We start from the raw sequence: 66,804 nt of genomic DNA, 5'->3' as shown, positions 1-66,804 counted from the left end.
TAAAATCATGTATCAAAGGAGAGCAAAGCTTACTACGGAAAGACAATCAATAATCCAACACAAGGATTTCCCGTGAACCACCAACGAAATTTGGCAGCGTGTAGAGGACATCAAGACAAATAACTTTCCTTAATAACACGTATGGCCTACACAAAATAAAATAGTATGTTTATCCAGGGCTGGTACAGCTGAAACAAGACTTAACAAAATGTGTAGCCATGTACTACAAATATATTGTTGCTAACATACTAAGACGTTAGTATTCTATTGAAACGAGATCATGCTAGCAGAGAAGCTGGCAGATTGACATTCCTGATTTTTACTCTTTCGCTCAATTCATGTATTGCTGTTTATCGTGTTTAATACCTTTGCTTCAGAGACTAGCTAAGTTTTTATCAGAGCTAGTCATATTCTGAGGGTGATCCTTTCCTATCTGTTCATAGCGTACTAAAGATTTAGTTGTTTTTCGGTAGAAAAAATATGTTGCGTGGCTGCAAGCATACAGGATAAAAATGCTGATTTTTTAGGGTTCGTAGAGTCGAAATGAGTTCTCAATCAGCAAATCGTTATCACATTTGTCCTCTTCATGCTGTGAAATGTTGGTGGCTCACAGCGACATCCTGAATAAGTGTAAATACACGTACGTACATAAATATGTTTGTGTGTTACTTCAAATATCTAACAATGCGCTAAGGGCGAGGGGAGGATGCGAGAGAATGGTGCTACCACAGCTAGGAGATTTTTATGATAATAATCCTATCAGCTACACCCAAGGCTCGAACAACATCCACTACGAGCGCTCTTCTTTACACATTAGCAGTGGGTGCGTTTAGAAGATATAAGTTGGGGGGGGGGCAGTTGCCCTCTCCCCCTTTTTGCCACTTTTGCTCCTGCATTATGGTCTTATAATGCTAAGTATTGTCTACCAAGAGAAAGTAAATTACCCTTGCAACCCCCTCACACACAGTTTTGTCAACCAATCGCAGATACTTAATATTGTGAAAGTATGAATATTTCACTTGGCATGGTAATGGAAATTCCTTTATAGAACTTTTACATAAACTTTATCTTGCACCTATTGGGTACCAGTCGTCAATCCCATCATCGAAACCAAATTTCGAATCCTAATCACTTTGTGTCGATTTTCGCGAGGGAGGTGAACCGAGTTGCTATTTGGAAAAAAAATCCAGTGTGAGGAATTTCAGTTAACTGCTTCTGAAGCATAGGTGTATTATATAAATTACATGCAAAGCTCTTTCTCCCCGGGGCAAAACATTGGCAACCACAGGGTGGTGGAGAAAACGCAGTGGGAAGTTCATCCTCATCTGTTCTTCGAGGTGAGCCTTTTTCGAGGAAGGGGGGGGGGGGGGGGGGCTCATTGACATAGTGGTAAAATCCGGCCAATCTGCAAACGTCCCTTCTCCGGGTTTTAAGGAAGTAGAAATAAAAGTATCTCCAGACACTGGCGTACGCAGGATTTTTCCTTCTGGGGGAGGGCTGAACTTGTGAACTTGGAGGGTGCATTCTGCGTTCAGTTGCGCGTGAATATTTTTCATCTGGGTGCTACAAAATTTGTCCTCCATATATTATATATATAAAAATGTGTTGTGTCATGGAAAATTCCATTTTAGAAGAGCACACTCGGATTTCCTGTTTCTTATAAAAAATTTACATAAATACATTTTTTCTTTAGAACATATGATTATTTTAAAAACAGATAATTCCCAAACATCTAAAGCTCTAGACATCGTTTGGGCTCATTACTAATGTGATAGAACGGAAAATCAAATGTTTGTCATTTGAAATTAGCGAACAAGCATGTGCTCTTCTAAAATGGAATTTTCCATGCCACAACCCTTTTTAATGCAGGGTGCGATTCGAAGAGGAGATAGGAAAGATTCTCCCACTGTTTTGAACCATCAAATCTCTGGTTATGAATGACACATCTCAATCAGGGATTATTATTTCAAACCCACTTCTAAACTATATTGTATACTTACGGTACTCCAGTTAAATTCAATTAAGTTGACCGCACCATAGCAAAATACAAAAATTTCGTTACGCAATTCATAGCGACTGTGCACAGTGGCACCAACCCGAGCCCACCCAATAATTGAAATAACTATTTATTGTAACATGTTCTCAAAATTCTGATGCATATTTCAATTATATTAAGGGAATATATTAGGGATATCCAAATGAAAATTTCAAATTTGCGTTTCATTAACACAAAATGAAATTTCCACAAATGAAAATGAAAGGAGTAATTCACAAATATTTAATGATATTTAGTTTCTTTCAGTGACGTGCACTGAGGAGTAGCTAGTCTAGCAGAGATAGATCAATCAATCTCACATCTCGAATTATATTCAAATCACAATATTTATTGTCTTGTTAAAGCCACCACAGCTCATATGCAACACCTTCTTTTCCACGCACTTCTCGTCCATCGGTGTTCTCCGCGGGCAAAGCAGGCTGGATACCCTAGCTCGCTCTTCTTCAGCCAGGCCAGTTTCCAGGTAGAAACGGCCGGCCTAAGGAAAAGGAATATTTCTACCTCTACTTCCCTTGCCCCCACGCCCCCCGCTGCAATGGTTGAAAGCCCAGGCTTTCAGGTCCTCCAGTCTATCTCCTATAGGACAGATAGGGGATTGGTTTCTCATAATTTTTTTGTAAATCCTCTAAAGAACACAGGGTAAAATTTTCTGCAGTCCTTATGTTCTCCGTATTTACACAACCTTTTACACGTTGTACAATATGTGTGTATGTATAATATGGGATGTAGTTTTATTATTTATGAAATGGGAACGTGTTATGTGCAGACAATAATGTTATGCTTTCTTTCTTTTTTTCTTTTTCAAATATGGAATATATAATGATTAAATTACAAATATGTGCTCAGGCTCTCTCTCACTCTCGTTTTAGTAGTGTTTTATTTAAATATACTAATATATTGGCCTGTAACAGTCATAAATACGGATGTATTTATTTGGGCAAGAGAACGCGTGTTCATATTGTTGTTGGTTTGGTTTATTTTACTTCGCTTTTCTGCCACATTTGGTTATCGCAAAAATGAGGATTGAGTGATGATATGATGAAATTGGTGAAGGGACCTCATATGAACAATCCAGGCCAGGATTCGAACCCGTGATGAGTGCGCATTCTTGTCCTATGTGTTGCAGTGAATAATGAAATAATTTGGAATGAAAAATGTATCTCAGAACTCAAAAAGTCAAATGAATATCATTGAAGAAACTACAAAAAAGTGTGTTGTGTTTTGTTACCTGTCACCAAATCAACCAATCGCGGGGGAGTGGTTATCACAGCGCGCTACGACACCAGGAGTTCCGGGTTCGAACCCCGACCCGGGCATTGGCGTTCCCTGTGCTCGTCCCTTCATCAGTTTCATCGTATCATCTTCACAATTAACCAAATGTGACAAAAAAGCGACGCTAAGTAACAAAAATGAAATCAAATCATTGATTGATTGCTCAAATTGGTTTATTTTAATTCGCTTTTCCGACACCTTTGGTACAACAAAATAGATGAAGGAACACACACAAAGAACACAAATGGCCAATCCGAGATTCGAACCCAGGATCTCTGGCTTAGAGTCAAATCAAATAGTTTTTTATTTTCGAATGTGGGTGGGGGTTACGTGTACTTTTTTCTAGTACTCATTCATAATTTTGCAATCTTTTCCTGTTATTGACATTCTTCTTTTTTGAAGGAATACTGACCCTAAAGGGAGGAGGGGTGTGACTCACACCAACCCTCCCCCCCCCACTTGAGCACGCCACTGACTGCTACCCCAAGTGTTAAAAGCAGATGCTGTTTTTTCTTACCTGCTACTATGGAACAATAATACCCCCTCTTTTTTATTCCGCCAACAATTGATAGCCGAGTGAATATTATTGAGGGAAAACTAGTTTCTATTCTTGTTGTGCAGGCAGGAGAATCACCGGACAGGAAGTAAACAAGTTTCAATTGCTCTAATTTCTTTACCGTCAAAAGAGAAAATAGAATTGGGTACATTACAGCGCCTATTTTATTGGCAATCGAGTACGGTAGTTTCAAGGTCACTTCTCGCTTGAGCCAGACACATATCAATGTGTAACAGTGCCAGAACAGGATGCCAGAATAGAATGCCACGAACAGGAACTTCTGCTGCAAGATTGTAAGTGCATTGTGGAACACAAACGTATTTAGTGTAACTTGTTGTGACAAAAAAATTGTAGGCTGTTTTTCAAATTCTATATAGTTAAAGTTTGTCTTAAAGTTGTGTTTGTGTGTTGATTGCCTAGATTTACCAGAGCTGTAGCAAGCTGTCAATTATCCTTTAGTTTCCACAAAAGTGTAAATCTGACATAATAGTAAATCAAACTTAAGATAATTGCAGTGAACCTCACAATATTTTCAGTATTTTCCCACTAGCTATATTCTTCGGTTAAAGGGATTCTGACTTCATTTAATACCCCACCCCCACCCTAGTTGATCTTTCATGTAATGAGAAATTCGAAAGTACTGTTGTGCATATTTTTGGCTTTACTGGGAATATTTCTGCATTTTTCTGACATTTTTTTATTTTTTGACGACATATTTTAAAATTGTTATGGCATAAAAACATATATATATTTTACAGTTTTATAGGACATGTGGTCCCGGGCCCTAGTAATCACAAATAAAAGTTTTGTCATTTCTGAAGGGGGACACCCGTTTTAGCGTCCCCTGAGGACGGCGCGCCCGCAGTCTATCGACACTTAAGCCGCACCTGTTCAAAAGTTGTAATTTTTCCGACATTGTCCCTGCATGAAACGGCCATGGGATTCACCCACCCTTAAATAAATGGGTATCTGGGGGTAAGGTTTAAAAACTGCGATATGAAAATTTTGATTATATTATGATATTATAAATGAGCAGCAGAAATTCCCGCAACTTGAAAAATGTCAATAATCGACTTCTATAATACACGACAAAAGTGTTTTTAGAGTGATCAGAAATATAGAGATAAGAAGCAGCTGTTGGTCTACACACAAACTCGGAGTACAACATTCAGCAGAGAAACTAAAACGTTCAGTGCGTTCATTTTGGCTCTGGGCCGAGATAGCCCATGACTGCAGACAGCGGGGCATGGCACAGATGCAGGCATTTTCGTCCCGTAACGTCCCGCTTACTTTTAAGCACATATCTTTAGCATGTAGACAATTTATTTATATTGCATAACGAATACTAACCTGTGTTAAGAATTGTTCTAAGTGGTGGCCAATTGCAGCTCAGACCAAACGTTCATGTGCATCATCGAAAAAGATGCAGGAAGGTGCATCAAAACGCATCATCATTAAAGTGCACCTCGACTGAAGGAAATCCTCACTTGCATCATATAATGCACTTTGGTGTTTCTTTGACGACATACAAAAATGCACCAAAATGCATCTAATGTGAATATGATTATTCGCAGAGGACATGAAACACAATTTAGTGCATCAATTGAAGGGCTCGGGTGCAAAACATGGTTAAGTGACATTTTGGTAATTTTTCAGTTCCAAAGATAAAATGTCCCATCCTTCAATTTTCAAGTGAAATTCCCATGTCATACAATTTGAATTGGACTCACTGAAGCCTTGTGAAATTGGTAAATACAACAGAAAAACAATTTATCTGCAGTATAGCTTCTAATAACCTTCTTTCTTAATGAACTCGGAAATGTCCTAAATGTCATTTATCATGTTTTACACCCGAGGCCTTCAATTAATATGACGCATTTAGTTTTCTGTTTGTAGTTCCAGTCCAAATTAGCCTATCTGTGCATAAAAGTGGACCAAAACAAAACTCAAAGACCACCACATCGCAAGAACGCACGTCAGTCGAACACGGCAGGGTAAAAGTTCGACCGAAACCCGATCCAACGTGACAATAGTGTTAAGCAACTTCACTCAATTACGATGCCAGAAGAGAAAGGGAAGGAAGTAGGGCAGCGGAACAAGTCTCTTTCCACATACAAAAAGTCCATACAAAAGTGTACATTCTGGTAAAAAGTGTATTTATTTAGTTCTACATTTATGCTGGGGGGGGGGGGTGGTAGTAAGTAATGCAAATCATCTAAATATTTACATATTTCACACATAATTTCATAATTGTATGATTGCAAGAGCGTTGCAGGAAGATGATAACTTCAAAATGAAGTAATGTTTTTTGAGGGGGCAATACAATTATGGGAGAAAATGTGCCCCGTCCCCCTCTGGAAAAGAAATACTTTGCTTGCTCCTCTCTGGAAAAACGTCCATATCTATGGAACAAGATAAATTTCCTCTAGAACATATATACACAAACTTGTAACATATAACCGAAACAGGCCAACTATTGTGTCAGCGTTTCAGTTATGTGCACAAAATCTATGCATTTGGCACCTGCACCTTGTCTGCCATGTATCACAACCCTAACACCTTCCTTCTTGATGCCATAATCACACGTTTGCGTCGTGGCCTTGTAATCAAGGGGTCCCGGGTTCGATACCCGGTGGATGCACATGGTGGTTCCGATACCACTTTAAACTGTAGGTATAGTTCCGATTAGCCTGTGTGTGCATAAAGTGGACTTAATAATAAAAAAACAACATAATCACACGTGTCATTGGATAGGTTTTACTCCATTTATTCTTACATTGAGTAAATCTCAGGATAAATTAAAATACCCCGATGCTTACAATGTAAAAAGTATAACTACACTCTTATCCCGTTTTCGTAATTCTAATCTAGACATGGGTAACAAAGCGCTTCAAGTGAAAAATGTTGTCTGGGGGGATGTGTGGACCAGGCTTGGAATTAGCTGAGGATATGCTTATATTGCTTAACATGGTGGCAATGAGACAGCTGGGGGATCATTTGCGAAATTTTGACTAGCTGCGGGGGATACCATCCTCCCGCATCCCCCTTCACTTGGAGCACTGGTTACATATTGTCCTCCTTTCTTGGAGGAACCCAGCCAGGCACTGGTCCGCTCTTTATAATCCCGTGCTTCTCTAAGTCATTATCTGTAGCTGGTTTGGACCTTGCTCCACCTGGAAGAGAAAAATACAGGTTGATGTTTGAAAGTTTGTACATTCTTTTCACTTAGTACTGTCGCAATTCACTTCTTTATACAGCACTCTTGTCTAATGTCGGTCGCACTGCACCTTGGACAAAAATGATGTATAGAGAAGCGTATTGAGGCGAGTGTACAGTCACGTACACTTCTGAGTTGTAACGATACCATTGAAAATCAATGGTGTAGTTACATGCCAGAAGTGTCCGCGACTGTACCACAGTTGCACTTATTTAGATGATAACTCGGTTACACTTAATTTTCCAGTCATTTCCTGCTTGATATTTACTTTCACCAAAGCAATCTGAAGTTCTTGTAAATGTCGTGATTGATCTTTACTGTTTTCTTTATTGTAGTAATTAATAGGTAGGTATAAGGTTTAGTTAATGAAGGAAATGGTCTAAATATGCCTCCTCCCTTTTTCTTTCACTCTTTTCTTAGATAAAACTTCAAATTCTCAAGAAAACAATATTAAAATATAAATCTACTGAAAATATCTTTCATATGATAGCATTATAGCATTAGAGTTCTCAATGCTTACCCTCCCCCCACTAGCGATTTCTAAAGACTTGTAAAATTACGCGTTTCGGAATTGTGGAAAAAAAATTCGCTACCAATAGAAGTGCGCTACAATTAATAAGACTTAAGTTAGATAAGAAAATTCTGATAAAACATACGAAACTACATATTTATGAAAAATGCTTTGAACATAATATTTTGTTTTCATCGAACAAAGCGAATATATATTTTTTTAAATTTATAAAATATTAGTAAAAAAAGACACACTTGAAACAAGCAAATCAATGGAAATACCATGAAAATTATTGAAATCATTAAAAAGTAAGCCACCCTGGTGTTTAGACTCATGAACACCAGTCTTAGTTCAGAGTTTGATCCCCGGCCTAAGTATGGTAGCTATTTCTTTGTCAGTGTGTCTTCATCAATGTCATCTACCCATCGTTTATACTCATATTTTTTACATGATATTGTCGTCCAAAACATATAACATTGTTATTTACAGTTGCCCCCCTCCCCATTTTGCCACTTGCCACTTTTGCCCCCGCACTATGCTAAACCTTATCTACCAAGGGAAAGTAAAGTACTCTTGCCCCCCCAGTCAGTTTTGGAACCCAATCGCCGCCACTGGTTTTGATCGAAAAAGAACTTCGGTGTCGCTTCCACCATTTGCATTTAAACTCAACTCCATTCTATGAAGCACAACTGGGTAGTCCATATTATAGACCATCACGCCATAGTAGTAGTGTAATTGGGTTGGTAATTATTTTTATTAATTTAAGCACAATGGAAAACCTATTTTGATGATGTTTTTGTCGATTTTATACTATTGCAAATCTGTGATTTTTCATCTCATACTTCGTACGAGTGTCATAATTTCTTTCGAGTTAAAGTACGTAACACCTACACCCACGCACACCCACGTACACCTACACCCACCTACACCCACCCACACTCACCTACACCCACCCAGCTTTGTATTCTATTATCCTCTCGAAGTATCCTCGACTGTGAAGAAAGGCAATGAATATAATCCTGGAATGTTATTTTGTTTTCCACGGTATCTTTGCACGTTCCTTTTGCTTTCTTCGTGACGCTGCTTTCTGTTCTAAATATATACATCTTCGAACGCAAACCAGCAAACTCAACAATAATATCACCGTTAGTAGACCTAGTGGCCCGGTACTGAATAATCATTTGAGGCTCGAATCATCATTTGAGGCTCGTCGTAGCCTTTTATGATGTATATTTTGAGGGCAGAGTTGGCAACACTGTGGGTTTTTACTGTAGCCTTTTATGAGGGGGGTCTATTGCCCTCTGTTTACATCTGGTAACACTGCCGTAGTTTGACAGTGTTGTTAACCTACTGGGTTTTTTTTCACTGAGGCTCGAATCATCATTTGAGGCTCGTCGTAGCCTTTTATGATGTATATTTTGAGGGCACAGAGTTGGCAACACTGTGGGTTTTTACTGTAGCCTTTTATGAGGGGGGGGGTCTATTGCCCCCTGTTTACATCTGGCAACACTACCGTAGATTTTTTGACAGTGTTGTTAACCTACTGGGTTTTTTTCACTGTAAATTTTTATTAAAGGGTCTGAGGGGTCCATGTATTTTTTATGTCTGGCAACACTGTTGGGGGCCTAGTGTTGGCGACACTGTGGGTTTTTACTGTAGTTTTTTATGAGGGGGACCTATTGTCCTCTTTTTATATTTGGCAACTCTATTGGATGTTTTTTTTGAGGCTTGGGTTTTACCAACCCATCCGAAGAAAATTCCACTATATGATCTTTTACTGGCTAAGCTAACCTACAAATAGAAATTGCCAACACCGACGAGCATCAAATGATGATTTCGAGCCTCAAATAATGATTTCGAGCATCAAATGATGATTCGAGCCTCAAATAATAATTCAAGACTCGTCGGTGTTGCCAACCCACTCTACAAAAATTCCACTATATGATATTTTGAAGCCTTTCACGGTGTATGTTAACCTCACAAGCAGTGTTGCCAACTCGGGGGCGAGGCGTAGCTTTTTATGGTGTATGTTAACCCTACCAGCAGTGTTTCCAACTCGTCGTAGTTTTTCACGGTGTATAATTTTTACACGCACGCGCGTGTATTGTGACGAATGCACTCTCTCATCCTTGAAGGATGAATGCACCTTATCGTAATTTTCCAACTGTGGGACCAAATGTTTATATATCGTGACCTTTGTAAACCTCTTTCGGGAACAATATGTCGCACACACACACGCGCGCGCGCGTGCCTGTATTGTGACGCAAGCAAACAAAAAAAACTTTGCCTGTCATTACAAAAAAAAAACTTTGACCGTATTCTTAAATAACTAACAAGGACAATGAATCTTTTTGGCTTCCGCAAACAGATCAACATGGAGTCTGCACCGCCAAATTTCAATAACCTCTTACCTTCCGTATTATCTAAACTCAATGGTTTACTGATTGTTCATCTCAACAGCATTTGGACGAAACTGAATGACGATGTGGGCAAGATGTTTTATGTTTTTAATAACAATTTACATTTCTACGAAATTCCGATCGACGGGAAACTTCAAATCACCGTGAATCCGGAAAACGCAGGCGAAATCAAAATTTCTACCGGCAAGAATATTTTTCGAATCAAGCACGACAAGATGCTTTCTAACATTACGTACGATGTTTCTGCAGGAGATTATTTTTATATGGAACTTCTCGGAGATTACGACAAACTCATTCCTCTCTTTGTAGAATTACGAATCGTTTATCCTATTATAAATAACCGTTAACCAAAAATGCCTAACGACATTTTCGGCAACACCAAGCGTGTAGACCACGCAGAAGAGATTCTCATGTTGGACATTCGAGTTAAGAAGTTGAGGACCGATTTGATTGCTTTGCAGGAGACCTTAAACAAAAGTTTAGAGTCGGAAATCGCTACGCTCCAAACGCAATGTCTCGACCCCATTCTGAAAATCGATTCCGAACTGAAGACGCTCATAAAAAATTATGTCGACGTACCTTCTTACGACAACGTTCAAAATATACAGTTGAGCGTGGATTCGCTTCAAAATGATTTGGCCAAATTACAGCAATTTCAATCGAAAAATGAAGATTTGGAAAAATTGAAACTCGAAATCGAAGAACGAACTTCCGCAATAGAAAAGAATTTCTCTGAACTTCAAACCGTCGTGAACGATATAGACGCAGAACGCTTACATGTCGTTGTTTCCAAATTACAAGAAGAATTCACCAGCACGTTGGAAGAAATTAAATCCAAGTTGCAGACTTTGGAAGATACAATGACGAACCTACCATCGTCGGACGAACTGCAGGTCATCGGTAAAAGCGTCGCGAACATAAAAATTCAATTGGAGGCCTATCAAGATTTCGAACACATTCAAACCACCATCGCTACGCTTCAGGCGTCCTTGGAATTGATCAACGAAGAAATTAAAAATATTCACGCTGAAGCAAGAGCGTTGACGAGCATTCAAGACACGTTGAGCACGGTTCAGCAGAAGATCGAATATTTAGAAAATTTGAACGTCGAAACGAATCTCGCTTATTTTCATCACGTACTCGACAACATACAGGGTGACTTGGAATCGTTACGGACGAGCGTGCCTTCGAGCGAAGATTTGGAAAAATTGAAAACGGCGGTGACGGCACTATCCGATTCGAACGACATCAAAAGTTCATTGAGCGATCTCGAGAGTAGGGTGGCCAATCTCCCCACCTCCAAAGAATTGCACGCTTTGAAAAGAAACATATCTCGAATGCTGAAACGACTAGAAACGGAAACGGCGAACGTGGAACAGATTCGAGACGAAATTAGTTCGCTGGTGTCGACGCTGCCCACTTCGCAGAGCGTCGCCGACCTTCACACGCAGTTTACAGAGATGCGAAGGATCGTGAACGATCTTACCGAGAAGAGCTCGAAATTGAATCAAGTCGAGAACCTTCAGAACATTGTCGTCAACATCAGAGATCAAGTTGGAGTGCTGGAATCCACGCAGGAATCGACGCTGGCCTCTTTCGGTGCCAAGTTGCAAGAACTCAACGAAAACTACAAGCAGTTGAACGTGGAAGTGAAAATCAAACCGTCGTTTTCTGCCGTAACGGATACCATAATCGAGCATTTGCTGCCCATCGAAAATAAACTCGGACAAGTTCACAGTAATCTGCTCGGCGTCGACACTAAATTCGCTAAACTGCATTCTCTGCAAGCCATCGAAATCAACAGCGTACCCAATCAACAGAGAATCTCCACGTTCGTCGAAGGTAACAAACTGTACATGTTGCATCCTTATCATCCGTACTACAAGTTTCTCCTCGATGGCACGATTCAGATAAACGAATTTTCGTACTGGTCTCACGGTAGAAAAGCTAGCGTTCCCACCATAACTTTGATATCGAATCGTGGTGTCCAGAAAGCAGGAAACATTCCTCTGGCACGTTGGAACGAAACGCGCAACATATATGAAATACACGAAGACGAAGATCTTACCGTTTTCGACGTGAGTGCCGGCGATAAGCTGATCATTCAAAACACGAGCGAAGTGCCACCCTCTTTGAATCCCATCACGCTTGTGCTTCTCTTGAAACGTAATCTCTAAAAAAAATGTCTAGGCAAGCCATCGTCGAAGAATTGCATAAACCTGCACGCCGTAACTACGAACGTTTGGCTGTGGTAACCAAGGGCATCGACGACCTCTGGCAAAGCGACCTCGTGGAGATGAGTAGCGGCAATTTGAAAAACGTACATAAATTGAAGAAGGGCAACAAGTACCTCCTCACCGTCATAGACACATTTTCGAAATTCGCATGGGCTCTACCTTTGAAGGCGAAAACGGGAACATGCGTCACGGAAGCATTCAAATTAATTTTTCGCGAAAGCGGCGGCAGACAACCACGGTTTCTGCAAACGGACAACGGTAAAGAATTTTACAACGCCGTATTCCAAAAGTTTATTCAAAAACACAAGATTCAACATTATTCGACCTTCAGTCACATCAAAGCCAGCATCGTGGAAAGATTCAATCGAACCTTGAAAACACACATGTGGAAACGATTCACGCTTCGGGGAAATTACAAATGGGTCGACATCCTGCCGGAACTCGTCGACACCTATAATGATACGGTACACAGAACAATAGGCATGAAGCCAGCCGACGTTACCAAGTCCGACGAGCAGTGTTTAATTTCTACAGTTTACTGTCCAAAGTACACACCCACGACAAAAAAAGCTAAATACAAAATTGGAGACCAGGTGAGGATCAGCAAATTCAAACGCACCTTCGAGAAGGGATTCACAAAAAATTGGAGCACGGAACTCTTTACGGTGGTTCGAGTTCTACCCGGAAACCGACACACGTATATAATAAAAGATAGTAGCGGCGAGATTTTGAAAGGAAGATTTTACGAAGAGGAACTCTCTAAAACAAAACACCCCGACACGTACCTCATCGAGAAAGTATTGCGTAGGAAAGGTGACAAACTGTTTGTCAAATGGCTGGGACTTCCGGAAAAGAGTTGGATCGACGCGGACGAAGTGATCTTGTGAGTACGTGGAACGTGGTGAAGCGTCTACCGGATCCGGAAAGTCAAACGAGAAAAAAAAAAGAACGGCAAGTTGCTTCCCGACAGCATCCGCTGTCTGATCGTAGGTCCTTCGGGGTGTGGGAAAACGACACTGCTCGTGGACAATTTTCTCCTCGCACCGAATTGGTTAGATTGGAAGAACAGTCACCTGTACGTGTTCTCGAAAAGTTTGGAGCAATCCAAATACCAGCAACTGATGAAACTGTACGATGGTCTGGACATTGCAACGTTCGCCTCGGAAATAAAACCACTCGACGATTGTCGTGAAAATTCAGTCGTTGTGTTCGACGACGCCATCCTGGAAAATCAAAATGAAATTCGCAACTTTTTCACGCAAGGTCGTCACAAAGGAATGGATTGCTTCTACCTAGCTCAAACGTTTTCCAAAATTCCAAAACAGTTATAACGCGACAACGCTAATTTCATATATTTGTTTCGTCAAGATCACACCAACCTCAAGCACGCGTACGATGACTACGTAGGCGGAGACATGAACTACAATCAATTTTCGGAACGCTGCTGCTCTACTTGCTGGAACGGTGACGATTTCGGATTCGCGACGATCGACATGACGAGGAAACCCAACGACGGAAAATACAGAAACAAAATCAACGACTTTCTAAACGTTGCAACGTTGTGAGAAACGACGTGTATAAATAACGTCATGACGAAACGAAAAATCGAAGACGAAAATCTCAAGCTTCGCGATTACCTCGCGAAACGCTTCAAAGGTTGGAAATCCGAGAATCGCGGATTCTACGAAGAGAAGAAACGTCAGGATCAACCCGTCATCGATGCCATCAGCAGTCTAGGTAAAGAAATTAAAAGTGTCACGGAACAAAATAAAAATTTGATCAACGAACTCGTACCGCTCGCAGCTAAAAGTTACGCCGTACCCACGCCTATTTCGAGCATTCCTTCGACGCCGTTCGAACTGAAGGATGCACCGGCACGACGTCGAGCCATAGGCAGCACGTCTTCGGATAAAATCGAGTTGGGACCTTTGGCACGAGACTACCTGAGCACGGGGAAATTCGACAAGGATGAAGTGTTCGGATTGTATCCCAGCATGGAAACCAGCGAAGGCGGCGGTGTGGTGTGGAAGATTGGGAAATCGAAGGTGACCTTCGAAGGCAACGACATTAAAGTCAATTTAGGCGACAAGGATAGTTGGAACAGGTATCCGGGTACGGTGGGACTGTGGGAACTCGTTGCCAAAAAGCAGCCGAAAGATTACACCGACGAAGATTACCAAAGTTACAAGGAAATTCTGATCATGACGGATGCCTTGTACCAGAACAACGACGCCTCGCAGAATAGGGTGAAATCGAGCAGCGGCGAGAAGTACAGGAATCTCATCAAACCGATTTGGAACCAGGTCAAAACAGGCAGCGGCGTCAAACGCTACAACACGTTACCCAAAGAATTCGTTTGGGTGGACGACGTTAGGAAACTCGTGGACCGATTGTTGGTGATAGCCGGCGAAGAGAATGCAGGCAATCGTAATTTCTACAACGAGAAGGTTGGCATCGTGGACATGATCAGCACGAAACTTTCCAACTTCATCGTGAACGACGACAAGGGCATAGGTTACCTGATCAAAATCATCAACACGCTGCCTCCGAAATTTTGGAACGTGGCCGAAGGAAAGGGACTCGTGAACGACATCATCAACAAGTTACCTTTCGAGATGCATCTACCTGGCTACCAGTACTGCGGACCGGGTACCAAACTCGAGAAAAGATTGGAGAGAGGAGACAAGGGTATGAATCCGTTGGACGCGGCATGCAAAGATCACGACATCGCCTACAACACCACGCAGACGGATCTGGACGCACGTCACGAAGCAGACAAAAAATTGGAACATGCAGCTTTCGAAAGGTTCGTGAGCAGAGACGCATCGCTGGGTGAACGGGTCGCCGCACTGGGTACCACCATCGCCATGAACACGAAACAAAAATTGGGGTGGGGTATATAAATAACATACCGTAAAAAAACTACACAAGAAAAAATCTCAGAATATATATATAAATAACATACCGTGAAAATAACACATAGAGCATCAACATGAAGCCCAAGGGTGTCGTGTACCAGATACCATACTCCAATCTAAAAAATCTAGGTGCTCTCGATGGGTTACTCACCAAGAAACAACGCGAGAAGAAACGTTCTTGCTTGTCGAAAGGACACGGAATGAAATTACTGCTCAGCACACCTCAATTGAAAAGATTGCAGCGTTCGCGGAAACAGCAAAAGATCGGAGGTTTCATATTCAGCATCCCCGCCATCCTGGCAGCATTGGGGGCCGTGGGAAGTTTGGCTGGCGGAAGTGCCGCCATCGCGAAAACCGTCATCGACTCGAAGAAGAACAAAGCGGAATTGGAAGAACAGAAACGTCACAACCTGGCCATGGAGAAGAAAGGGGGGAAGGGCGTGATGAAGAAGTTTTAAAAAAAGAAACAACAGCACTCACCAACCGAGACATTGAATCTCTGATCGGACCGTTACGAATCAAACACTTCAGAGGAGTTTTCATGTCCGACTCGTTACCTTCAAGCGTTAAAAGAAGAGAATGCGGAGTAGTCAACTTGGACGGTCAAGAAAATCCAGGCACGCATTGGATATGTTACCACAAAAATGATGATAAAGCATTCGTTTTCGATTCTTTCGGAGGTGTTCCACCTACAAATTTAATTCATTATCTGAAAACGAACAAAACCTCTATATACTACAACGACGAACGCATTCAAAATTTCGGAGACGTGAACTGCGGCCATCTCTGCCTCTCCGTGCTCGCGTTTCTCTCTAAAATAAATAACCCTACGATCGAGGATTTCCAGAAAGCATTGTGGAACCTCAAACAGCATCACTAGGATGGGCGTGTTCCATCTCACGAGCGAATCTTCAATCTTGAAACTCACGCTGCACGACGACATCGTCTATCCTAAATCCGTGGCTCTGCGTGCATTCTACAGCATGTACCTCATACCTAACGTCACGCAGCACAACAACAAAAATAGCGTCGGAAGCGAACACATCGTCGTCACGCCAGGACAATACAATCTTTCCACTTTGCAAGCTCAATTACCCAAAGGCACATACCTTTCTCAAAATTCGGTCACGCACAGAGTGGAAATCCTATCCGCGACGGAGACCGTGGACCTGGGCACCATGGGAGAACTTTTAGGTTTCGAGAACAACCACCCAAAACTCGAAGCTGGCATCAAGCACGTAGCAACCAACATTCCTAAATTCTTGGCCATAGAGACTCTGAACGTACACTGCAACGTGGCGGAAGGTATGATCACGAAATCTTCGGACGGATTATTAGGAAGTCACAAGCAGACGGGAATCATAGCCACTTTCAAACCAAGTTCCGAGTTCATGGAACCGATCATCTACACGCCCTCTTCGCCGATCTATTTTCCAGTTGTCGCAACCGCATAGACGACATAGAGTTGGTGGTGACGAACGAGAAAGGAGACGTGGTGGATTTCGCAGGTGCCACTACGACGGCCATCGTGGAGATCAACGTATAATAAATAACCATACATGTAAAATGGAGCAAATCGAAAGTTACGAATTGCAATCTTTCCCTCCCAACCGTCGCACGTTCGCCAATCTGAACGAAGCGAACAGGGAGATCGAATACGACGTGGACGTAGGCGACGGGTTCATTCATCCTCACAGAGCGGACCTCTACCTTCAATTCGACGTGGTGAAGAAGGAAAGCGGAGACGTGTTTCCTGCAACAGCAAACTTGATACTCGTGGACAACTTCGTGCCTCACCTGTTCTCGCAGGTGGAGGTGAGGAAACACAACACCGTCATCGACAGAATAGATTATCCAGGCATCACGTCGACGGCAGTGGGAACGTTGAAATTATCCAAAACGGACGCAGCGTACTACCAGGCCGGGGGATTCGAAGCCGGGACCAAAATATCGACGAGAAGTCACACGGTGCTCTTTCCCATGCGTCTGCTGCCTGGTTTCTTCTCGGACTACAAGGAGATCATGTGGAAGGGAGGACTGAGGGTCACGTTTCGAAGAGCGGCCAACGACAACGACGCACTAATGCGATACGCTACTTTGGGTCCGGACGGCACCACGCCGATAGCCAACACTTTACCCGAAGCAGCGAAATGCGTCATCCGGAGCATGGAATTGAGAATGCCGGTGGTGGAATACGAAACAAACTACGCCCTCAAGTACAAAGCGGAGATCTTGAAAAGTCCGCAGGTGCCGATTCACTTTCACGGTTACCAGTGCGTGCAGACAATGGCGTCGGGAAGTCACATGGAATTCGACGTGACGACACAGTTCAACAACATACAGTTCGACATGCCAGATTTCGTCGTAGTGCTTTTTCAGACCGGACGCGATAACGATCAGGAAAAAGATTCCAGCAAGTTCGACGACTGCAAGATCAAGAACGTTTATCTGAAGAACGGTAGGAACGAAGTGTTCCCGCGCGAGAATTACAACCTCGACATGACCAAAGACGATTACCTCAAACTTTACGAAGCTTACACGGCTTACAAACGCGTGACCGAAGGAAGCGTGGAAGTGTACTACGCGCCCAGCGAATTCAAAGCACGGAGACCCATGACCGTCATCAACACCACGAAAAGAAAGCAAGTGGTGGTCAACGATCGTACCAACATCAAGATTGTATGCGAGTTCCACGATGCCTTGCCTGCAGATACTCTGTGCAGTGTCATTCTTATTGCAGAGAAAACATTTGTGTATGACGTCAAGAATGAAAGAGTGACTGAACAGTTTTAAATAAATAAAAAAAAAAATAGCACACAATAAGAAATGTGGAATTTTATATATATAAGTACAAATTGCAATTAGCAGTTTCCAGAAGTTTAATTTTGCTGTGCCATGCATGCATGTAATCGAGGAAGTGGAAGTAAATTAAAATTGTTTTTTTTTCGCATTGCCTATTACTTTTTGTTGCACTCTGGGCACGTCTTACTAGTTTGGAGGCGATAGTGGCCCCACGGAAGTGTATGGACCCCACATTCAAGAATACACCTCTTGTCGTCGTGTGCATCCAGAGCAACTTTCCTGACAATATTAGTTGTAAGCACATGATCGACGCTTTGGATACGATGCTCTTTTTGTAGAATGGGCGATTTTGTTCTGAGGCACTCGAGGTAATCCTCAAACTTGAGGTGCTCCCGAACCACTTGCCTGCTTACACCTTTTGCCTTTTTTGTTACAGAACCCTCAGCCCGGATCGCATAGGCTTTGGCACGAAGTCCAGCAAACTCCACAATCACATCCCCGTCTTTCTCGTCCTTGAGTTTGCCGGGTATTTTTTTGTTCCGGGGCAGAATTCCATACCGGTTTAGCTGGGGATAGCCCGATGTGTCGAAGAGCTTGACAAGAGCTGGAACTTTGGCTATATCACCATACGCATCGGCCGTGCGAACATGGTACACCAAGCTGTCTGTGTCTGTGTAGAGGAGCGAGATATTGTGGTTGTAGTGTGCACGTAGTATGCCGTAATATGTCTCGAACATGCACAACTTGCTCAGATCCAAAACTGCAGCTCCCACATAGATGGGCTTGTTGAGTAGCACCTTGCCCCGGTTCATGTGAATCAGAGACATCTGTTCGTTGTAAATTGTTCGAGACCTGAACAGCGGGCTTGCAACAAGTCGACGACACTGTGTTTTCTTCGTCACCAACCTCACATCAACGCGATTTCGCACATTCTCCATGGTCTTCCCAAATACCGCATTGTTCATTAATTTGAAAAAATCGCGATGAAGTTCCGAAGTGGCATCAGTGCGATGTTTGGTGTTCAGTTCGATGTACGGCTTCAACCATGGAGACTGCCTGAACAAGAGCACGTGGTAAACTGCTTTGACCGAGACCCCTTGCTGCATTAACCACTGGAGGTTCCGGTAGTGTAGCACATAACGCTTTTTGGGCTCCAAGTCCATGACGAGCTTCGGTTGATCCGAGCCAGGTGGACACTTGACTTCCGGAGCAGGCGAAAGGTCACAGAATGTATCCTGCAGCTTCTCGGGGAAGTCAAGGTCCACCTCGGCAAAAAACCCAAACTCGTCGCACTCTTTTTCGATGTCGTGGTATAAAGGATCAACCAACTTAAACTGTCCTGTTGGGAGTGGCTGCATCATGGAGTGCCCGTAAAGATTATTCACATCAGTGTACATGATGTAGCTTGATGGTTGGGAGGGGTCGTAACCAGTGGCCATGTGGTGATTGTTGGCGTGTGCGAAGCGTTGCGACACTTGGACCATGCCGCCCCGGATAGCTCTCTCGATGAAAAGCATGATATCATTATCGGAGATAAGTGAAAGTTTAACTTTAGTCAGCAGGAGCATGGCCGACCATGCCAGTCCAGGAAGGCTGTAAAAATATACAGGGTCCAGGTTGTAAATTTTTATCGCAGTTGCCCGAAACGCCTGGAACACATCGGCAAGAAGCGTCACATCAAGCTTCAGGTATGCATCGTGGTAATCACCGAAAGTTCGGCAACCCAACTTGACCCACATAGACTGAGCATGCTTGTACTCCTCGTCGGTAATACCTGAACCTCTCAGGTGGCTGTAGAACTTATCCTGGGGAGGCAGCAACTCTTCTTCGAACTTGGAAGGGTCGGTGACGTATTCGTAGGGGTAGACCCCTTTACGTCTGATGAGTGCGACATCTAAGTTCGGGAAACTTGATGTGGTAATGGCTAGTTGGTCGTCTCTGAGCTTCCCAGCAAGAGCATCGAGGCTTGCCTGGAGGAACCTCAGAGAGTCGAGGAACCGAAGCTCGATGCTGCTGCTTGAGTCGGGGATCGGCACCCACTTGCTGATGCTAATATAACGTTCCTCGTTCTGTGCCAGGACATTGATTCTCGCATTGTCGTGCCCTAGATGTGTAACCAAGTGATGGAAATCATATCCCGAGCCATTGTGAAAAAAGACCGGTATGAAGCGCGGGTCCCTGGCTCTCAAGTTACATCTGTTGCACCACGGGCCAATGTAGCTTCCGCTCCCATAATGGTCATGGTGGTGGACCTTTTTGTTATCGTCAGTGAAGACCGAGTTGCAAACAGGACAATTTAGAGCCATTTCGTGCTGATGCTTGTCTTCCGGAGACAGAGGCAGCATGGGCTTGGGGGCCAACAGCACCTTCCCTATCTTGATGCCTTCCTGTTGCATTCTCTCCAGGAAGTGTTTGACCGGGTCGGGACCGCGATACACATAGGGCTCGGAGGCAATATGTTGGTCTCGCCACACCACAACATAGGAGTAACTCGAGGCCTCGTGGATTTGGAAAGGAATGGTAGAGGATGTTTCGGGGTTGGGCTCGCAGTTAGACAGAGGTTGAAGAAAGGCCTCGAAGTCTGCTACAATATAGGCAGGATGCTTCACCATAGCACTGTGCATGCGAAAACACTCTACTGCACCAGGTTCGGGCAGGATAGTTCGTGCAGGCTTGTTGGTACCACAGTAGAACATGTGGCGAGCTAGCTTCTCAGCAGCAATGTTGGGACCTCTGATGCGCCGGTAATCCTGCTGTTCTCGATTATGAAATGTAGCCAAGCACCTGCGACACACCTCGACGTGGCGACTATCACTGCTCCGTTGGGTCGAAACAAGCCGAGAGAGGGAACGGATAAGGGTGTAATGGTGATGGGTTTCGTCCTTGATGAGCAGGAGGTTGATTTCTCGTACCTCGTTGTTGTTGCTCACGTTGCTCACCCGGATGGGGTGGACCTCATTTTTGTTCTCGGTGAGACCGTAAACATTGATGGCTAATTGTAGGCCCAACAAGTCACGAGCACGAACCTCAAACTTGCGAATATGCGAGACTTCTACAGGGTAGGCAATCCCGGCCATTGCATCCTCCAGGTCCGACTCATACTGCTTGTAGTGTGCAACATAGCGTGGACTGTTTTCCCTAGGTATAGGGTGTAATGCTGCCAGCACCGACCAGAGGAAGCATTTGGTGTCTTTGTTCTGAATATTGAGAACAGCTTTTCTTGCTTCAACCTCGGGTGGCAGGGCAATATAGCTAGACCCTGCCAGTGGCAGGGACTTGCTAAGTTTCAGACAAAGTTCGTGGGGGTCGCCACACAGCGAACCGCCCGAGCCTTTAGCCTGATGCTCCTCGTGCTTTGCCACAAACTCCTCGACAAACTTGTCGTAGATGCTGTCGAGGTCAGTGATATCTGCCTGATGCAGTGTTTTTGCTTTTGTGGCATGGAAGAATTTATATATTTCATCAGACGGTTTCTTATACTTGCAGCATAGCACAGCATAGAATTTAGTGGAGTATGTAGCCAATGCATCGTTGAGGATGGATATTATCTTAGCTCGCTCGCTCTCCAGAAAACTACGCACATCGCAGAAGCTGTCTGATGTTATGTTAAAGTCTTCTAATAAATGCTCAAACGCAAATCGGTCTGCTTTCTTCGCCAGCTTGACGCGTTTGGCAGGTGGCGATGCATCGAGGGAGGTTACTTCTACCTTTCGCTTGGAAGGTTGCGGTAGAGATGTTCCAGTGCTCTTGCAAGTAAGCTGGTGTCGCTTGAAGTTGGCAATAGAAAATTTTTTTCCACACTTAGAGCACAGTTTGGTTGCACATATTCGCTTTCCCGGCACACAAGCACGACAGTGTCTTTGAAAATTGTTACTTGACACAGCAATTTGGCACGTAGGGCAATTTTTTTCAGAACGCATAATGCAGAGATTTTTTGGGGGTATGTTATTTAATACCTAATGCTGTGCAATGCAAAATATAATTGTTAATTTTTTTTTTTAACTATTTTCTATGACCTTATTTGGGTTTTTTTTTCGCCAAATTATATGCTTCTAGTCTCCTATACAATACAATATACGAACAATATTGTCAACAGTATCATATTTGAGCAGGTCGTTTGTCACCTAAACACTACAGCTCACAGGTCGGTAAAATCTGACATGAAAGCAGATAATACGCTTAAGTCTTATTTATATGTAATTTTCACGGGCGTACAATATTTGTCAACAGTATCATATTTGAGCAGGTCGCTTGTCACCTAAACACTACAGCTTACAGGTTGGCAAAATCTGACATGAAAGCAGATAATACGCTTATGTCTTATTTATATGTAATTTTCACGGACGTACAATATTGTCAACAGTATCATATTTGAGCAGGTCGTTTGTCACCTAAACACTACAGCTTACAGGTTGGTAAAATCTGACATGAAAGCAGATAATACGCTTAAGTCTTATTTATATTTAATTTTCACGGACGTACAATATTGTCAACAGTATCATATTTGAGCAGGTCGTTTGTCACCTAAACACTACAGCTTACAGGTTGGCAAAATCTGACATGAAAGCAGATAATACGCTTATGTCTTATTTATATGTAATTTTCACGGACGTACAATATTGTCAACAGTATCATATTTGAGCAGGTCGTTTGTCACCTAAACACTACAGCTTACAGGTTGGTAAAATCTGACATGAAAGCAGATAATACGCTTAAGTCTTATTTATATGTAATTTTCACGGACGTACAATATTTGTCAACAGTATCATATTTGAGCAGGTCGTTTGTCACCTAAACACTACAGCTCACAGGTTGGTAAAATCTGACATGAAAGCAGATAATACGCTTATGTCTTATTTATATGTAATTTTCAAGGACGTACAATATTGTCAACAGTATCATATTTGAGCAGGTCGTTTGTCACCTAAACACTACAGCTTACAGGTTGGTAAAATCTGACATGAAAGCAGATAATACGCTTAAGTCTTATTTATATTTAATTTTCACGGACGTACAATATTGTCAACAGTATCATATTTGAGCAGGTCGTTTGTCACCTAAACACTACAGCTTACAGGTTGGCAAAATCTGACATGAAAGCAGATAATACGCTTATGTCTTATTTATATGTAATTTTCACGGACGTACAATATTGTTAAGAGCACCAGTTTTTGTAGAGCTCTCTTTTTCCATCTTCCCTCTATACAGTGAAGCTGTAGAAAACACAATTAGCTAACCTAGCATACAACATACTTTCCTAATTAATATGGATATTGTCACACATTCCTCTTATTTTATACTGTTGTAAATGGAAAAAATTATGTACGGTAAATGTTTTGTACATTATAGAGAAAAAATGCAAAATATCCCCCAACTTTAATTCGATCCACCTCTGAATCGAATTTTTTACATATTTTCACGCCGCCATATGTTGTCCTATTTGCTTTTTTTACTTGCCTTGCTTAATTAACTCTCGCTAATTAGCATTTTTTTGGAAGAAGTCAAATAGAACAACATATGGCGGTATGAGAAATATGCAAATTAAAGAATATTTTAGTAATATAAGGGCCCTAGCAATTAGCTTCGTCGACTAAGAGTACTCTTTTAAACATCTTCAGCTAGATCGTATTACTACGCAAGGACGTTTAAAATGTTTGGGTGTTGAAAAAGTTTGACCCTACTTTTTATTTCTATTGTTTGCTAATAGATGGCGCTAATAGTACCCCCTCCCCTCCCTCTCCCCTCTTCTCCTCTGCTGTATGACAAATAGCACAAACATAAAAATCAAGATTTTGGAGAGCAAAACATAAAATTTGCATGCATCTGATGTCGAACTAGGAACTTTTATCTTTCGGGGAGTCAACATTATTTTTTTACTCAGTCGTCATATAACATGAACACACGCAAACATTCACATGTGCTTTTTATTATTTTGTATTCGGTAAGTACAAGTATATTCTTACATAAATTATTGTTTAATTTAATAAATTGTAAACTCGGAGCCTGCTATACTAACACTCCTTCTGTCTATTGAAAGCGAATGTTGCGTGCATACGGAAATAACACAGAAAAAAAAGCGGATGGAAGCAATTTAAAATCAGTGGAGCAAGGTTAGTATTACGAGAGCGTAAAAACATGTGCTTTCATTCAACTTCGAAAAATAAGAATAAATGTGTGCATACAGAACACATATGCTTTCTTTTCACAGTTGTAAAATCATATAAATTGTACATGAAGTAAGTTACGGGAAGGCTCTCTCTTTTATGTCTGTGTATATGTATGTTGTACAATTAGGTACAAGTATTGTACAATTAGGTACAAATTGTTGTACAATTATTTTCCCCAGTTGTCCAGTTGGAGTTGGGGGCATAACACTGGTACTATTTGTAATCACAGTGCTTACTCATGTATTTTGTTTAATATTTTATTTCAAATTTACTGTCAGAAACTAGTGTTGCCAGTTCCTGGATGTAGGTTTACCTACTCTGTTGGTTGTCACTGTCAAGCTTCCAGTATTCGTACAGCATAAAAAGCTATAACCCCCCTCTCAAAATATATACATTGTATACGCCAAGATGCTCAATAGCCTAGCAACACATCATGGAAAAACATGCCAAGAGGACCCAGTGGGTTTATAAGTCAGTGCTGCCAACTCCTATTTGTAGGTTAGCTTAACCTGTAAAAAATCATATAGTAGAATTTTTGTAGAGTGGGTAGGCAACACCGACGAGGCTCAAATGATAATTCAAGACTCGTCGGTGTTGGCAATTTCTATTTGTAGGTTAGCTTAGCCAGTAAAAAATCATATAGTGGAATTTTCTTCGGATGGGTTGGTAAAACCCAAGCCTCAAAAAAAACATCCAATAGAGTTGCCAAATATAAAAAAAAGACAATAGGTCCCCCTCATAAAAAACTACAGTAAAAACCCACAGTGTCGCCAACACTAGGTCCCCAACAGTGTTGCCAGACATAAAAAATACATGGACCCCTCAGACCCTTTAATAAAAATTTACAGTGAAAAAAACCCAGTAGGTTAACAACACTGTCAAAAAATCTACGGTAGTGTTGCCAGATGTAAACAGGGGGCAATAGACCCCCCCTCATAAAAAGCTACAGTAAAAACCCACAGTGTTGCCAACTCTGTGCCCTCAAAATATACACCATAAAAGGCTCCGACGAGCCTCAAATGATGATTCGAGCCTCAGTGAAAAAAACCCAGTAGGTTAACAACACTGTCAAACTACGGCAGTGTTACCAGATGTAAACAGAGGGCAATAGACCCCCCTCATAAAAGGCTACAGTAAAAACCCACAGTGTTGCCAACTCTGTGCCCTCAAAATATACATCATAAAAGGCTACGACGAGCCTCAAATAATAATTCGAGCCTCAGTGAAAAAAAACCAGTAGGTTAACAACACTGTCAAACTACGGCAGTGTTACCAGATGTAAACAAAAGGCAATAGACCCCCCTCATAAAAAGCTACAGTAAAAACCCACAGTGTTGCCAACTCTGCCCTCAAAATATACATCATAAAAAGCTACGACGAGCCTCAAATGATGATTCGAGCCTCAAATGATTATTCAGTACCGGGCCACTAGGTCTACTACCGTTACATTCATCTTTGAACTTACCGAGAACCTTCTTGTTGCGGGAAGGAATTCCAAATCTGTTAGGTTGAGGATAGGAAGAAGTGTCGAAATACCCAAGCATGGAAGGATGTTTAAGATCTTCGTAGAGGTTAGGTGTTTGTATGTCATAAATAAAACTATCGGTGTCTATGTACAAAATTGACAGCTTATCATTATAGATGGGTTTCATAATATTAAAATGAAATTCGAACATGTACAGTTTCGACAAGTCGAGAACTGTTGCACCAACGTAAATAGGTTTTCTGAATTTTATCAATTTTATATCTAGATTAAAAAGTGTCAATTTCTCGTAAATTTTTCGCGATTTGAATCTAGGATCAGATACTAATTTTCTACATTTATTGTTATCTGAAACCAATTTTATGTCCACATGCTTTCTGACGTTCTCCATCGTTTTTCCATAAACGGCATTATTCATTAGTTTATAAAAATCTTTATCTAATTCTGAAATGGCAGCTGTTCTGTATGTCGTGTCGGTCTCAATATAAGATTTTAATCATGGAGAGTGTTTGAACTTGAGAATTCTTCTCACATTTACTACCTGAACACCCTTCCCAATCAAAAACTGGAGATTCTTGTAGTGGACGACGTATCTCTCTTTACTCTCCAGAGTTAACATAAGCATGCTTTGATTAGAATCAGGAGGACATTTAATTTCTGGAGCCGGAGGTAAATCGGAAAAAATATCATGCAAATTATTTGGAAATTCAATGTCTACCTCAATGAACAGACCAAATTCACGATCGTCGAAATGATTAATATCAATTGAAATGGGATCTATCCACTCGAATCCTCCGTATGGAAGTTTTTGTATCATTGAAAACCCGTAGAGATTATTTACGTCAGCATAAAATATGTAATTCGATGGTCGATTTGCATCGTATTGATTCTCAGACATGTGAATATTGTTTGCTTTTGCATGTCTCTGCGAGCATTGCACCATCCACCCACGTATCCCCCTTTCTATAAAAAGTAACATGTCCACGTCCGATATCAATTCCAACTTGATCCTGGTCTGGAGCAACATAGCAGACTACGCCAAACCAGGAAGATTGTAGAAGTATGCTGGATCTAATTTATAAATATTTATTCCTGTTTTTCTAAATACCTGGAAAACATCAGCAAGTATTGTTATGTCTAATTTGAGATATGCATCGTGATAATCGCCGAGAGTATTGCATGTCAATTCCTTCCATATTAATTTTGCATGTTCGTATTCTTTATTCGTAATTCCGTTTTTTTTCAGTTGACTGAAGAATTCTTTTTGAGGTGGGAGAGTGTCATCGTCAAATTTAGATTCATCGTTTACATATTCGTAAGGATAAATGCCTTTACGTTTAATCAGTTCTACGTGTATGTTGGGAAAACTAGCTTTTGTAACTTTAAATTGTTCGTCAGTAGCTTTACTTGCTAAAGCATCGAGACTTGCCGATAGGAATCTAAGAGAATCTGGAAACCTCATCTCTATGATATCATTCGTTCCTGGAATTTTAACTTTCTTACTTATAGAAATATAACGTCTTCGTTTTGAGCAAGAATATCTATTTTTTGCATATCGTATCCAAGATTCCTAATTAAAAAATTGAAGTCGTAATTGGATCCATTGTGAAAAAATATTGGTACGAATTTAGGCTTCTGGGTCTTGAGGTTGCAGGTGTTACAGATTCCACTAATGTAGTTTCCGGTGAAATGATTATGGTGAAATACTTTCCGATTCTCAACCGTGAAATGTTGATCACACACCGGACACGTTTCAATGTTATTGTAAGATTGAAGTTCATCGCTGGATAATGGAAGCATTGATTTCGATTGGCATAAGAGGCTGCCAATTTTCTCAACCTTCTCTGCCATCTTTTTAAAAAAAGAGTTCAATAACATTCGGTCCGCGATATATATATGGTTTATCTATCCTATCCTGCCAAACAACAACATATCCAAAACTATTTGGATCATGAAACTGGTACGGTGTTGTGAAAGAAAATTCGGGATCAGGATCGCAATAGGAGAATGGTTTGAGAAACGCCTCAAACTCTGCAATGATAATGGCCGGATGTTCCAACAAGGCCTTGTGCATTTTAAATTCTTCGAATTCATTTGCCTTGGGCATCAACATGCGAGCCGGTCTGTTGACTCCACAGTAGATTTTATGTTCAGCAAGTTTTTGTTTGGCAATTTCTTAATTTTTGAAATATTGGTAATTACGTCGGTCACGATCCTCGAATACGGTTAAACACCTTGGACAAACTTCGATGTGTGCAGGATGCTTCGTTGTTTGGCTTCTGACCAAGCGGTAGAGTGAACGAATTAGCGTTTAATGATGGACATCATCGTCAGCAATAAGAAGCAGATTGGTTTCCACGGCTTCGTCATAAACAATATTAGTTAACCTAACGGGATGCACAAAATGCTTAAATGAAGTATACGAATATACATTTATATCTAATCGTTTTCCTTCTCCATTTCGTGCTCTGTTTTCAAACTTTGTTATGTCAGAAATAGCAACAGGGTATTCGATGTCTGTTATAGCATATTCAATCTCTTCTACATATTGTGTGTAATGACTAACCTATTCCGGATGATTTGAACAATGAACCGGGTGAAGCGCTGCTAAAATGCACCACATAAAACACTTATTCTCAGTGTTATGAATGTTCAGCACAGCTCTCTTATGCTGAATTTCTACCGGAAGTGGAACGTAGCTTGAAGCAGAAAAAGGTGTAAATTTGTTTACATAAGCGATTAATCTGTGAGGACTTCTACATAAAGACCAACCTGATCCCTTAGCTTCGAATTCATCATGTTTCCTAATCAATCCACTAGTAAGATTAGAATAAAAAACATTCAAATTATCAATGTCTGCCAAATAAAGAACTTGGTTTATCGTTTTGTGAAAATAAAATATTTCTTGTACCATTGGTTTTCTTATATTTACAGATTAGATCAACATATACTTTTATGGAGTTGTTTTCCAGTTTATTTTTCAAAATATTTATGATAGATGTTTTAATTTCACTCAAGAAACTAGAAATATCACAGCCTGGTTTCGAAGTAAAAAGAAAATCCAGAGGTTGGTTGTTGAATGCAGATCTAATCGGCTTTTGGTCATTAGAGTTCTTAATTTGTTTGGAAGTAGAAGCTTCAGTTTCAGGATGATCAATTTTTCTTTTCAATGTTCCATGTCCGGTTGATGCCTTGCAAATTGTCATGTGTTTACTTAAATTAGCAATGCTAATTATTTTTCCACATTGAGTACAAGGCTTAGTAGGTAACAAACGATTTATTTTCGAACCTGTTTCGCTACATCTTGCCCTATGTTTGCTAATATTAGTTTTGGAGATTAATTTCCCACAAATAACACATTCGATGAAAGTGGTAGATGACATTTTTTTTAATATGCTTTAAGTAAATAACAATAAGACGCACAATCAACTCAAAATTCAATAAGATTTTATTTACTAGAAAAAAAACACTTTTAAACTTACGATAATTGATAGAATGTAACTTAAAAAAGACAATAGTTATAATTATAATAATTTTTTCAGCTCTGGTATTTATATATAAATTTTCTCGGGAAAAAATACAAAATTCAATACAAATACAAATTCAATCTGTGTGAAAAACGACTTGAACCACCACCAAAATAAAAATAATTGTAGCTATTACGATAAAATTTTCAGCTATGTTATTTATACAGAATTTCCGGAGACAAGTAACATCTGATCACATCGAAACTCAATCTGATCGAAATGACTATGAAAAAAAAATCACTTGATACACTTTTTAAACTTAAAATAATAAATAATATGTAACTTTAAAATAAATTAAATACTTAACTTTTAACAAAACAATTATGAGGAGCCCTACAACAACACGTCCGCACTCTTCAAACACTCTCACGATACTGACTGATCTGTAATGCGAAAACCCTTTAAGTAACCTAACCGCAGACCGCGTTGAAAACATCCGAAACAGTGAGCCAATCAGAAAACACCACATCATCGCATTACGTCATAACCAACCAATCAGAAAACACCACATCATCGCGTTACGTCATAACCAACCAATCAGAAAACAACACGTTAGATACGGGTTCATCATAATATTGCGTAATAACTTGTTGCGGAACATTGCGCAATAGTTTACCCTTACGAGCTATCGCAATGTTGCGCAATGTTGCGCAACATGATGCAATAGAAGTAGACCGGAAGTAAATTTGTGTTGGTGTGCGTGGGTATGCGTGGCTGTGCATGGGTGGGCGTGGGTGTAGCTGGGTGGGCGTGGGTGGGCGTGCGTGGGTGTGCGTGGGTGTGCATGGGTGGGCGTGGGTATGCGTGGGTGTGCATGGTACGAAGTATGAGATGAAAAAATCACAGATTTGCAATAATATAAATTCGACAAAAACATCATCAAAATAGGTTTTCCATTGTGCTTAAATTAATAAAAATAATAGGCCTCGTACCAAGTATTGATTTGAACCTACCCAATTACACTACTCGCCATTTTTGTTTCTTAAGGTCGTATGTTGACGATACCATTGAATTCAATTGAATCATTTCAACCCAGAAGAACATATATTCAAGGCTGTACAATGTTATTACCATTACTCTAATTCCAACGCATGTGTATCCTTTTAAAACTATTTTTTCACAGCACGCCATTGGATACATATTATGCTGACTGCAATAATATTGAGCAGCTGTATGATATTACTACCAGTTTGAAAATATTCCATAAAATAAAAGTAAGGTTTTACCTTTTTTGAATATTGCTCGTTCCAGAACAAGGATTGGAGATTCGAAAACTAAAGACAGCACTGCTGCAGAGGCAAGAGTTGTGATTATGTCCCCAAAGAATGCATGGACCTGCAAAGGAGAGAAACATGCCATGTAACTGTTGTTCATATATATATAATGCAAATCAAAGTAATGTATAACACCACATGGAAGGTGAGGTACCTGAACCGAATATAGTCTATTCGCTGTTTCCAAGTAGTTACAAGGTTAATTCAACAGATGACACAAGTATGTCATTTAGACTGTTCGAATGCCGTGATCGGACCTGTTGGCTGTACCTATAGGCAGTAACTTGTGGACAAAGAAGCAAAATGGCTGGACCTCGTCATTATGTTCTACGTGATCTAATATTGCATATGTAAGTTATTACTTACTGCATCTTCCAAGTTATAGGTATTTAAATCTCTAGTCCATATTATGGTAGCTCATAATTTGTACTTTACAACTATTTAATTAGTTTCGACTTTAATCTAAAATACTGTCTAAACAAAGGAAAAGAGAACAACGTCTAAGGTGGACTCAAAATGGGCTACATAAGAATATATCGTGAAGAACATGTACAAATGTGATATCTGTTACTTTCATGTTCACGTAGAGTGTCTGGGAGTCACTAAGGATGGTAAAGGATGTTTCATTTGTCCAGACTGTGATGTTATCTATGGAATTCTGGTGACAAGCTATGACACGTTACACCCTTGTTTATTGGCTTGTAAACAATGTTATTTCTTTGTGCAAATCTCATTAGTCATTATGCAAATAAAATGTAAGTGTATCAATATAAGTACTTAGCTACCTATAAAAACAACATTGTTGTACTTTATTTACAATTCCTGTTACATATTTTGATGGTAAAAAAACAAAATACATATAATAAATATTGCTAGGCCATATTGGGTACATCCAATATGGCCTAAACGTAACTTCTTAAAAAAACCTCCCTTACATCCATGTTATTATTTGGAATTGGCTCTAATTTTCAGTAATGTTCCCTCTTTTGAGTCTTGCAATTGGTTTTACCTTTCTGACTTTGTACACCAGTAGAAACAAACTCCAACCTTAGGTAGGCCATATTGGGTTCAGGTACCTTAGATTCTTATCGAAAGCAAAGCAGAATTAACATATTTGTAAAATGCTGTATTTGAGAACATAGAGAGTCAGGCCTACACTTGAATGTCAGTGGCGGCGATTAGGGTCCAAAACTGTCCGGGGGGGGGCAAAGACAGTTTACTTTCCCTTGATACATAAGATTTAGCATAGTGCGGGAGCAAATGTGGCAAAAAGTGGGGGTCAACTGAGCCCCCTCGCCCCCTAATCGCCGGCACTGTTCAATGTAATTGTATTTTTGTTATACGCAGTGAAAATACTTCAACATGTTTTCTGTGATTTAGTCGTCGGCGAAGGCAAACACTATGAATATTTCGACATCAATACTGTTTCAATTTTTGAATCTCGTATTACGTACGCAAGACAAAGTGTGCCTCCCCGATGGCGCAGTGATATCGTCGTCGCCTTAATCAAGGGATTCGGGTTCGATACCCGGTGGAAGCACATAGTGGTTCGGATCCCAATTAAAACTGTAGGTCCAGTCCCGGTTAGCCTTACTGTGCATAAAGTGGACCTAAAACACCAAATCAACCAACAACTAGCAAAACAAAGTGAATGCACATGATAGTCTCATTGATTGAGCCGTACATTTAGCGTACGGACTAAGGTGTGGACCGTACGTCCGTACATGTCATGAAATTTCCATACATGTACGGTCAGGACCGTACGGTTGGCAACGCTGCGCTTTCACCAGTCGATTTCGCTCCTCCTCATCTGCCGTTATGCGCGGCCCTGCTCCACAGTTAGCTGGGACAGGGTATAGGGAACAAATTTCAACTTTTTTTTTTCTGTCTCCTGGATGAAATAACGTGTTCTTTACTAATTTCGGTGGGAGGAATTGAGAGAAAGTCTCAAAATTTGTGTATCACGTCACATATTCGATATATACAGGATGTCCCAAAAGTCACGCAACCGAGACTTTGAAAGGTCATAACTTTTGTACAAAAACGATAGAGACATGAACCTTGTATTAGTTATTAACTTTATCTACATGGATATTCTTTAAACACTAAACACCAAAATATTCCCCTGCATGAACGTTCAGTATGGAATAAAAGCTTGTAAGGTGTGAAAAGAATATTGTACGCAGGAAATAAAAACATGGATAGAAGACAAATATGGAGTCACTTGCAATAATATTTGATGTATGTCGATGGTCGCAATGGGTATTTATCGAATTGATAAAAAACGATCCATTTTTATGCATTCTATGCATAAAAATTAAAAAAAGGCAAAGTTTCCCGTGCATATAGCACACTGCCGTGAAGGCACAGTAGGGGATGTGGGAGTAATTGTTTGCATTACAGACGATTTATGGGGGTTAATCATGCCAAATTCATAAATTTTTTAAAAACATATTCCAAATGGTACTGGCTACATTGGTCGTGTCAGAATACAGTACCAGGTGCGCCGACATCTGGCGATGTTATTAAATTAATTTCCAGATAAAATTAAAGATTTGAAATTGATCGTGCAGAAAGTAACCTACCTACCTTATTCTATTTAACACTATCTTTTATATTTGAAAGAACGTTCCTGGTCACTAGAAATGTTCAATTTCACTATGATGAATAGTTACTTAGGAATTGGGAATCCCTCACTGTGTGATACCGATTTTAATGCGGAGGGCACATCGGCATGTCCATATGCTTTTATTCTTTGAGGAATAGCCACGCATTACTGTGCGACAAAATAAACAAACTGTCACGTGGTTCCTTGGTTCAAGCCATATCAGAGATACATCAAAAGGCATTGAATTAATACCATTCAACCATTCTCTTAGTGTTACAGCACAACTCTGATATGTACAATGTGAGACGGTCTTCATCTCCCAGCGACAATCATAGTATATTCGGTACACTATCTTTACGCAATCTATGAAGTTTTTACACTAAAATTTTGGAGTGCATTAGTAAAAATGTAACAAAATGTTTTAGGATGATATACACAGCTAAGGGGTTCTTTCAGTCGACATAGTTAAACACAGAACATTCCGCTGTGTCTGTGTCACTGCACAAATCCAACGCTGTAAGCTGCATGTTTATTTATTACGATACATAGTAATATCCTTTATTGTAGCAAACAGAGTTACAATAAGCCTCACATACCAACACATAAGAGATGCTGAAGGTATACATGATGATTTGGCACGCAAACAGTTTACATTGTTGCCAGATTACAAGAAAAGCGTATCTTGAAAATGGTAGATGATGGAGAAAAATGAGTGGCAAATCCGAAATCAGCATGCCGAAATTAGTTAAGAACACATTTTCGCTAACAGGATACAAAATAGCTGTTCCCTAGTGATATCGAAACAGGTTCTTCTGTATATTCTTGGCAGTAAAAATATGATATAACTGAGGTCACAAATATCGCCCACAATATCTGCACACGTGAGTGAAGAATCTATGGGTTACGAATTGCGATTATGCACCTCAAAAGCAGCTATTTCTTTCTGTAACTCTGAAATACTTAGAGGCTTATGCAACTAGTTACATAATACAGTTTCTCCCATTTACAATTCATCATTTCAATTCGAATGAACGATTGCACTCAGTGCCGGATCTATAATCCCAAAACCCCGCAGTGCGGGGGATCCCCGGAAGCAAGTAAGCATTTAGGGGGCCCTCAGCCATTGACATAGTAGAGGGTTCGTATATGCGTATGTTTTGATATTTTTTGATATTCGAATTTAAAATTTTGGGTGCGTCAGCACTAAGGCTATTTTGCACCGTCACATTATACGGGGTCCAGCCCCTTACCCAGTGACGTGCACTGAGGAGTAGCTAGTCTACCAGATATAGATCAATCATTCTCACATCTCGAATTATATTCAAATCACAATATTTATTGTCTTGTTAAAGCCACCACAGCTCATACGCAACACTTTCTTTTCCACGCGCTTCTCGTCCATCGGTGTGATCCGCAGGCAAAGCTGGCTGGATACCCTAGCTCGCTCTTCTTCCGCCTGACCAGTTTCCAGGTAGAAACGGCCGGCCCAAGGAAAAGGAAGATTTCTACCTCCACCTCCCTTGCGCCCTCGCCCCCCGCTGCAATGGTTGAAAGCCCAGGCTTTCAGGTCCCCTAGTCTATCTCCTATAGGACAGATAGGGGATTGGTTTCTCATAATTTTTTTGTAAATCCTCTAAACAACATGGGGTAAAATTTTCTGCAGTCCCTATGTTCTCTGTATTTACACAACCTTTTACACGTTGTACAATATGTGCGTATGTATAATATGGGATGTAGTTTTATTATTTATGAAATGGGAACGTGTTATGTGCAGACAATACTGTTATGCTTTCTTTCTTTTTTTCCTTTTTCAAATATGGAATATATAATGATTAAATTACAAATATGTGCTCAGGCTCTCTCTCACTCTCGTTTTAGTAGTGTTTTATTTAAATATACTACTTTTGGTCTCTAACAGTCATAAATACGGATGTATTTATTTGGGCAAGAGAACGCGAGTTCATATTGTTGTTGGTTTGGTTTATTTTACTTCGCTTTTCTGCCACATTTGAATATCGCGAAAATGAGGATTGAGTGATGATATGATGAAATTGGTGAAGGGACCTCATATGAACAATCCAGGCCAGGATTCGAACCCGTGATGAGTGCTCATTCTTGTCCTATGTGTTGCAGTGAATAATGAAATAATTTGGAATGAAAAATGTATCTCAGAACTCAAAAAGTCAAATGAATATAATTGAAGAAAGTACAAAAAAGTGTGTTGTGTTTTGTTACCTGTCACCAAATCAACCAATCGTGGGGGAGTGGTTATCACAGCGCGCTACGACACCAGGAGTTCCAGGTTCGAACCCCGACCCGGGCATGGGCGTTCCCTTTGCTCGTCCCTTTATCAATTTAATCGTATCATCTTCGCAATTAACCAAATGTGACAAAAAGCGACGCTAAGTAACAAAAATGAAATCAAATCATTGATTGATTGCTCAATTTAGTTTATTTTACTTCGCTTTTCCGCCACCTTTGGTACGACAAAATTGATGAAGGGACACACATAGGAATACTGGCCCTAAAGGGAGGAGGGGTGTGACCCACACCAAACCCTCCCCACTTGAGCACGCGACTGACTGCTACCCCAAGTGTCGACGTCACCGCACGTCACTGCCCTTACCATTATACATAACAACTCTAACGTTGTATTACTAAAATCATAAAATATTCTGACTTTCGTTAAAAGCTGAGGCTGTAAAGGGGCACTCAGCACACAAGGACAAAAGAACAGGACAACACAAACAAAATTATACTTGCCATGGGGCCAGTCGCCAGAGCTTCGTTAGTCTGCAGTCCAGGGTGTACTAACGTGGAAGTGAGGTTGACATTTGGGTGTACTACGTGGAAGGTCACCCCTTACACCCCGTATATGCGTATGTAAAAAATAAACTCAGTTACTCAGGGGTATAGAAACGAATACAATATATACAGGTAAAGGTAAAGTTCCCTGTGCATATAGCACCGTGCCATGAAGGCACATTTAGGGTATGTGAGGGTATGGCCCCACATATTTTCGATGTCGGCCATCTTGGAGGTGATGTGATCAGGACCACGCTGCGGCCGCGTTTATCCCCCCGGGTACCATTTGATTTAAGGCTGGGTGGGCCGTAGAGCCGCTTTATGCCGGAACAAAGCCGGAAAAATTCCTATCTTAGACACCCAGCCCGGGTTTCCCGTGTGGTAGAATCAAATGAGCCTAGAATTTCACGAGAAAAGCAGTGGTGAAGGTTTCCTCAAACTATCTTTAATCAGGTAAAAGTTACGAATGTATCATTTACCAGGTGTGAGAAAACAGTGTAAAATATAGACCACCATATAGCCTATATTCATTCATTCATTCGTTGTTTTCTGCCTAATTGGCAATTATTTCACTGCAATCTCCAGCTTTCCCTATTCTCTGCCTTACGCTTCGTAATAGCATACGATCCAGTTAATTTAATATCATCCTTAAGCTGATATCTCTTTCTTCCACGGACTTTTCCTCCTTCAACCATTCCCTCCAAGGCATCCCTTAGCAGACAGTTCCTTCTTAGACAGTGTCCTAACCAGTTTCTTTTCCTCTTCTTGATGGTCTCCAGTATAGATCTTTTTTCACCAACACTTTTCAGTACGGCTTCGTTTCTTACCTTGTCCGTCCATTTTACACGCTCCATTTTTCGCCATGTCCACATTTCAAAAGCTTCGAGTCGTTTCTCTTCAATTCTTCTTAACGTCCAGGTTTCTGCACCATATAGTGCTACACTCCACACAAAACATTTCACTAATCTCTTCCTTAGACCTATGTTCATGGGTCCACAAAAAACATTATTTCTTCTATTGAAAGCTTCTTTTGCTATTGCGATTCTCATTTTCGCTTCTTGTTTGCAGCTCATGTCACTGCTTATAGTGCATCCGAGGTACTTGAAGCTATCCACTTGCTGGATTCTTTCACTGTTTGCTCTCACATTAATATTCCTTGGTTTCCGTCCAATAACCATTGCCTTTGTCTTGTTTACATTAATCTTCATCCCATACTGCTCACAGCTCACAGCTGCTGCTTAACTCTTCTAACATACTATTTATGGTTATTTCATCCTCAGCGAGTAATGCCATTCATCAGCAAATCTTATGCAGTTTATTCTTCTTCCTCCCAATTTGACACCTCCTGTGCCCTGGAAACAATTTTTCACTATATCTTCTAAATAGATATTAAACAAAGTAGGCGATAGGCAGCATCACTTGTCGTACTCGTCTTCCAATTTCACATCCTTCTGTCATTTCGTCTCCTGTTCTCGCTTTAACTCGTTGATTCATGTATAAGTTGATTAGAATTCTTCTCTCTTTCCAATCTACACTAATTTTCTTCAGAGAGAGAGATATATATATATATACACACACCCACACACATACACACACACACCCACCCACACACACGTGTGTGCGTTTGTGTGTAAAGGTAAATAGGTAGAAGGGGTCTTTGGCAATATTTTGCGGGGGAGGGGGCAAGATTTGTAGATCCCGCACTGATTGCACTGCACTTCGTACAATAATATGAGAGGGGAAGATTTACAAGAAAGGGGGTGGGATGATATTTGCATGCAGAAGGAGAATGCACACAAGTATCTAGGAGGGAATGAATCCCCCCTTCACGCCTTCCTTAAAAATACAACCTAGATAATACTTACAGCTGTGTAATCGTCCATGTACACTGTGCTTTTCACCACACCCTCCTCGTATATGTGGTACATTATGTGGGTAAGGTAGCAGCAGTATGTGAGGCGGCTGAGTGGTTGAAAGAAGTTCCACGATAGAAACGCATTCACTGGACCTGAAACAGTTCGAAGGAATTCGGGGAAAGATATAATATGCATTAACTCTCCACCCCATAAAAACATGCAGTCTGTTTTTCGTAAACTTTATACTCAGATCAAGTGGAAATATATAACGGGTGAAGCGACGTCTGGTCAGTCACCGGCAATAAAAATGGAAGACCTAGATCCTGAAATACTAGCTTCCATGCAAGGCGTCATGTGTGTTGCCTAACTCTACGGATGTGGTAGAAGTTGCCATTGAAAATTTATTATTAAAGTCCGCTTATTGCCGTAGAATTAGGCAACACACATAACGCCTTAAAAGGGAACCGAGTATTTCAGGATCTAGGTGTCCCATTTTTATTGCCGGAGACAGTACATAGCCATAGGCGTAGTTTCGTCCGTCCACTTGGGGTGTGGCTAAATGAGACTATCATTATTCATGCTTTTATCCATTACGAAAATTATCATGGCCATTCTTCTTGGGGTAGTTTGATTTGATTTGATTCAATTTTTATTATTTAGCGTCGCTTTTCTGCCACTTTTGGCTAATCACGACGATGAGAATGAGTGATGATACGATGAAATTGATGAAGGGACACTCACAAAAAAACACCCATGTCCATATCCGGGACCACTGGCATCATAGCGTGTGTTGACTTTCGAGTGTCACTTTCATGAAAGGACTATTATAGATGGGAGCAAATTTATTAAAGAGCACTTTCTTTAGAATAAAGAAGGTATAATTTGAATATATTATAATATTAATTATATTTGTGTTGATGGTTAATCCTGTGTTCATGGTAATGAACAAATTATAATGCTGCAAGACATTCAAAAGCCCTATCTTCGTACGTAATGTCATACTACAAATATAAATTTCTTTCATTTCTCTACAACTTTACATTTTCCTATTTTTACTACAATTGACCTACCTTCTGTTCTATTCTGCATCAAAACATAATTTGAACTTCTCTCCTTAAGTCACACCACAAGAGTAACACATGAAATTGTTATTTCTCAGATGTAAAGTTTCATTATGAATTTCCGTATTTTTTTGGATGGTTTCTCTTTCCTTAATTATTTTGTACATGTGTCGAGTTTCTTGGGGGGTACTAATGTCTGGTCCTGAGGGCTTAGCTTCCCTAGCCCCTTACTAACTGCGCCCATGTTTCAAAATTCAGATTTTTATTTCTTCCTATAAAATGTGGGTATTCATATTTTAACCGAACCAACGAGAGTGTTTCTTATTGAAGTTGCCTTTTAAATAACGGACAAAGGTAAGTATGTCTTTAAGCCTGTAGTGAAGGAAGTTTCGATTTCGCAATGTTTTGTTTTTCACTTCGTCCACTACATACTTCCACTCTTCAATTCGGACAAGACCTACAATTAAAAGTGGGATTCGAACCACTGACAATGCAAGTACCCATTCTCCCAAAAATGTACGATGGAGGTGGGAGGGAGAGAGAGAGGGGGGGTCTACAGATATTGATTTATTCCCAATAATCCAAACGTATCAACGCTTTAACCACATGCACACATAGTTGAAAACAAGGGTCTATTTAGGCTGCTGACTGAATATGAGAGAAAGTGATATCCCAACAAATAAATATAAAAAATGTCAAGAAGTATGCAATAAAAAAGACAATTTTAATAGTATCTTCACCCAGACCAAATCAAAGAAAACAAAGTTAATTGATTGATTAATTGAATTTTTGTTATAAGTCCACTTTATGCACAGTATGGCTAATCGGAACTGGACCTACAGTTTAATGTGGGATCCGTACCGCTATGTGCCTCTACCGGGTATCGAACCCGGCACCACTTCATTACAAGGAAACGACCCTACCACTGCGCCATCGGGGGGGGGGGGCTAAAGAAAACAAAGGGAAAGATCCTCCAGGCAAATTGAAAGTCATGGACACAAACTGGAAGGTTTGTAGAAGGTCATATTTTTAACCTTTAGTGTTTGTGGCAGTAATGGTATTGACGGCCTGGCCTGAAGATTTCATTTGTCGTTGCTAACACAACTTAACTTACAAGACGTAATATTGAAATACATGACATGTAAAACATACGAGAATTACCTTACCTTGAAACATGCATAGACCACACTTGACTTCATATGAGATTCTTGATTGCCACTGGCTGAAAACCAATTCTATGTTGTTCGAATGTAACTTTCTGCACCTTAAACTAGGTTACTAAGCCAAACTATACCATGTTGGACTCGAAATTTTCTCCTGAGAGTACGAATCTTACCTCCATATCCCTTGACGCAAGCAAAGATAATCCAGCAGATGCCAAGGGCCCATCCAAGCCGGTGAAAGGAGGAATAGAACGACGCTTCCCACACATTGTACTCGTGGTCACTTTTATAATGGATGTGTAGAGTGTAAAGGGCAGCGATACAGACAGCTGTAGAGAATAACCAACCTACAGTTGACCACATCTACAATTAAACAACAAGAACAAAAATCTGGAGTCTTTAAATGTAGCGCAAGATATAACTGTTTTAATTAGGGAAATATTACAAATACAATATTAGGAACCTTATACAATGGTGATGTTTATGCCTGGAATATTATATCCAGCAATGACGACGTTCACACGCAAACAACATGTGACGATCAATTATTTGCACGTTCCAACATCCAACGAATAGTAGTAACTAATTTCAATACAGAGTTTGAGTTCCTTAATGCTATTTGGTCGATATATGATTGTTATTTTTTTGGTAATATTTTGGTTAAATTGTGAGGCATATTTTTAGATACCCTTATTTTCCGTGACAAATACGAATGGTTTTTGTTATTAGTGCTTAGTGCAAGAATTTGTACTATAAGATAAATATACTACGTGGAAAAACAGAAATAGAAATATTTGAATTCCTTGGAACTTGGATTTGCTTTTATTAAGAAGTAGTCAAAGAAGAATTTCCCATAACTTGAATGACATCTCGTGTATGCCGTCAGTATGCTTGAAAGAACGTATGAAGTCTATGTACACACAACATAGTGACATTTTCTTACATGAGAGATCTTGACTTCCTTCCCTCTGGTTTGGTAGAGGTAATATCCCATGGCAAGTCCAACGAGGTACGGAGAAGCCCTTGTGTAGCTCGGAAAGTACACGTGCATTAAATACTCGTGAGAGGTATCGCTAGAAAGAAAATAATATTATTAACCATATTCTTCATATAAAAAAAAAATGCGAGCTCCCGTGTATCTGAATGGCTATGTCAGCTTTGATCGTCTCATCCGAAATATACCTGTAATGGGACTTGATGCACTAGCCATACGTCACTCACTAAAATACAACTGTAGATGCTTAGGTTTTGGATGTTGCGCCACGGAATGAGCTGAGTTTCAGGTAAATATTGAGGTTGGCAGGCAACAAGTAATGGTATTTCAGCATCCATGGTGGATTGGTGTCCTAGGTTCGAACCCTGCGTTAGGCATGCCCATCTCGGTTTTTCTCATCATCGTGTTTAACCTAGATAGTAAGTAGAACACGATATAAAATAACAAGAAGTACGAATCCAGACCTGAATTAGTGGTTTAAAAACACTAAATTTAATGCAAATTCTTTTACAGCACCATTAAATGGTGGCCTTGTCTTTTTAACATTGTCCACGAGAAAACTGAAAATACTTAGAGGAAAGAATATCTAATTGAAAATGATGGAAAGAAAATACTATATGTGTGTAGAACCCTGAGTTTTTTTTTACTATGGTACCCTTTGCGTAGGTGCTACATTTTACTCTTCTGCCCGTCGTCGCCTTGTAATCAAGGGGTCCCGGGTTCGATCCCCGGTGGAGGCACATAATGGTTCGGATCCCACTTTAAACTGTAGGCACAGCCCCGATTTGCCTTCTGTACATACACCAATTCAATCAATCAATCAATTCTCATGCCAAATTCACGAAATCTTCATCCTCTCGTTGTTCTTCACGCTTGTTACGATTGAGAAATATTGGTAAATTTCATTGCTATTCAAATTATTTTTCGATTTAAGGATTTTTATTTTTCAAGGAGGTATAAATGTTTCTTAGTTAAATTGTAATGCAGTTTCTGCCGGGCGATAAAGAACGCAGAGCAAGTTGAAGGTTGCATTCTTTTCTTTTGTGTCAACAATGCGTTCTTTGTCGGTCGACGCTGCGCTGGTTTATTAGTAAATTTAGCTTTCATTGAGTTTCTTTCTGAATGTCTTTTAGAAGGGGTAATTGTTGTGGCCTAGAAATAACTTTCCGTTGTCCAAATCTTTTGTTTAGGGAAGAGAATTGCGCAATCCCGCTACTATAAATACGGAGAGATTAGTTGGCAAAGATTATTACATTTCCAATTTTAAAGGTAATCACATCGCGCGTCAGGGTCCAGGCTGGGAGAATACTTGCATTGTGTTCAGTTCTCCCTTCCCCAATGTCCGGTGTTTTCCGGAAGCTACCTTTGGGACTAGTGTTGGACAACACAGTCTTTAAAGGGGATTTTGCAGGCTTTCATTTGATTAATTTTTATACTAAATCATTAAGAATCAATAACTATTATAAATTTAGCTGGAATTAGCACTAGTCAGTGTGACTGCAATATTAATTCATGATAAATAAACTAGGGTCATCTAAGATATACAGTCTTCTCGTCGAGTTAGTTTAGTTTTTTTCTTAACCTTTCGGAATTCTCCTGGTCAGGTGGTTCCGTTAATAACTTCTAAATTTTAGTTGTTTCAAACCTAGAACACTCCTGGTCAGGAGGTACAAGTTAATAATTTTTCGGTACTTTCCTGGTCAGGAAGTTCAATAAATAAATATAATTTTTTTTAGTAACATTAATCCGAGAGCACACTTCTGGTCAGAATGTGTACATTAATATCTTTGCGAATATAGAATACATATCCGATCGGAGTCTGAATACTTGCGACATTGGGATAAAGTTAATGGTTTCATTTATTGGGTTGTTTTTGTAGAAATTATTGAAATGGCTAGAATAAGTGATAGGCTGAATATAGTTTTTTTGTTATTGGGATTCCTTAAGTGATATTCTATTGTGATATCAGTAGCCGGTGGCGTTTGAGAAGGGTAGAAATTGGTTCACCTGTTATATTGTGTTAAGAGAATTCCACGTGGACATTTGTAATGTATGCGGCCGAAATGGCTTTTATAAAGGGTAGAGAATGGTTCCCCTGTTATTGTATTATGAATGTTTTTGAGGTAGACTCTGAAGTTGGTAGTACACCTCTTGAACTCCGAAGAGCATAATGTAAGTGTGAAAAGATTACAGAAGCAGGAATATTGAGTTTATGACTGATAATCTATTAATATATTTTTTTTGGTACAGTCTTGAATACCAGTCGTAATATCGACCTTTTGTGAGATTGTTAATATACCCAGTTGTTGAAACCGAGTTAAGGTTGTTTTAAATCTTTAAAGGATTAGGATATGTAGTAGAAAAGGGAGTGCTCTTGGCTTTATGGTTATTCAGTATCAAGTTTCTTACCAGATAATTGAAGTTGTTAAGTAAATTTTTCCTTTTTATTTTTAACATGCCCAGAACTTTGTATATTCTCATTTTTTCTCCAAATATGCTTGAGATCTGTAAAATCTTCGATTAATGTACAAAGCAAGATTCTTCACTTTGTGTTACTTTCGGTGATGGGTATTCTTTGCAGTTCTATGGGACAGACTTTGATAAAGACTAGCTAACATTGCACAGGGACATGTTTCTAGATGTGTGCAGAACGAACAAAGAAAATGTGGCCAACTTGTCAGACATTACAAATATTTTTAAGTAGAGAAAACAGTGGTCATGCGTGAAATGCTCACAGAATTTGTGAAGTTTGTATGGGTGATTTTAACTATACCTGTTACTTCTTGTACCTCTGAGCGGTCATTTTCAGCACTTAGACGATTGAAAACGTTTTTGCGGTCAACAATGACCCAAAAAAGATTGAATGATTTGGCAATTTTGCATGTTCATAAAGAAATGACTAAAAATATTGACATTACCAAAATTGCAAACAAATTCATAAGTGCAAATGACGTAAGAAGGAATGTGTTTTATATTGAAAGTTAACATGTCATTATTATTATTATTATTGCTTGGTACCTAAAGTTAGTTATTTTGTAGTTTCTGTTCACAACAAAATCCTTGCATAGTTCTTTCTGCAATACAATTAAAATTATTTGCATTTATGAAGATTTTTTCATTTTAATTTGTATGAATGTGGTATTTCCTTGATAATTACAGATCTAACCGCCATTGATATGCACCCACAGAAATTTTGGAAAGTCGGCGCCCTTGATATAACTAAGAGAAATTGTAGGCAGCGAAGTCGGTCTTGAGCCTGTGTGTCGTGTGCCTTTCTATTGTTGCATCCCCAATTAGATTAGATAGAGCAGTCAACATTCCAGCAGAATAAGAACGAACATTCTTACATTATCATCTGTGGCACAGTGAATTATCTTATGTGGGTATAACCTCATTACTAATGTTATTTGTACAGATCTTGATGTGCTTGAATAGTTACTTTGAATATTTTTATTAAATTATCATTATATGTGTTATGAAAAATATATACCGTACAAACAAAGTAATTTCTCCAAACTCTGTAAATAAATACGGAGTATATACTGAGAAAAACAATTGTTATTGGATATGGAGAATATAGCTTACTGGATTTTTAGTAATTACATATTTCAAATAACAAGATAAGTACAATAACACTAAAGAAGACACTGAAGAATTCCATGCAAAGCATTACCAATGTAACAGAAGCGCATATTCTAGGCTAACTAGGCTATATGCGAAGCGAGACTAATATACAGACGAGAAAATCGATTACAAGTTGGGAATAAAATCGTTCATTTCAGTAAGAATAATGATGGTGAATTTGGAGTTCGCAACCTGATTTCTTAGCACTTTGCAACCTGACTACCGTTAGCACGGCAACGTTGCTTCCTTGAGGACGCCGATAATTTAGGAAAATGGGTCTATCTACATCTCATATACGGCGTTTACGCGAGCCTTCGCCCTTCTTTCATAGTTTGGGGCTAAATTTAGTCCAGATCTTGCACTGCAATGTAAGGAAATAGAACACAGGCAATTGAGTAAGCAATACACCCAAACGTCCACCCTTACCAAAAAATGGCTTTGCCTTAAGGGACATCCCATGTCCAAGTGACTCTGAATCTCCATTTTTAAAATTAAATAAAATGCTGTAACTTTATTCTATCTTTTGAGTGAACAATCCAAAATTGTCATTTGGGTGACATTTCAAGTATAAAACATAATTAAGTTAGAATGTAGAAGGTATCATAGGTAACATATTGTTCGTTTATTTAACGTTTTGATTAATCTTTGATTCTTATTGTGTCCCACCCGTGACACCAAATAACCATTAATTTCTCCTTTAACTGTTACATTTGCCCCTCAACTCCACTAGAATATTCAAGGGTCAATTACCTTCTCTATTTATCTTAAATAGTTCATTTTCCATAATTTGATAATTTATAGAAATTAAAATAAATTTGTTTTGAAGTCAAGAGGCAGTGTTTCGTCTGTCCCACCCGTGACATAAAATTGTTCACTTATTGTTATAAATCTGGGAAAGTATTTTAAGGGAAGTTATGTTTAATCAACAATGTTAAGTTTCATATTTCACTGCCCACAAGCTGTAAGAAAAACATTGCTTAATTATCAGTAGAATAGTTACTTTAATATAAAAAGTGTAGTTCGGGCAGGGTTGGCAAAATTTGTTTTTTTAAAAAAAAGAACAAAACAAACGGTTTTTTGTTGTATAAAACATTTTTTTTGTTTTAAACAGTTTTAAACATGAGTTTAAAAAAACATGTTTTAAACATGTTTTAAACAAAAGAAAGTCAACCTTTTCCCAGTAAATTATAGTTAAAGTCGTAAAAGAAAAAAAATACTCATTTTTATGAGTACAGTGGCGGAAAGGACAGTTTATTTAACTTCTGAGAAAAGGTTTACCATACTGCAGGGAAGGGGTGTGCGGGACAGAATTTTTTGGGTCGGGACGGGAAATTCTTTAAATCCCGACATTCGGGAAGGAGAAAATTCTCAATTTCCCTACAAAGTCGAGAAATTTTCGGAACGGGATATGTTCGAAATTTCCCAGAGCTTTTGAAAATCTTGAATTCTACACGTAATTTCCATCTTAAGTGCTTGTTTTTGCACTTCTGGTACAAAAACTAACAATTTCCGATAAGTTCCAGACATCTACAATGCAGAAAACGTCGAGAATTGACGACTTTTTAAAATGATAATTCTGTATTTCCCGAAAAGTCGGGAAGTAATTTTCCGAAGTCGGGATCGGGACGGAATCCCCCCCGATCCCGGTTCCGACTTTTTGGGATCCCGCACACCTCTACTGCAGGGACAAAAGTTGGGGGTAATAGCCCCCTTTTTTCCGCCACTGCTGAAGTAGGTTAGGATTCATATTCATCTAAATTTCAAGAAACTAAATATTATAGAATTACTATCCTCGTCCTGGAAAAATCAGGGTGAAATATTTACTGCTGCCTGAACAGTTTATATAGCAGAAAACAACCTACAGTGTCATAATAGATTCTCCAAATCAATTTATCTTTCCAAGTAAAAAAAAATATTTTACCAAAAGTAAGCATCTGCGCTTCATTCAGTTATACAAACCAATGAATCGTATCGCATGAGAAAAAAATTCACGTCATGATCAAAATCACGCACTGTGTATTCAGATATTAGTTTCCAGCTTCTACCAGTCTCAAACATATAGGACGGTAGGAAACAAAGAACTGAGAAGTTTCGATTTCTACAGTAAAGCACGCGTCTTTCTTGTCGCACAACAGTTTTGCTACCTTGTGCATTCATAGCTAGCCTGCCTAACCTAACAACGTAGGCATTTAGCCTAAAATTAAAAAGCTTTCTCCCGTGACGTCAGTACATAAGGTTGCTCAAATGTTGTGCAATAAGTAAGACACGTAAAGCATGAATTAATTGACACAGATTTAATGAAAATACAGGGTTGCCAAACAAAAAAATATCACAGACTATAAAATATCAAGTACCAAAATGTGTTTTAAACACTTCTAAAAAAACATGTTTAAAATACATTGTTTTAAACGTTTAAAACATTTGTAAAAAAAACAAAGCAGTGTGTTTCAAATGTTTAAAACAAAGTGTTTTAAAAACTTTTGTTTTAAACATGCCAACCCTGAGTTCGGGTGTCCAACCCGTAAGGGTGACAATGGAATGCCCCTAAGCCTTTCTTAATTTCATTGTCCTCGTGGATAATAGAATAGACGATTGAGTATTTTACTGATGTTGAGTACACTAGTGAAAATGTTGTAATCACTTACTCGAGTACCATTGCCCAGGGATATTCTTCGACGAAGGTAATCGCAAACGGGATGGCCACGGAGGCCAGAGTGAGGAGCGTCAACCAGCACATGCCAATCTTCGGCCACTTCCATAGGGGGTACAAGATTAATGGGGAGAAGACAAACAGTTGCATGTCTACCGAGAGATACCACGACTGAGAGACGCACTGGAAACGAATAAAAAACATTAATTAAATCAATGAAACAATGTCACGTTTAAAAGGAGATTTTTGATCTTTCATTCGTTGCTAATAATACACCCCAAGTTGAGGAACTCTCGATTCTTCGAAACTGTCTAATTTACCGCCGACAGAATTGAAGGGGTTAACGAGAATTAAGATGTCAACTGAAAATTATACAGTCCTGTATCTCCTGTGCAAATACAAAGTTGTGGGTTATGTTCAATACCTCCTTCTATTTTGTTATATTCTGTGTATCAGATGTTGGAGGATCTGAGTACAAGAAGAGCCTTCAGTTACTCTCTGTTTTAAGGAAATGTGGGATCTGTCATTCTTGTGTTAAACCCTTCAAATTGGGTGTAGGCAAATGATGATTTTGGGGCTCCTGGTATGTGTTACACGTAGCTTGCTTCTAAAATGATGCATACACCGCCTCCCCTTATTCAGGCCCGTAGCTAGAGGGGGGCAGGGGAGGCAACAGCCCCCCTGTGAAAAATACAGAACATATTCCTACCTGGAATTCTCACTAATCTTTACAATAATATTCTGTATTACTGTCGCAACATAACAAAAACATTTATTGATTTTGTGATTTATGAAGGTGGATTCCGTATAATGTCGTATCCGGATTGGGAGGAATGAATTCCCTTCCAGTTTCAGACTTCGGGAAATGATTTCGCAATTTTCATTTGTGATATTTTGAGTAGTCTTGTATTAAAGGTGCCTAATGTGTTTGGATGTTTTCCTTGGATGTGTTGCTATGAAGTTTGAACTGCATAATTTTTTGTTTCCCAAGTTTACCTTTTGGTAATAGCGATTCATGTGATAGAGAGAGGGGAGTGGATATTTTTTTTATTTTACTTAGCGTTGCTTTTCTACCACATCTAGCTAATCGTGACAATGAGTGATGACGTGAAATTGATGAAGAGACACTCCCAAACAGTGTTGCAACCACAGGGGGCCAGGGACATTGTCCCCCCAATCTTGGACGAAAGTTCACTCTAGAGGGGGGGGGGCAAACATTGAAGTAAAGAAACATGACTAGTAAAATCTAAGAACAGCAGGACAAATGGATACTCGAGATGGAATCAATTTTCAAGTGTTTCTTGCACTTTTCTTCCAGACGGCTAAGGGCACTTGCAGGGGACACAGAGGGGCAATTGCACCTTCGATTTCAAATTTTATACAAATAAAAGTACATTTCGTAAAATTTTCTTGATCGCTTCGCTCACAAGCGAAATATCTGCTATTCATAGGTATAGTGCAAGTTCTGAGCCATAGCTAGGGGGCGGCGGAAGTCAGCCTTGGGAGCCAAAACGATCTAAATGAAAAAAAAAATGTTAAAGAGAATGCCATGGCGTCCGTGATATTATTTGCGCCCTATTAAATAAATATTGTTTTCAGTTTGCAAATATTTGGATCTAAAGATTTTTCCTGCTCGCTTCGATCCCAATATGATTATTTTCTGTAATGCATTCTAAATTACCAGAGAGAGAAGTAAGGCCAGATATAGGCATATACTTCAGGTTGTTGCTGCTTAAATGCATGAACAGTTGTTTTGAGAAAAAGGAGAGCCCTCATTTGAGAGATAATTTGGCGGAGGAATTGATCATAATTTAGCATTAGCATGGTGCATATGTATTTTCATATTTTACGTTGCATATGTGTAAAATATATGTTGTACATGGAAGTTATACAGTACGTGTCATATATACAAAAATAATATTGTTCATCATGCATATTCTTTCAAAAAATACAGTTTGTGTGCTTGTTTTCCATTACCAGCTAATATGAAATTGAACGTGTTAGAAAAATATTTCAAATAATTTGTTCAAACACAAATGCTTTAGCACCGACTTCTACCCCCTTTTGCATGATTTTCGACGATAATAACGTCTTTAATGTTACTATTATTACTACCACTACCACCACTATATAAATATTATTAATATTGGCACGTTTCTCATGGTACTTCACCCCCTCTCCAGATAAAAAATTATGGTTACGCCTCTGCTCACAAAGAACACTCATGCCCAGGCTCGAACCTGGAACCCCTGGCTTCATAGTGTGTTATGTAACCATCCCACCATGGAGGTCGGCTAGTGAAAGATGAAGGACAGCTTACTGGCTCAAATTATTATCCAACACGATGAAAATGTGGTAGTGTTTCACATTTATTATTTCGGTTAGAAAGCGATCAAATTTGTAGTTTGATACGGGTTACACTTAGCATCTTATGGAGTGTAAATATCAATTTCAAATCTTATGAATCATTTTTCTATGCAAACACATCAAATGTGATAAGCAACATAGGTGTGTGTTATGATATCCATTTTATAAAGGAAAAGTTAAGTTTTAACCCTGACTGTTTGCATGATATCGTTTCCATAGCATGTTATATATTGCTCTCAGAATTTTAAACGGCAGTAAAAATTAATGCCATTTGCAACTGCAAAGTTATCAATGGATTGCATACATTAAGGACAGAAGATGCCATATGTCGATTGCTTGTAACATCGAAAGTAGAATTAGACAAGTAAATAGTGACTGAGAAGAGTTGCTTGCCTTGATGCCCTGTGCACACTGTGAAAGTTGTCTGTGTTATCATGAAGCACCCTATGAATATAGGTTCAAGAAAATGACAAGTAGAAAAAAGCTGCAGTGAAATAAATATGATTGATTGATCAAATTGGTGTTTTAAGTCCACTTTATGCACAGTAAGGCTAATCGGGACTGAACCTACAGTTTTAAAGTGAGATCCGAACCACTATGTACCTCCACCGGGAATCGAACCCGGGACCCCTTGATTACAAGGCAACGACGCTACCACTGTGCCATCGGGGAGGCTCTAAATACGATTGAAAATCTCTCAAATTATATTCTATTTACATTGTGTCTGTTGTAGACGTTGTCTGTTAAAGTACCCCAGGCACAACCTAATTTTTTGACAAATTATTATGTCAACTCTTCTGCTAAGGAGTGGATTCTCCTAATTTTATTCATCTATCTTAAGCCATTCTGTGAGTGGCAGAAATCAGTATCAGCGTAAAAAAACTGATGTTTGGGGTTTGTACACTTCTGCTCAAAAAGTGGTGGCGATAAGCGGCCCAGAGACCTTGTGCCGCGGAAATGGGGTAAGGCGAAGGAGGCCCCTTATATCGTTCGGTTTCGTACCATAGTCATTAAGGAAGGTATTTTTCATAATGTAAAGAGGATACAACATTTCCCTCCTATAAAACTTGATATGAAATATTAATGATGACACTGTAATCCAAGAAGTCATTGATCAATCAAGGGATTCCTATTTGTTTGTCGGGTGTCAAACACATGTATTTCAACAACACAATATTTTGCAAAATTATTAACGTAACCAGTAAGCAAACATTGTCTGTAGTGATGCAAGAGACTTTCATTTGAAGCAAATAGAATCCGTGGTGGAGTAAGAGACCCATGTTTCAATGTTTTAGCAAGTAGGCCTACAAAAAATGAATTACACATTTTTACACAATTCATCAAAGTCTAGATAATATGTAACCATTATTATTTAATTAATTCGATTTTTCTTGCATAACACAACACAATGGTGTTGTTGGATTCTCGTTAGATTCCTTTGTGCGTAAAAATCTTGCATACTGGAAACTAGAGGGAAACATTATGGAGCACGATTTATAAATGACTTCCTTAATCAGTTCTGCAGAGAAGCCCAAAGCTGTTGGTATATATTAATCCTGTATTAACATTATGGACCTGTAAATATAAAGTAGATACAGTCCCGATTAGCTTATTTATTTTAAATTTTATCTTGGTATTCTTCGGTAGTCCGAAAGGTTATTATCGAAATATTGTTATTTGATGTTGCTCGAACTTTTATTGTTCGTTGGAGTTTCAAGATAACATCCCTTTCCTGTTACTTATTACTTTTGTAGTAGGGGAGGGGACAAGTGCCTTTCTGTACCTTGCTATATCTGTCAATGCAACACAATATATTAAAAAATTGCCCCCTCTAGGATTGACTTCGCCTCCCCTACAAAGAAATCCTGGCTACGGGCCTGCCCTTATTACCATTCAATCCTTTGAAACAGTCATTAATTGCATTGGTTAGTACAGCAGTTCAAACTATGAACCTGTTAAAAATATTTATTCACTTATTCACTTAAGGTAATGGACGTCAATAGCGTTGGTAGGCTATCATCAATTCTCCTGAAAATTATATAGTATAGACTCCTTATGAATAATATATTTTCAAATGTATTTTATTTAGTATTTCATTTTCTATGCTAAACAGTGAGAAAACTCCAATTAGCTCAGAAACAAGAGCTCTGATATAGTTAAGCCCATATGTAGATAATACCTTTAACTTTATTGAATATCAAGTATTTGCTTAAAGAAAAAATATAAGTATTCTGCACACAAATAATTTTACCTGGTCACGTGAAATGGGGTGAACAAAATTGTTGACGTAGACAAGAGAAGCCCACCAATTGTTGACGCAAGCATCCCTCGCAGGGCCCACCATGTAGTGCCACATTGGGCCCTCGCCCAGGCGATACATGAGAGTGGCATAGAAGCCAACCATGATGGCAAGAGCAGGAGTCAGCCTAGAAAAGTAGACAGTACAGCGACATTAGGGATGTGAAATAGCAATATCCTCTATTCCTTTTCACATAGAGCGTGTATCCTAAGTCTGCAGCAATATTACCACAATCGAAAACAAAATGCATAATAAATCAATCAATATTGCGTATATGTATGTGATGGGGGGGGGGGGGTTTGGAGTAACACCTCAGTCCACCTCAGAATTTAAATTTCAAGCAATTTTTATTAGAAACGGGTCTTGGGAGTATATATGCCAGTGCCATCGTTTTCAAATGAACTTATAGAAAACACTTTTCTGCCTCATCGTGTCCAGCAACATATTATATTGATATAATTGAAGCAGGTAAGAAAAAAAACATAGAAAAATGACAATCCAGGAAATAATTTCGAGCAAGCCGACAAGTTTGTCAGAAGTTCTTAGAATGTAGTCCGCAGATCACCAGGGGAACAACATATCATCACAAAGAGTTCGCGAGGGTTCAAGTAAAGTTACGAGCTGTTCGACGAAAATATAATTGTTGACGTAGACAAGAGCAGCCCACCAATAATTGACGTGGACGGTATTTGCAGGTAGTAGAATTTGTCGAAAGCATTTTTTTAACTTCTTGAAAAAAGGCGTCAATTTTTTGTCCTGTTTTCAAATTTACGTCAGTTTTTTTTAACCCTATAGTATAATCGCGACGATCAGATGTATGGTAACTGATCAAATGGAGAGAGTTCACGTTACCGGAGGAGCACGTTATGACTAATCAAGGATTGGGCATACATCCCCAAATACAAACAAAAAAAAACACTACTCCACTCAAGTACAAGGCTCATTGCTAACATGGCCAAAATGTGATGGAAAGGAATTTTGTTTATTATAGCTTCAAGCGGAAATCAAAGGTAATGCCCAAAAACCATGAGAACCAGCTTAAAATCAAGTAAAAGCTGCAATTCTCAGCAAAATAAGTCATTTTCACCATGCAAAAGGCCTTTTTTTCATGCATGAGCACCATGTGCTATAACTTACATGTTGGACGACATTTTTATTTGCTCTTACATTTTCAAGATAACATTTGCGCAGGTGCAGAAGGACCCCCTTATTTTGAAAATACCATTCAGTTAAGACAGCTAGCATAAATATGCCTAAAAAATCCTAAAAATTGATGTTTTTTTTATAAATGCATCCGAGAACTTAAAAATGTCACTGTTCAAGTTCGACACCTGGTGGTCAGACTTGTAACTACTTGATCCAAGCTACAGGTGACCTAACCCAGCCCATGGGAGGCATCCCAAGCTAGGACATCACCAGGGAAGTAGGAAATGGATGGAGTTAATAGCAACAAACGAATGGCCCCAGTGCCACCAATTAGTACGGCACTAAAAAAACGACAAGATAGGCGTTGCACGGATCAACACCAGAAGAAGCAAGCTTGCAACACTTGAAACAATCAATTACTGCAAAGACCAATACATTGATATAATTCTCATGCAAGAACCATACACATCCAAAAACAAAATTTCCTACATACCACTCAACGTACACACAATTCAGGACCGCAATCAGACCATGGCAGCAATAATTAACCTAAACAGAAATCTAACCGTCACCAAAATAACACAATTCTGTGACACACACATAAATTGCGCTCAAATATCTTCCGAGCAATTTCTTGGATCTTAATAAATAGCTATTTTCAATTCAGCCATTACATAGACCCATATCTGGAAAAAATCGATTTGATCTGCAATGCGTATAAAAATTACAAGACCATAATCACAGCTGACACGAACTCCTCCTCTCCGTGGTGGTATAACCAAGAAACCGACACCAAGGGAGTAGCCATGGAGGAATTCATTTCAGAGCACAACTTACAAGTCGAAAATCAGCCAGATAATCCCCCCCCCCCACCTACAGGAGAAGGGCGGGCGCCTCAAGCAACATTGATCTAACACTCAAGAATGCAATGGCCTGGGGCGATGCCCAAGACTAGAAAGTTATAGATCTCGCCACAACAAGCCATCACGAGTTAATACTATTCGATTTAATCTACAGGCAACATCAACTGGAACAGACAGACCAGGAGAACATATTAAGCTGGAGAAAAACCGATCATCAAAGATTCCTAGAAAAACCTCATTACCCCTGACCAATTGGACCAACAAAAATCATTCAACACGCTCGCAGATGAACTCTCTGCAAACATCAGACAAGCAATTCAAAATTCAACACCCAGAAATAACGAAAGGAAAATGAAGAGGAAACCATGGCCAAAGAAACTAACCAACCTTAAGAAACAAATGCAAAAAGCCAGGAAACTATGTAAAAATCCATCATCGCACAATACAGAACTGCCAATCTCCAGATTTACCGTGCCAAAAAAGGACAATACGAAACGGAGCTACTAAATTTTAAGACACAACAATGGAATATTTTCATCGAAAAACGTCTGGAAATAAATAAATGGGGCACCCCGTATAAAATCGCTACCGGCAAAATAAAAAAAACGCAAACTATTTCCACATTAATTAATGAAGAGAACAACACGAATATGACAAAGGGCTTGGAAGAAACCATCAACTTCCTAATGAAGAATCTCCTACCAGACGACAAACCTGAAAACGACAGCGATGAAAATAAGGATACAAGAAAAATCTATCACCAGCCATATCCAGAATCACCGATATTACTTTTACTACCCAAGAAGTAGAAAACGAAATAAGCAGCATGAAAAGGAAGACTTCCCCGGGACCAGACGGAATTCCTCTGGAAATAATACAAGAAATCACCCCAGTACTTACGCCTTAGATTACACAACTATTTAATGAGTGCCTTATCCAGAAGACATTCCCAGAATCCTGGAAGGAAGCAAACTTAATAATCATCAAGAAACATCCAAATAAAGATGAAACCAGGGTCAATTCATACAGACCAATATGCCTTCTCAACGTTTTGGGAAAACTCTTCGAGAAACTTATTCTAAAAAGACTGAAGGAATTTCGCCTGCTCAAGCCCATATCAGAAATACAATTTGGGTTCACGAAAGGTAAATAAACTGACGATGCATTACGCCTCCTATCGTCTACAACACAAAACACTCCAAACAAGGGCATGGTGGGAATTATGGTGGACATTGCCGGGCCATTTGACAACTTGTGGTGGCCCAGCTTCTTTCAAACACTCAAAAACATGAACTTCCCAGGTACACTCTTTCTGCTTCTGAAAAGTTATTTCTCTAACAGAAAAGTTAGCATCAAATATCCGGATCTACAAATGAGTAAGATTACGTCAAAAGGTTGTCCTCAAGGTTCCATTCTGGGACCCGAGCTTTGGAATACTAACTTGGAGCCTGCGCTTATAAAACTACAAGACCATCCAGACATAGACCAGATCATAGCTTATGCGGATGACATTATCATGCTCACTTCCGGTAACTCAAGAAGGGAAATCGAAGATAAAGCTTCTACTGTAATCAATATGCTATCCGATTGGTGTGATCATGCTAAACTCAAAATGGCTGCGGAAAAGACGCATTATATTATCCTTAAGGGGAAGTTACAAAGACACCCTCAAATCAAACTCAGAGGGAAAAACTTAAAAAGAGTAAACGAAACTAAATACCTTGGCATTACTCTTCAAGAGAAGATGTTTTTTAACAGACACATAGCCCTGGCAACAACCCAGGCCGAAACAACTATAAACAGTCTAGCCACACTGAGTTCCGCAAACTACAACCTTCCACTAACACACATAAAAACATTTCTCATTACCATATATATAATGCTATTATTTCCTATGGCGCGCTCCTGTGGGCCATGGAAACTGGTAAACAGTGCATTAAAAACAGATTGAGATCTTCACAACGCAAAGTGATACTTCGCCTCACTGGTGCATTCAGAACAACCTCAACCCTGACTTTTCTGATAATTGCTGGCCTACAGCCTATTGAAATTGCTATTAAAACTAGAGCATCAAAATATTACTTTAGAAATGGACAAGAGGACGAAATCAATAACCTAATTGAAATACGCCCTGCCACGGTACCAGAAATTCACCATCACTTGTCTAGCGTCTGGCAACTGGAATGGACACAATCTACGCAAGGAAGGAGACTTCACAACTTCCTTCCAAACATAAAATAGCGACTATCGATGGACGGACCATTTCCATCCCACGAGAGGTCTCATACATTTACTAACGGGACACGGTCCCTACGGTCAACACCTAAATAAGCACAACCTCAGACAGACTGATAAATGCCTGAAATGTAATACCGAGATGGACACACCGGAACATAAAGCCTTCTTTTGCCACACATCGAACAAACAAATCGAAGATTTAAGACAAAAGCTACCAAACTTCAACACGTACCAGTTAATAAGAAATCCCGAGCACTTTACTTTACTAAACGACTTAACAAACCTGGTGTCGAAAGAGGAACTTTCCCTCTTAAAATCCGGTATCACTCACCTCCCCATTCAACCCCTACCTCTGGAATGTTATATACCCCCCAGAAGATCACAAAGAATCCATCTTCGACAAACTCAACAACAACAACAGGACATCCCTCTTTCGGACTAAGATCACCAAGAGGATAATGAAGCAGAAACTCTCACAGGAACATCAAGAAGGAGACACAAATACACAAGTGATACGGCAGAAAGAAGAAAACGTTACGCCTCCCCGGAGAAAGGCATTTGATAACACTGCAAGGACTCAACTCAGGAACCAACCGAATTCAAACCCAGACTTTTCTGTTCAGTTTCTTTCTTAAACTGTAATCTTACACCCCCTTCTTTATTCTCTTTACTAAACACTCTGCAAACTTCTCTCACTGATTCTTGACAATTCTCCATATTTCCACTACCGAACGCACTAAAGTACCCGATACTTCCCAGGAAATCCCTCCCTACTTCTTTCCTTCCTGATGATGTCCCGGGTACCAACCGTCGTACCGATGTTCATCCCAGTCCGACCAACTCTTGCTGGTCTCCCGCAAGTCTCCTTGCATGAAGCACCACTCGCTCTTTCAAATCACTTCCTAGTATTAATACTTACATCTCAAAGGGAATAATAATACCTCACTATCTCAAACATAACATACTATAACATAGACCCTGCTAAATATTCATAGAATAATGTTAATGTCTATCCCTCATCTCATTCATCAACACTAATGCACAATAAAACGTATCCTAACAAAACATTACCCATCCAATTACACACTTATGTAATTTCGTATCTGTATTTATAAATAATATTAATGTTAAACACTAACACATATTTACTTCCTACTATTACTAACTATTATCTTAATCTTCTTACCTCGTAGAACGATGTAAAACTAACTTTGTTCAGGAAAACAGATCAAATTTGGTTCTTCACACTGGGGCATTCATGTCAATGTCACAGTGAATTATTGTAATCAAAAATTGAAAATGAAGAATGAATAAATAAAAACGAAGAATCCGTAAATATTCGCCGAACTGACGCCCTGGATTACTTTTCAGGTACCAGGGCATAAGCGCATACCTCCGAAAGTATTTTGATTACTTTTTTTTTTTTTCATCCGTATACATAAAATAATAACCTTTCTATGTAACCATATTTTGTATATTGTTCAGGAAAAATAAAATTACTGCTTATTTTTTTAGCAAATTCCTTTATTGTGGTGCGAGTTTGCCTCTCGCACTCTCTTGTGTGTTAGATTTCGACCGAGCAAGGTCTCGAGCAGCGAGTGTGCCGATTTTTATATACGCGAATGGGCACAATGGCCCCGAACTTGCTATTAACTGGCGTTATAGTGAAATAAGGTCCCTCGAGTGCCTAGCATAAGCCAACAGTACAGATAGTAGTGGAAAATCTATCTATGCACTAAAATCGGGACTCGGGTGTGCTGAAAAGTGCTTAATCGGGAAAATGCGTAGTTTACCATTCCCGATCACCTCGCACATGGCCACGTGGTTGTGTTAGCTGGACTGCCGGATACGTGGTGAAGAGAATCCACATGTATCCAAGCCTGCAGGAGACATCCAACACCTACAACTCCCATAACAGTCAGGAGAGGTTGTAGGATGACCAGAAACGTGTGTTTGTGTGCCGTCGAAGTCCGTTTTCCCACCAAAATGAGCCGTTGCCAAGCTTAGTGAGTGTTGTGGTGAAACAAAGGCCCTAGATGAGGTAAATGGTTCCTTTGTGCATTCCCGATGTTGTAAGTATGAAATTGTCATTTTCTGTAAGCGCTGAAATTGTAAAAAGTGTATACATGTTTGTTTCCGCCTGCATTACTTTCAAATTTTCTTAATGGCCAATAAGTATGTCGGTCTAAATGAGAAAGGTCTATTTTTCATTTCTGGGCATAAAATCTGCTAAAGCTCTCTTCCACTACCGGTTTTACAGGCTGAAAGTTCTTTTGGATACCAGCGGGTCTTCGCTGCTAAGGGAGACGTGTGGCTGCGTAAAGTGGCCTGGGAGTTATAGTTTTAGATATTTTTGGTAACTGAAGACAACTAGATAACTGAACCAAGCAAATCGAAGTTACACATAAGTATATAACTCCTGAAACCCTTTGCAATGTTATGTTGAATGTAAAAGTCAACTTTACCTGAAGTATCGATACAAGTAGAACGAAATAATGTTGAATCCTCCTCTTGACTTGACATCCCTCAGGAAGATGTAGCAAAGCAGAAGACCGCTGAGAACAAAGAAGGTGTCCACTGCAAGAGCCGTGTTCAGCACAGGCATCTCTGTAAACCTCTGCGTTAGCTGTAACAACAAAAAATTCTCAATATTCTTAGTTAGAAGTAGTTGTTGCATTGGTGAAATATAAGACTGGAAGTGTTTGCAGTGGCCTAATTGTACAAAGATTCTTGACTGAAACTGAATTTTGTTTATGTTAATAACTTCAGCCTGTAGGAAGCAATAATGAAACAGTAATTCAAGATATAGTTAGTCATTTATAATAAAAGAATTTTAAACGTACTTGATAGTGATATAGCTTTTGTAGGTTCAGTCAACATTAGTTTTCATCGAGTGAGTGTGCTGTGCAGTAACTACACCACTAAGGCACGTTCAAAATTCCTTTAGTATAAATGAGTGATGAATGTAAAAATACGGACTATTGTGAAGAAGTTTCGTTTAATTAGAAATACTAAGCAGTGAAAAAGAGTTCTATAAGATGAGTGTAACAATATTTTGAATTGTAGTAGTTTTCATGTACGGGAAACATTTAAATAATATAGGCAAATCAAACCATGTAGCTATATAATGATATATTCAAGGTTACCAAATATTTGGAAACAATGATAATAACTTTATAGATTTTTTTAGCTGAATACAATTCATTAAAAGAAATATAATACAGAGCATTCCCTGACATTCGCTACGAGACTCGCCGGCAAGCGGGCCGGCGTCAGAGATTGTCTTTCCCGGTGAACGGGTCCGCTCTGTAGCAACAAAGTACAATTCTACTGTTCAAGAATACTATCTAAGTAAGGAAACGTATTTAAATTATTAAATTAAGTAAAAGTAAACAAAAATGATGACTGATTCCAAATCTTACATCGAGCATTGATGATAAATTAATCAGAGGCATCGACTCGAACGCCTCATATCTGTGTCCCAGCATAACCCAAAGGATGCTGAGAAACCTGATCCCGTTGAGGCATCCCAGTGTTTCTCCGGATGAAGTGGTGCTGAGAAGTTTCTTCCCGTTGGAATACAGGGAGAAGGCGAGGAGGAGACTGGGACTCCCAGGACCTGGAATTTCAATATTTGTGTGAATGGTCTGATTTCTGTTTCCAGAAATAGAGCACATAATTGTAAAGATGAGATTTTCCCTTATTGGTTGCCAAACAGAAAGTAGTTTCTAGTTAATCCATGTATGTTTGTATGTGGGTGTGTGTATTCATACACAAAGACACACATATTCAACATATGTAAGTAAAATAAATTAGTTTAGAAATGGATAATTGTAGTGGAATTCGAAGTAAGAGGGGATGCAGGGACATGGAATCCACTAGCTAACATCCCTCCAGCTGCTGTCTTACGTTAGTGTTACCATGTTAGACATAGGGCACCCTCCCCCAGCAAGGTCCAAGGCTCGACCAAACATTCCCAATCCTAACAATTCTTACTTTGAGCGCTGGAAAGGAGCATGACAGAGCTACTATGTATTACCTACTTATTCAACATATACTTAGAAGAATTAGAAATCAACTGTTTCCAAAATAAGAGAAATAGGAGGAAGAAGTGAAAAGTATAAATTTTGGACAACATGGCATTGCAAGCAGAAGGCGAAAGGACGGTGAAATGTATGTTAGAAGAGTTACATAATCACTGTGAGAAGTTCGAGATGACAATAAATGTGAACAAGACAAAGGCAATGGTAAAGCCAGCAAACGAAGGAAAATTAACTTAAGAATTCGATGTGAAAGATTTCCTCAGACACTTCGTGCAAATTCTAACAGCATATTTGCAACTCTGAATTCGTTATTCACATTATTTCAAATTAACTTAAGATCATTGATTAAAAATATAATTTTATGTTTATTATCTGTTGCTGTTATGTATAGATATTGTATAAAATAAACAAGTCCATGAGTTAAGCCCATCCAATGATTTTCAAAAGTCGGCGCCAGTGTCCGGACTGTACAATATGTTTTAAGGAAGGTTTCTGAAACGAATCTGTCAAGCAATTTATGTTTTCACTTAAACGAAATATATATTTGAAAGTATGAAATTTTGAACGTTATAGACTGTTTCATTTCATTCAGTGCAGCATCAGTGGAGAGCACTGCAGTGGAAAGCAATTATATTAGTACACACTTTGGTTTTCTATTATACTAGTAAATTTTTGTGACTCTCAACTGTGTTAATACGACGCTTCGTCCACTTCGAGTAAAATCTAATTGTTGTAAGTTTTGTCTTGAACTTAACTATTCATATTGGGAAAAAGAAATTCAATATTGATGACTCAAATATATGAAAAGTAAAAATTGGAAATTTACCTCGTCCAGTAGCAGGTGAACAAAGAACAAGGTTGTATAAGGTGCTCGTGATAACCAAAGCTGCGAAAAAGATTAGAATTCCTCTGCAAAAAATCAAGTCATAAACGCAGGTTACATAGTAGCAAATAAAGGTATGTCATTTAAAGTAAAAAATGAAATAATGAAATTTCAGCTGAGGTTTTTAAAATTTAATCTCGGTATATTTGACTGTCAATCTTATACTTCCACTAAGCAATCCTTGGTGATATTTCTTCTTCTCTTCGAAGAGCGGTGGTAAATAACAATTGTTGAAGCAAAAATATAATTTCACACAATTTTGTGTTATAAATTAGAAACATTTTCTTGAAATTTCCAAACTTATTTTCTTTTTATGATTGAAGGATAGATGAACTATCATTTATTCGTATTATAAGGAATAAAAAGGAAACAGATTCTAATCTTAATACAGCGTAACGTAACACCCATCCAATATACTTTTCTATTCCTATAGGACAGGCAGGAATTAACATACTAAACGCTGAATATCAACATACTAGAAAAGAAATTACAGTGAGAGCACTTACACCATGACCCAATCCGCGGTATCCAATTTGTTCCAGTCTTTGACGTAACAATCGTCGTCCGAGGTGGACGCTTGCAAGAAGTTGGCGTTGTTGGTGAGGTTTTCTAGCACCCGAGTCAAAAACCACTGGAGGTCTTGCGCCTGGCAGCCGGAGGGGATGCAGAAGGACCACATCAACTGATGCCCTTTGAGTTCTGCGACCACGTCCTGACGGGGAGACACCTGGAAGATTCAGTGGACAGTCAGATTGTACTTCAGATACTAAGGTCATTGCCACTAAATGATTTGTAAAACTAAATAACAGAATTGCCGGAAACACAAACGTAAAGAATCATCGCTACCAAATTTGTTAGGGAGGTGTTTGAGAGAAGATGAGGGAAAATTCCTCCCTCTGGTTATTGCAACATTTTTGGTATTTTTGGCTCTTGGTGGGGATCGTATATGACTTACATAATACTCTGATGCTTCGAAATTCATCACAATATTCTGAATATCACACTGAACACAAGTACTGTCGCCTGCAAAAACTAAGCAGGAGGACGGGGAGAACTATCAGTCATATTTCTTATATGATTATCACATGAAAAATGCATGTTTGAGGCAAGAATTCGCTTAATTACCACGTTTTCTGGGAGAAGGGTGGACTAGCTAACTGGCGGAATGGGAAAACCCTCTGACACCTCTGACACCATCATTATCTTGTGACAGAAAGGAAAATTGCATATTTTTAATATTATAATATTATTTAGTCACTGAATGGAACATTATACATTGCAAAATCAAGAAGCAAAGGAATTTGAGATCTGAATAAAGGAATGTCTATCGACAGAAAATTTGCAAGTAAAACAGTTATTATCGTTAATTACAGTGAAGACTACAACCCGTCTTTTTAATATTTCCCCAAAAAATAGAAAGTCAAATAAGCCAGGAGATAATAAAATATACTTCTGAGAACTAAATACAAGCCACAACCTTCCTCAATATTGTGTACATTTTGTCAATACAGCTAATGGTCAAAATATCGCTGAGACAGTACATTCGGAAAATATCGTTCTATCTTGTCCATTGCCAGGAGGAATACTTACATTTTTATGTCCTGAGATTTCTTGCGCGTGGTTTGCATCTTTTCCTGCTACGTCTGGATCAGTGAATGTGAGTGTGGCCACACAGTGCTTGCCTGTGAAAGATGTGCTTTCTGAGATGACCTCAGCTCCGATGCACTGGTCATAGTTCCCAAGGTGGACCAAGTTGCCAGACAGGAAGCCATCTGGGAACTTCGTTGTGGCGTCAAACACTGGAAAGCACATTTTAAATGCATGTAATCACATGGTTTCAAGATTTCCGCATCAGCACGAATCCATACTGTGATCTGACTTACAATTAATTACAAATTCGGTTGAATAAGTTAATTTGAATAAATGGAATAAAAACAAAGTAAATTCTAACCACGCTGAATTTAAGGCAATGCTTGTTATTCATTTACTGTTGCTCCAAGTTTAATAATAATCCTTTAGTGTTTAAGTGGTCGGTTCAACGGTTGTAGCAAACCAGGTCAACGAAGTGTTCATCCTACCTCGTTTATTCAACTGTTGAGTGCATTATATGATAAATCTACATAAGATAGTTCAGTAACTTTCAGCACCTTCCTTTCATCAGCATTATGATGTCTAAAGAATCAATTGGGTAGGTAGCACAAGATATCTGGAAGTGATTCAATGATGAATGAGACATGATCTTTCAACAGTGGCGACGATTATGGAGGGCGTCCTCTACTTTACCCTTACACCATATCATCTTAATGCTAAGTCTTGTCTAGCCCCCTTCTCCCCAGTTTTAGCACCCAATCGCTGCTACTGCCTTTCAACAAGTATAACCGTTCTGCTGCTCTCGTTGACTGTATTTAATAATGGTTGTGGAAGATCTTTACGACAGTCAACAGATTAATTCGTATAAGTCTATCTAGAAAAGCACTGGTCATACTACTGTATATACGTACTTCATTCAGCGGAGTGCCTAGGAATTTCGTAACCGGAGTAATGATCTTAGGGCGTAATTAGACATTTCGATGTCGGTCCAAGTTGATCTATTCATCAGTACATATTTTTTATGTATGTACCAATTGAGAAATTCCAATGGAAACTTTACACCCCCCGCGGAGAGATCGGTTGCTAAGTCTACAGGAAGGGGTCCTAATTTTCCGCACATCTATTCTCTGTACAGAACAAGGACGTAGTTAGTGTAAACAAAAACACTTTATATGTGAGCCTGGTCATTGGTTAATTCTCAATTCTGTTCGTCCATAGGTTTACTGACTATTCCTGCAGAAGAGTTACCGTCGAAGTCAACAAATAAGATCTCTCACAGGACCCGTGAGTGTTTACATTGACTTCATTTTTGCTGTGGATGGAGACGAGTTACACCTATGATCGTAAGGAATGTTAATGGTGTATTTTTTAGTAGTCGGCGACAATGTTGTCTTAATGCATCTAACTCTATTAAAAAGGGAAAGCTAGGACAAACTGGCGGATTTACAATCTCCGCCAACCTTCCCTTGATCACTCCAATGCTCTATAAGGTCTCCCCGATAGCGTATATGCTAACTCTGTTCCCGTAAAATCCAGAGAACCTGAGTTTGTTTCTCGATGAGGGCACACTGGACATGGTTCGGATCCCTGTTTAAACTGTGCAAGTAGAGACTCGATTACCATACCTGATAATAAAACAAACTTCACCACTCTTTAATAATAAAAGTCGTGTAAATTCACATCTGCATGTGTCCATTTATTGTACTTGTAGATGTTGCTTTGTTTATAGGTGGTAATAAATACTACCAAAGTAATTTTTCCTTATGGTCCCCTTCAAAAACAAATAATTCAAATGCTCTTTTTAATTTTCATCTTTCACCGGATTTATTTATGCAATTGTTGCTCCGCTTCTGATAATATTATAAATTCTAATGCAATGCTTATTTCCTCCTTCTCCTGAAAAATGTACAGTATGTGTCGAAACGTTGAGGGATTAAAGACGTTCCAACCACAAAAGTGCCATAGCTGCTTAATATAAAATACCCTTGGTTCCACGGACAATTTGCAAAATACTTTTCTCTCAATCTTTCTAATCGCTTATTTTGAGGAATGTAATATATCTACCAGTGATTAGTGACTATGAGTTATTGCCATAATACATCTCATATCGTAAGAAGTCTGAAAAATAAATTGATATATCTGATTTCTTATGTTAATAGATAATTAATAATCAGATTCAATCCGCAATTCAAGGACGGCATATTGTTTTGCAATATGTCTTCAGCAATAACATTATTTCCTCTAGCTCACGGCCCCCATAGTGTTTCTAGATTTTTCCGCGGCGCCCGAGTCAGAATGTAGGCATATCTAACACTTGCAACGCTCTCTTAGTGTGGTTAAGTTGCTTGCCTTAAGGTAAAAAATAAACACCTATTTCAAATTCAGAAACATTGTGTATGTAAAAAGTACTAAATAAGCAAATATTTGGAACAATCGTATCATTGACTAACAAGTAAGTGTCATTGCGGTGAAAATATTGGAACATTTCGCGGCGCACAGTTTGGGAACTGATGCCCTAGCTCATTCATGGTCTCATGGATAGCTACATTCCATATTTGCATTCCAATAGAAATTGGCTTTGCTCTAAGGCAGATCTGTATCTGACGATGTCTAAACCAACTTAGTTCTTAGTACGAGCTGCTAACTAAATCACAGTCTAGATACCTAATTTTCAAGCGTTGGTTTATGTTAACTAGTTATTTAACACTTGCATAATCGTAGAGTTAGGTTAAACGTTAGGTAATATTCTATAGTTAGTGACTGCATTTTCATTTATGATCAACTTAAAACTAAACTACGTGGAACAACAACTCGTCGAGAGCCAAGGTCTGCCAAGGAGCTTTCTGCTGGGTGACGCGTGGTCAGTACATCGAGTACCATCGCCGCTGTTATTTGGCTTTAAAAATGCATCTCGTTGCAGCCAATTATTGAAATACCTATTTAGTTGGAAAGAATAAAAATACCAGTTCGCCCCGTTTGCATATTTGCAGATATGCTTTAATGTTACGTAATTCAAGACAAACGTTTTCCTTATTTGCCGAAATGCACTGCTGTGTATGGACAATGTTTTTCAAGCTACAAGTATCACTAAATATTTATCATATATAGACTGTAGAACGAGAACCTATAGAGGACGAAGTACAGACTGATTAGATCCGTATGAACCAGAAGTAAATAAATTAAAAGAGGAAGCACTTTTGTCAAAGATTGAAATGCTCGACACTTATAATCATTGTGTTCATTCACCTTGATTTATAGCCAGCAAATAAATAGAGTCTACAATTAATATATCCCGTTCTTTTTCACAATTTACTTTTCAAGGAAAAAAGTTCAGTTTCATTCTCGAAGAATCCAACGTCAAATTTAAGTTTATATTTGAACACTGCACAGTTCTACCGGAAACAAAAATTTAAAACTATATACGTCTCTTGTAGACCACGTGTGTTTGTTTACATGAATCGTTCTCAGAAGCATGGCGGGCAATCCCATAATGCAATGGTTCTCTGTCACTCGTGAAAACCATTTATTGGCTTCATTGCTGGATCAACACCGAAACTTTTGGAACTCGTGTGGTCATCCAACCTCTACTGTTTGCACAAAAGACGAGAGCCTTAACCATTTACCTTAGCTTAGCTTTTAGAAAACATTATCAACTTACGAGATGTTCTTAAAATAGTATTTGTAATACTCACTTTCCAACGCTGACAAATTCCTTCCTCTTAATCCTTCCAAGTATACATTGAATTGCTGTCCACAGATACCATCATCTTCCTTGGCTATCAGTGAGTAATAATCCACATAGTTGAACTCTTTGTTGTCGATAACGGAAAGCATCTCTCTCAATCTTGTTTCGTCCCTTTGAACACAATATACATTTCGAAGCCAACACAGAAATAGGACAAGGGCATAACATCCATTACATGCCATGTCGTCGTGTTACTATTAGGGAGGCTTCTATTCATGCCACTGCTGTTTGATTCTGATGATCTTGTCTCTCTTTGCTGTTAGAGATGGTGAACAATTGAAATGACTTCTTAAGAAGGTCAAACATTTGCTCTTGCCTTATCTTCGACATGCACAAAAGCTAGCAGCAACTTATCGTTCGATAAAAATCATGAAATTTCAAGTTTGTGCAAGGTTAGAGTAGGCACCATCTACTTCAAATCACTTCAGA

The 66,804-nt window shown here is 39.3% G+C and overlaps 1 protein-coding gene across 1 annotated transcript; it reads right to left on the bottom strand.

Annotated features, from left to right (window-relative positions):
• Positions 1 to 6,579: 6,579 nt before the first annotated feature.
• On the bottom strand, positions 6,580 to 66,526 carry LOC145987409 (nose resistant to fluoxetine protein 6-like). Its single transcript, XM_083121895.1, has 13 exons — positions 66,323 to 66,526; positions 62,631 to 62,839; positions 61,547 to 61,767; positions 60,984 to 61,066; positions 59,537 to 59,733; positions 58,580 to 58,740; positions 51,820 to 51,994; positions 47,197 to 47,384; positions 40,877 to 41,006; positions 40,107 to 40,296; positions 37,719 to 37,861; positions 30,393 to 30,501; positions 6,580 to 7,057 (listed from the first exon to the last, which is right to left on the bottom strand). The coding sequence occupies exons 1-13, from the start codon at positions 66,462 to 66,464 to the stop codon at positions 6,948 to 6,950; spliced, it is 2,058 nt and encodes a 685-aa protein (XP_082978021.1). The 5' UTR covers positions 66,465 to 66,526; the 3' UTR covers positions 6,580 to 6,947.
• Positions 66,527 to 66,804: the final 278 nt, after the last annotated feature.

This window comes from Lepisma saccharinum, chromosome 1 (genome assembly GCF_977018435.1).
Source record: "Lepisma saccharinum chromosome 1, izLepSacc3.1, whole genome shotgun sequence".
In the NCBI taxonomy this organism is placed as follows: Eukaryota; Metazoa; Arthropoda; class Insecta; order Zygentoma; family Lepismatidae; genus Lepisma; species Lepisma saccharinum.
The sequence above is the reverse complement of the archived record's forward strand: the minus strand, read 5'-3'. Positions and strand labels throughout refer to the sequence as shown.

Bases quoted from the DNA above. Each gene is read 5' to 3' on its own strand.
- LOC145987409 (XM_083121895.1), bottom strand. From the start codon at position 66,464: ATGCTTTCCGTTATCGACAACAAAGAGTTCAACTATGTGGATTATTAC. The intron at 59,734-60,983 runs GTAAATTTCCAA...TTGAAATTCCAG, and splicing joins TTCACCTGCTACTGGACGAG to GTCCTGGGAGTCCCAGTCTC. The intron at 41,007-47,196 runs GTAAGTGATTAC...TTTTCTTTCTAG, and splicing joins CCCTGGGCAATGGTACTCGA to CGATACCTCTCACGAGTATT.